Source organism: Phoenix dactylifera, chromosome 15 (genome assembly GCF_009389715.1).
Source record: "Phoenix dactylifera cultivar Barhee BC4 chromosome 15, palm_55x_up_171113_PBpolish2nd_filt_p, whole genome shotgun sequence".
Taxonomy (NCBI): domain Eukaryota; kingdom Viridiplantae; phylum Streptophyta; class Magnoliopsida; order Arecales; family Arecaceae; genus Phoenix; species Phoenix dactylifera.
The window spans coordinates 3,299,677-3,371,354 of record NC_052406.1 but is presented as its reverse complement, the minus strand read 5'-3'; the positions used below and the strand labels follow the sequence as shown (position 1 = coordinate 3,371,354).

General features: G+C 42.7%; 4 protein-coding genes across 4 annotated transcripts; 2 read left to right on the top strand and 2 right to left on the bottom strand.

Annotated features, from left to right (window-relative positions):
- The first annotated feature begins 2,965 nt into the window (after positions 1 to 2,965).
- Positions 2,966 to 12,084, top strand: LOC113462313 (high mobility group B protein 3-like). The gene is made up of 8 exons (XM_039134122.1): positions 2,966 to 3,079; positions 3,353 to 3,438; positions 9,810 to 9,938; positions 10,043 to 10,100; positions 10,199 to 10,243; positions 10,622 to 10,702; positions 10,802 to 10,885; positions 11,801 to 12,084. Exons 1-8 carry the CDS (start codon positions 2,981 to 2,983, stop codon positions 11,825 to 11,827), a joined length of 609 nt encoding a protein of 202 aa, XP_038990050.1. The 5' UTR covers positions 2,966 to 2,980; the 3' UTR covers positions 11,828 to 12,084.
- Positions 12,085 to 12,142: 58 nt separating this feature from the next.
- Positions 12,143 to 12,728, top strand: LOC103700257 (ATPase 2, plasma membrane-type-like). The gene is made up of 3 exons (XM_039134471.1): positions 12,143 to 12,226; positions 12,339 to 12,458; positions 12,561 to 12,728. Exons 1-3 carry the CDS (start codon positions 12,143 to 12,145, stop codon positions 12,711 to 12,713), a joined length of 357 nt encoding a protein of 118 aa, XP_038990399.1. The 3' UTR covers positions 12,714 to 12,728.
- A 29,753-nt stretch (positions 12,729 to 42,481) lies between these two features.
- On the bottom strand, positions 42,482 to 49,333 carry LOC120113249 (cytochrome P450 90B2-like). The gene is made up of 8 exons (XM_039134121.1): positions 48,743 to 49,333; positions 48,326 to 48,650; positions 48,070 to 48,222; positions 47,160 to 47,411; positions 46,972 to 47,064; positions 46,798 to 46,876; positions 46,599 to 46,705; positions 42,482 to 42,996 (listed from the first exon to the last, which is right to left on the bottom strand). The coding sequence occupies exons 1-8, from the start codon at positions 48,967 to 48,969 to the stop codon at positions 42,775 to 42,777; spliced, it is 1,458 nt and encodes a 485-aa protein (XP_038990049.1). The 5' UTR covers positions 48,970 to 49,333; the 3' UTR covers positions 42,482 to 42,774.
- A 12,557-nt stretch (positions 49,334 to 61,890) lies between these two features.
- Positions 61,891 to 66,988, bottom strand: LOC103704237. The gene is made up of 2 exons (XM_008787443.4): positions 66,705 to 66,988; positions 61,891 to 62,461 (listed from the first exon to the last, which is right to left on the bottom strand). Exons 1-2 carry the CDS (start codon positions 66,812 to 66,814, stop codon positions 62,254 to 62,256), a joined length of 318 nt encoding a protein of 105 aa, XP_008785665.1. The 5' UTR covers positions 66,815 to 66,988; the 3' UTR covers positions 61,891 to 62,253.
- Positions 66,989 to 71,678: the final 4,690 nt, after the last annotated feature.

Sequence of the window (71,678 nt, the reverse complement as noted above, 5' to 3'; positions counted from 1 at the left end):
AAACGGAAACTTAATGACTTTAATTTAGATTGCATACTAATTTAGAATTTGGGCTGACTTAGTAAATAAAACCGTGTGTGCTTTGAAATTCTTATCATATATGTATCTTAAATTAGATTTTAATTAAAAAAAAGTTTTTTTTCTAGCAAGTATGCACTTGGAATTTGAAGTTTCATCAATCGAATTCAAAAAAACAACAAACAACAACAACAAATTAATCATAACAATAATGATATTGAAGTTTGTGGGTATCTTCACTGGAAACCCTCACGAGACTATAACTCGTCCACTAGGGTAACCTAGGGGTTTAAAGCCTTGTTGCATATGGTAAATGCAATCGCGATGCCTGCGAAAGTGAGTTAGAATTTTTCTTTTCTAGTTTTATTTTGCTCGAGGACTAGCAAAATGTAGGTTTGGGGGTGTGATAAGTGCTGATTAATCTATAATTTAATATTCTTTTTCCAGCACATGTCAACGTTCTTAAACGGATAACTACTTATTTTACTACAAAATAGAACAATCTTTGAAATAAATTTAAAATATGATAAGAAATAAATAATTCACATGTCCTCGCCTTCCGAGCAATACCAGCCAGCACATTTCTGCTTCAATAACACTGGGTTCGAGCCAATGCCAACTGACATGCATGCATTCAAGCACCTGTCCACCGTCCGTGGCTCCCCAAGTGATTCCAACGGTTCAGAAATTCCCGTCTCCGCATCATGTTTCCAAACTAAGCAAAATAAGGGAGACCTTTTTAAATCCATATATGCCCATTTTCCCGTTAAAATAGAGCAAGAAAAAGAGTTTTTCCCCAAATGCTGAAAATACTGTTCATATGAACAGTGTTCCGAGATGGCACTGTTCATATGAACAGTGTCCCCCGTGAAAACACTGTTCATATGAACAGTGCAACAAAAAATATATAAAAAAATATATAAATAAATAAAAACATAAATAAATAAATAATAAATAAATAAATAAAAATATATATATAATAGATTCCACTGTTTAATCTTCTTCTCCCTCCGCTGCAAACCTTCCCGTGATACCGCCTCGCTCACAACCAACTGCGTCTTTCCCGGTGGATCCCGCGGCGCCTCTTCCTCCTCTCCCGCGATGCAATCCTCCCCCGCGTGATCAAAGGAGCTCGTCCCAGGCCGAACGCCCCAACGTCGTCGTCGTCCCCGGGTCCTCCGCCATCAACCGCGTTGCGGCGTCTTCTCCTCCAAGATCAGCGGACCCAAGCCGCGTCGAAATCCCAGCGTCTCCGCCTCCTCCTCCGCCCGTGGCACCATCCGGATCCCATCCAGTCTCCGCGATCCCAGCCGGGCTGCAATTCAACGATCCAGCTCCTCCGCCATCAGTCCGTTCCAGGCCGCATCAACGATCACGCCCTTCTCCAGCGATCTCACGTGCAACAGAAATCAAGCCTCCGCCAAGATCATTCCGAGCATCACGCCCTCCTCCTCGCTGGGGATCCATCACCGGCCCTCGGCGATCTATAAGAGCAAGAGGGAGGAAGAGGGGGAGTGGGGTGGAGAAGAAAGAAACAGGGGAGACCCCTGTTTCGGTGAAGAGAGAAGCACCAGCCGAGAGAAAGAGAGAAAAAGAAAATAAAAAAAAAAGAAGAGAGAGGGGAGGGAAAGAAAGAGTTTGTGTTAATTCTGGAAGATGAGAGGTGAAGGCTTTCATTGGAAGATGGAAGGACATCCGGCCACCATGCGCGGCTGAACACCTAGTCTAGGGCTGGATGAAGCCCCTAGCAATGTAACAGGGCATTGTAGTTCTTACTCTTTTAATCTTTTTGGAGTTTTGTTTAAATTCTCATTCTCAATGAAAAATTATTTTATGATGTTTAAAACCTTGAGCATAGCCATTTACTATTCATGTTGCTAAAGTAGTCTAAGATGATCCATGCCTAGGAAGATGAGATGTGCTACACCCTAGATTAGCATACTTAGGTAGACACTTCATGCTTATAGGCCGAAGATGGATCTTCCTAAAACTCTTTCACTACAGGCAAAAGAGGATTTAACGACATGTTTTTGCCGACGCTTGCTGCAGCGTCGGCATGTCCGCAGAGCGCCAAGATAGCCGACGCATTTTAAAGCGTCGGCATATACGACGCTTGTTAGCGCGTAGAGTTGGCCTAAAACGACGCTTATTAGCGTCGTTGAAAACAACCCCGCGTCCGCCCTCCTCCTCCATCCTCCTCTGCCTCCTCCTCCCTCCTCTGCTCCTCCTTCTTCTGCCTCCTCCTCCCTCCCCTCCGGCCTTCTTCTGTTGCAAGAAACCGGGAGGGCGGAGATCTCCCTCCGCCCGCCACCCATCCCGCCTCCTCTCTCTCCTCTCTCTCTCTCGCTCTCTCGCCCTCTCTCGTTTCTTCTTCGCCCGATTCTTCTCCCTTCCCCCCTCCCCGTTGCCTCGATTCTTCTTCATCCTCTCCCTCGGAACCCCGCATCGCCTCCCATAAAAAATGACCGACGCCGAGCCCTCCTCCCCCTCCTCCGCCGCCTCCGCCGACTTTTCATGCGCCGCCGTCTGCTCCACCTCCGCCACCGCGGCCGAGGACAGCCCGCGGCCGTCGTCGGTGTGCTCCGCCTGTGGCGGCCCCACCGCCTCCATCTCCTCTGCCGCCGGCCGCCACTTGGCTTCGTCGCCGATCTCTCCCACTCTGTCTGCGGCCGCAAGATCTCCGCCACTTTCCTTCTTTCAAGATCTCTGTCATTAATGCAGTGAATAAAAAGGGGAGCGGTTAGGGATACAGTACGGATGCAAAAACGGCTTTATTATTATTGTTGTTATTATTGTTATTATTATTGTTATTATTGTTGTTGTTGTTGTTGTTATTATTATTATTGTTATTGTTGTAACTAGCCTATTAGAACAATTTATCTGTTATGAAATTTATTCTGATGATCTACAGAGCTCTATTTCTGTTTTCGCCGCATTCAGATGCATCTATTGCTTGTTGACCATGGGGGCATTTCTTCTCCACTCTTTTTCAAATCCGCCTTTTCTTATCAACTTGTTCCTGGATCGTTCTACAGCTGTGGAGATGCCAGGAAAACATGTGGTCACTTATATTTGCTGGATTACTTTTATTTTTTGTATCTTGTTGCATTTGAGCTTTTCTTTCATTTGACCTCTGAAGGGCCTTTTGAACCTTGTGTCATTTATTTTCTTGTATCTTGTTGCATCCCCTGGATCTTGCCATAGCTTTATATTGCTCTTAGACAGTTACTGTTTCTTCTTATTATTAGTCTACAGCTGCTGCAATTTCCATTTCTAACTAGCAACTTCTTGTGGTTGCAAGGTTTCATTGTTTTGTTGAACCTCGTTGTAACAGGAACTCCACCTGAAAATGAAGGGAGGAAAGGGAAAAGGGGCAACAAAGAAGGAAACTAGGGAATTACTGAAGCTAGCTGATGACAGGTTACTTGAGCTTTTTTAATGCTGCATCCAGTCAACCTTTGCGATGAAATTGCTAACTTCATCCTATCTGCTGTTGTAGCTTACAATACTTTCTGTTTGTGATGATGGCTTATGATCCATCTTATTTACTGAGTAAACTGATTGAGCCTATGGAGCATGGAAACACTGACACTACAGGAAACTAGGCCCTTTCCCGACGCATTTTTGGAGCTTTGCCGACGCTAATTAGCGTCGGCGAAAATACCCCCGACGCAAAGCCAAGCGTTGGCAAAGCGTCGGATATACCAGAGTGGGAAAAGTTTTTGCCGACGCTTGAGTAAAGCGTCGGCAAAAACATGGATTTACCGACGCTTATATAGCGTCGGCAATAAACCGACAGATCGGTTTCCCCGGACGCTTTTTTGCGTCGGCAATTCGTGATTTACCGACGCTTGTTAAGCGTCGTCGGGGATTAACCTTTCCCCGACGCTTTTAAGCGTCGGAAATTGCTCAATTCCCGCTGCTGCCACGACCTTTTTTACCGACGCGTAAAAGCGTCGGGCAATTGTCTCCGCTCCCTTCGACGCTTTTTTTGCGTCGGCAATTTCTGATTTACCGACGCTTTTAAGCGTCGGAAATTGCTCAATGGCCGGTCTTTTTACCGACGCTTAAAAGCGTCGGGAATTGTCTTTTTTTAAAAAAAATAAAACGATAATCAGTATTATAAATACAAATTACAAAACATATATTATAACAATATGAACCTGTATTACATTGATACATTGACACAAATACTCAGAGCATTCAAAATATGAATATTGATATATCTGATTAAAACTCCATGTTTTTGACTCATATATCAGAAAAGCTGCCATACAAATTACAATGTACTCTGAAAAAGCAAATTACATTGTACTCTGAAAAAGCAAATTACAATGTACTCTGAAAAAGCAGAAACATATACATATCAAGCTCATAAAAGATAATCTAGAATGCATCAGGGACGGGATTCAGCTCCATCATCATCTCTACTAGCGTTTGAAGTATCAGGAATCTACAAAAAAAAAAAAAACTTTAGAAGTTAAGAATAATGTGATACATTAACTCATATATCATAATTGATAATATGTAAAATATTAAAATATATATAATTATTTACCTGAGAAGGGAGAAACCGTTGTAACATGGAAGAAATATTCGTAAGCTGAGACTGCAAATTTGCTTGGTTTTCCTTCAACTCATCAATAGTTGCTTGAAGCCGACGAACTTCTGCAGTGTTACTAGATTCTCTGGCATTTCTTGTATATGTGCCCACTGAAGACAACTGAGTGGGGGTAACTCCAACGCCGTAACCCCTCACTCGACCATAACGCTCTGGGCCCATCAATTCAGCGAGCACTTCAGCTTCAATATTATGGGTCGCGTCGGATGATGATGACCCCCCGACGCGCTCCGAAATAAGATTTGTTGCCCTATCCTATATCTCTCAAAAAAATTCAAATTAATGTATGCCAATAATAAAACCAAAAAAAATACAGCACAAGCCAAAGATGAATACATACAACTATATCTCTTGACTCCTCCCGGACAAAGCTGCCATCTCGGTGGGTGTGAGTCATCCTATAAAACTCCACCCTACCAGGCTCCCTCCCATTATCATCCATCTACAACAAAAAGTATATTTCAAGAGTATTCATGCTATATGATAGAATAATTTAAAATAAATTTAAATTATTTCAAGAAAGCTTACGAATTCAGCTCTACGCCTCGCATAACTCATGGAGCCTGAAGTGTGAGGAACAGTCTGTGATGCTCGAGCAGCTCTACCAATATTGGAATATGTCTTCCCCGAAAAACAATAAACAATGTAATGCATAAAATGTATAAATTTCTAATCTATAATAATAGTAAATACAATCTAAGGTATTGAAAAAATATACACAACCTGAGCTCTCTCGGAAAACCAGTAGTGGACAAGCTCCCTCCACTGATGAGAGATTACATCTGGAGGACAAACACGGGCCACCTCCTCTTCAGTCATGCCCTCGTGCTTCCAATCCGCCTTTAGCTTCGCCTTATATTCTTTCCATTTGCGGTTGACGGACTTCAGCACCCAATCATGACTATTTGCAGGAAGGACAAATTTTGTCTACATCAAAGTCAAAAATGTTATATCAATGTTAAATCAAAAAATAATTGAAGATAGTAAGCAAATTCAATTCTTTACCTCAACAACTCTAAGAAGCTCAACCTTATACGAAGGAAGCATTTCGTTCCATTTCGTATAGTTGAGTGGACACAATTGTCCCTTCCGCGCAACCGATCCTAAAAAAGTTGATAAAATGCTTGCAGCATTCTTGATGGGCTGCCCCAGCTCGTTGCAATGGACGACAATCTTCTCATCCTCAGGTAGGCTCCATACGTCCCGTGCTCGAGTGGGCCCTCGTGTTCGCCTCACTCTCCCCAGTCCATCTATAAAATAACAAGTCCATTAAAGGTAAATGATTTAAAATAGTTAGAACTGGAATGAACATCTAGCCATTAAAAGCAAATGATTTAAAGCAAAATAGTTAGAACTTGAATGAACTCATAAGTCAAGGAGCAATTGATCAGAGCGAATGAAACATCCTTGACTTATAATTATAGCATTCAAAAAATCAACAAGCCAGAATAAAAATATGAACATATTCCTTTGAGCTTAAACTTACTTTTCTCTCTATCTCTCTCTCTCTCTCTCTCTCTCTCTCTCTCTCTCTCTTTTCGGTAGAGAGAGAGAACTTGCTTTGAACCGTATGTAGTCTAATGATAGAAAGTTATCACACACCAAACAATGCAAATTTCAAATATCAATGGAAATATATATCTATATGATGCAAAAGCATCTATACACACACAGTGATATATAAAATGCAAAAGCATACACAATGTGGGGCACATGAATCAATATAAATGGAGACATGCAAGCATGTAATTTATGACAGAGTAGATGTCCTCAAGCTTGTGTGTGCCATTTAATTATTACTCTTATGTAGACAAAATTTCAATTTAAGTTGATAAATAAGAAGCCAATTTTAACTTTTCAAATGTTGAGTAAACAATAGCATAATGCGCGATAAAGCATATACCAACTTTGGCACATGCCTTGCAGTGGTCTCACCTCCACAACCATGTACTTTGTTTCCTTTGCTTCAGTTTTTAACCAGACCATAGGTTGGTACTCACTTACAGAACCATGTTGGCAAGGTGTTTCTCTCGTTTTGTTTATTGGCTGGACTTTAAGATGGTCTAATTTATACGACCATATAAACAAGGGGCTCCTCTTGGTTTTATTTATTGGATGGAAACACAAGAGGGTACGAGGTTTGTAGTTTACCTAAGACTTTCAGGTATCCTGACTCCTGACCTTGGCAGAACTTATTGTACCATATTAATAAACAATCAGGTCCCCTAGACCTTATATGTTCCAATCCATTGCATCTCTCCATAACTTCCATGCTCTGTTTGTTTTCAGATCTAGGCTTGCACACAACCTTCACTCTTTCTCCTTATTTTTTGGATCCTCATTTCCCAATCCATCAGCTGCCCAGCCTCAGAATCTCCCTCTGTTCACTGGCTTTTTCCTCTAACGCGTGCCAATTGCTAGTCGTTGGCACCACAAATACATGCAGAGAGAGAGAGAGAGAGATGATAAGCTCATGGAGTATGACTTCTTATTTAACATCTATACACACACAGTGATATATAAAATGCAAAAGCATACACAATGTGGGGCACATGAATCAATATAAATGGAGACATGCAAGCATGTAATTTATGACAGAGTAGATGTCCTCAAGCTTGTGTGTGCCATTTAATAAAATATAGAAGCATCTTCCAAGCACTATCAAAGAACACCAATTTAAGTTGTATGCTTTTGAGACTAGGTTTATATAAGAAACTAATACATACCAATGCTTGAAAGGACAAAACCAGCCAAGATATCTTCTTCAATCCCTGACAATTTGACCTGGACATTCTCACCAGGTCCAACACATCTTACTTTATTTTCATCACAGTGTATAGCAAGCACTTTTACATTAGCCTTTCATTCCAATTTCAATGCATTCGGTTTGCAGTCCAAAAGGAAATATATTTTTCAAAATACTTCCAATATCCAAAATCATCAAATATGCCATATGTAATGTACTTTTTTAAAGGCAAATGATTTAAAGGCAAAGGATTGTAAATCAAATTACCCAGGACGTCCACGTCATCCGTGTCTGGACGATCTGCAGGTGGAGCGTGCTCCGACTGGGACCCGGACTGAGTATGGGGCTCATCGGGCTGCTGGGAACGATCAGAAGTAGATCCCACAGATGTGTGTTGAAACTCAATATTTCTGAAACGTCTTCCTCGCGGCATATTGTAATCTAGTATGCACAAAAAAGAATCAATATTAGTTAAATATTAAAAGTACATTACTTTTAATATTCTTATAAAAGAAGCATTTGATGTAGGAAAGAGCTCTCCTTGTCATTTGTTAGGTTGCCTGTACTTGCAGTCACACATAATAAAGAACTCAATCAACAATATAAGCAAAAAAGTTACTGATATCTGAAAATCCAGAATAAACACACAACAGCAAAGATACATGACAAAAGCTGAAGCCTCCTTTGTCAAACAGACACCTCGCCAAAATAGATATCTCGTAACAAGTGGGTTTAAGGAATACTACCATCCTCACACATATGAAAAAAATATAATAAAAGTTGTTCTTTTTGAAGATCAACATTGGACTTTTGATCGAAAAGAATGCCAATTGTTTGTTAATTTTTGTATATGAGTCTTTGGTCCCACGGATGTGTGCTGAAACTCAATATCTCTGAAACGTTTTCCTCGCGGCATATTGTAATCTAGTATGCACAAAAAAGAATCAATATTAGTTAAATATTAAAAGTATAGAAATAATTTATAAATTGCAAAATAATTTAATGCATAAAACTAATGTTTTACTTACCATTAAGAAACTAGCCAGCTCTCATTCAACATCCATCCTAGCAAAACTAGTAGAATTCAGTTCATCAATTGGCGGAACATTAAAAGGCATACACTGAGTATAAGTCTCATCATCCTCCTCTGCTAACCTTTTTTCCATATCATACAAGTCCCTTGGTTTAGTCTTAATAACAACAGACCAATCTTTATCTTTAGAGTCTTGCACGAAAAACACTTGTTGAGCTTGAGATGAAAAAACAAATGGGTCATCTTTCAATAACACACCAGTATGTATCAACCTTGAAAAATTTACTAGTGTGAAGCCATTTATATCTTGCCTCAAACCTCTAGATGAGTTTATATCCACCCAATCACATCGAAATAATACTACCTTAAAGTTCCCGTAATAATCCAACTCATAAACATCTGTTAGGGCACCATAATAAATTTTTCCGTCCGCCTCAACCATAACTCCACTATTTTGGGATTTTCTAAATTTTTCACGTTTTTTTGTATGAAATTTAAAACCATTTATAATGAACCCATCATATTTATAATGAACCCATCTTTCTAACGATGCTTATAAGCGTCGTTGTTTCTTAAACTTATAACGACGCTTTATAGCGTCGTTGTTTGTTTCGCTTTTCCAACGCTAACCCAAAGCGTCGGAAAAGGTTTGCTGTGAGCCAACCTTTGCCGACGCTTTCCCCTAGCATCGGGAAAAGTGCGTCGGCAAAACCAACTTTTGTTGTAGTGTGAGTTTAAGTGCAGATGCACACATGAGGTTCTAGGCACATTTGCAGCAAGGCTGGGGCACACAAGTGGTCATTTTGTAATTATATGAGTATTTCCTATGAGTGAAACAAATATATGTTATGACAGAGGGTCCTTCTTCTGCACGTTCAACATTAAGGATTTTACTGTAGCCAAGATCCCTTTGCAGAAGAGAGGTTTTCAACGGGCTATGTTCTAGAAATATATTTGAAGTAGGGATGCGTTCTTGTGCTTTTGGAAGATACTACGATATTGGGAATCTACATTGATCAAATTAAGTATTTCATGAGGTTGCATAACTTTTGTAGATGACAATGTTCAGAACACATGTATGTGCAAGATGTAATGAGGGAATTAATGGAGAAAGATGGATAAAGGATAAATTCTAATGTATGGGCTATAGTATTTATAGGTTGCGTTCATCAATGGCTAGTTGTGAAGATGGGAAATCTCAGTATATGGGAGGATTTTGACATAATGTGTAATAATTGCTGGAGATGGTACACAAACACCATCTTTGCATTTGTGATGGTTGCTGTGTATGCTTCTTTTTTCTGTTTTTCATAATGGTTGGGAAATGCAAGGCTGCTAGGAAGTGAATAGGACTAATATAGTTTATGGTTTTGTATGTTTCTCTATTTCAGGAAGGTTGGGAAACGCAAGGCTGCTATTAAGGCAGATAAGAGTAGCAAAAGACAGGCCAAGAAGGAAAAAAAGGCCGAAAAAGATCCTAACAAACCAAAGAGGCCTCCTAGTGCTTTCTTTGTTTTCCTGTAAGTGCCCTTGCAATTCTCTTGTTTCACGTAGAGGCTTCTACTTTGTAGTTCTACATTTTGTTTCCAGATATCATTAACTTCTTGCAACTTTAATGTTGCAGTGAAGAGTTCAGGAAACAATACAAGCAGGAACATCCCAATGTGAAGGCTGTCTCAGTTGTAAGGAGATACACAGACAGAATCTACTAAATCATTATCGAATCATCAGTTATACTTCGGTTCATGGATTTAAGTGACATTTGATGTTGTTACTGAAGGTTGGTAAAGCTGGAGGAGAGAAGTGGAAATCATTGTCTGATGCTGTACGTATTATTTTTCAGTTAAAGAAATAGAAATCTTTTCAATAAATCGCATAATAATGATGACAGATCTGGGATTCTGGCTCAGTATTTCGGAACTCTGTATGTCTTTTTGTTTGCTTTATCTGTGCTAAGATTGCCTGTGACTGAAGTGGTCTTGTCTTGATGGTCGTTAAGATGTATATAACTATTTTAATGCATACAGGCTTGACCTTATTTTAGTTGAATTTAAATGTAAAACTATAGATAGTATGGCGGTGAATGTTGGGCTTTTTATAGTAGAATCTTTTCCTATCTTTGTTATCGGAAACTTCTGAATGATGGTGGCTCCTCTCATATTGCACATCGTATTGCAAATAATTTGTTTTTCTTAATTGTCAGGAGAAAGCTCCATATGAAGCCAAAGCTGCAAAAAGGAAGAGTGAATACGAAAAGCAAATGTCTGCCTACAACAAGAAACAAGTACTAAACAAAGCTAGTCTTCTTGCATGTTTGAATGGTAGCATGTGGAACATTACTTTACAATGGTCCCTGGTTTATTTTGCTATACTTTTTATTCAGGAAAGTGCGACTGATGACGGTGATGAGGAATCTGATAGGTCAAAGTCTGAAGTCAATAATGAGGATGAAGAGGAAAGTGGAGAGGTAAGCTTCTTAGAGCTCTTCCAGTGATTGATTTATGTTGAACTTTACTTGTTTGAGCCTTCCATGTCTGTGATTTTTTTCCTTAGCACCCTAAATCAGCTTAGGAGATCTCTCCTGGACCACTTGGAAGGAGATGCGCTGTGCTTTTAAAAAGAAGAAAGCTTGTTATTAATGTACTTGTGCATTACTTAGTCAGATGCTTTTCAACTTGTCCTCGCAGATCTAAGTAGTAGGAAATTTCTAACATTGCCTTTAGACTATCTTTTTGATAACTGGAAGAAATTAAATTTTTTAAAGTTTTGTGGCTGGAGAGTAGTACAATTTGTGGACGTGCGATTTGTGGGGGTTTCTTTGCCAGCATGTATGTTTTGTGGGGTCAGGTAGTTGTAGCTTCTCTCTTTTCTATTTGTTCTAGAGGACTTGTTGCTTCAGGTAGCTCTATTTGCAAATGCTGCATCTTATTTCTGTGACCATGTTTTGGTTGATTTGTCTGGTTTTCATCTGCACTTTACCGTTTCTAGGCTCTACAACCGGCTAGTGAACTGTCATCATCATCTTCACCTTGTGGTCTTTCCATGAATGTTAGTTTGAATCCATTGCATGTTATGCTTGAATGCCAGGTTGTGCAACCTAGCACGAGGCATCAGTCTATGTAAGATTTGGTGCTTTGATTGTCGTTTCTTAACCAAAGCAGCTGTTTTGTTTTTCTCTTGAATAAAAATGTGCATCGCTCTTTATGATTTGTAAAAGGAAAGAAAAGGTGCAGATGTTTCTGCATTTCTTCTGTCTGCATGAAGAATCAATAGCGGTGTATGACAAGCCTGCTGTCATTTTATTTTATTTTTTGGAAATCATGAGCATCTTTTGTACGTTAAATTTTGGGAATTGTCATTTCTGATGTGAGTGTTACTGCAGGAGGAGGAAGATGAGGATGAGGATTGAAAACGGGGACATCTTGACTACTATGGCATTACAGAGAAGCCTGGATGTGTGACTGTGCCGTAGGTCAAAGTTGCCGGCCTTTGAAATGATAAACGATGTCGTTCTTGTGCCTTTCTATTTCCATGTTAGGCTTTGTATATTTGTTTCACTTATCTTGCTTTTATTCCCAGTGGAACCTATCCTTGCAAAGGATACTCATCCTTGTATTAGTCTTATTAGTTGCTATTTTTTAATCCCAACCATAAAACTATGATAAATCCCGTTTGTTGGAGCATTTGCATTCCTGACGGTGGTCATATTATCTACTCGAATTTGATGATGCTTAGGTATCTGTGTTCATGGCAACGTGCTATATACTGCATCTCGCTGGAGCAGATCAAGAACGAGACCGTTGATCTCGTAATATATACTGCACTGCTCCTTATGATCTATTTATACCTTGTCTTCGAGAATCATACATTTGGCTCGTTCATTCTTTTTTCTTTTAATCCGTTTGTTTTGTTTTGTTCAGGAGAACATTCCGGTCGAGGAAGTCTTCGAGCAGCTGAAATGCAGCAGGGAGGGGCTCACCTCCGCCGAGGGAGAGCAGCGTCTCCAAATCTTTGGCCCCAACAAGCTCGAAGAGAAGAAGGTACGTCTGTATATCTCCCTCCCTCTCTTCGTTTCAAATTTAAAAATTTAGTAGTGCTTGTGATATTAGCTGACGTCTTTCTTGGTTTTGGAATGCTGGCAGGAGTGCAAGCTGCTCAAATTCTTGGGGTTCATGTGGAACCCGCTCTCTTGGGTCATGGAGATTACCATATCACTTCTTTCATGTATATACATTACAAATTACTGTAAAGACTTCTTTCCATGTTGGGACTTTCATATATTGGATAATATTTAGTGAATTATTGATGCAAGTTGGGAATAAAACTGGATTGGGCTAGTCGGAAGTTGGGAATTATTGATGCTAGTCGGAAAAGCCGTTTTTGCCGACGCTTTAAAGCGTCGGCAAAAACGCAAAACTGGATTGGGCTTTATCGACGCTTTAAAGCGTCGGAAAAGCCGTTTTTGCCGACGCTTTAGAGCGTCGGCAAATCCCTGTTTTTGCCGACGCTAAGAGAAAGCGTCGGCAAAAACCGGACCCACGCCCACCTGCCCGACGTCTGACCCACGCTTTGGGGTGTGTGGGCTGGAAATTCGCCGACGCTTAAAAGCGTCGGTAGAGACCAAAAAAACCGCCGGGAGATATCATTTCTTTTGTAGTGTTTATGCTTTTATTTTATAAGGCTTGTAGCCAAAATTGCATGCCTCTCCAAAAGATAAGATTAAGAACACAATCCTTGATGCAATGCTATGTGGTGGATTCCAAACCCTAGATCTATTTACTTTGATAAAATTTCAATCCGTACTCATACTTTGATTTAGTTAAATCAAGTTAGCAAATCCTTCTTGTTGATTTATTTTTAAAAGAAAAATAACTTATTCTTCAATCCCTGTGGACCGACACCCGTAATCACTATCCTACGGGATACGTGCTATTGCGTGGTTTATTTTCAAAATTGAAAGAACCGATCACCAATGCATTCATAGATGAAGATCGCAGCATTATTAGCTTCTCGCCAATGGCTTTTCCATTAAAGACTATGTGAAGTTTATCCTACACTTTTCTCTTCTTGTTCATTGTGCTTCTCTCTATATAACTACGACTGTTGTGTGCATTGTTCGTGTTGAAGCCTCATTGCTTCATGGTACTCGAACTTTGATATAAATAGATGGCTGGTGGTCGGAAGAAGAAATAGAGATAGAACCAAAATTAGAATCAGTCTAGGGCTGATGTTCATGAAGAGCCACATTGATGAAATGAATACCAAGATATTGAGATAGAAGAATTGACAAGGTAAGTAGATCTCTCGACCATGTATTTGGCTTTTGTCGAGGATCGAACTTCTTTAGACCACACTATGAAGATGATTATGTTGATGATCATGTTGAGGATCGCGTTACATAGCCATCTGATTTGACAATCAAATCCTTGAAGGAGTTATACGTTAGGGACCTTTCGGATGGGATGACAAAGATACTGGATTGTTTGAACACCTTCGCATGCATCATTGAATACAAGGATGTGTCCTAGAAGAGAAGAAGGTGAAGTTGGTATCCTGAAAATTTAGAGACCAAGCTTTAGCTTGGTGGGAGCAATTCTAGAAAAGATCATGAGTGGATGGGCAAACCACACAGCATCTACCTTTCAACTATACCCAAAACTTGTACCAACGCCTCTAGAATTTTCAACATGGAAACAGATCTATTGTGATTACATTGAAGCACACTATCAGTTCATTGCTAGAAACAAGTTTATGGTGATGGAGCAATAGATGACCATATACATAGGTGGGCTGCACCAATCAATCCAAGACACCCTCAATCTGCACTTGGACTGTGCATGAGGCATATGATCATGCTATTATTGAAGAGAAGCAGCAAAACCAAAGGATGTTCCAATCTATTGGACAAGATAGTAGATCAAAAGAGATGCATGGAGCTGATGTTTAAAGAAATCCTAGTCGGGGAAGACCTGATATCCTACCATGCCGAGGTGGCCAAAAAGACTCAAGATAGTGGTTCAAATCTCCGTTGTTACAATTATGGAAAGATAGCTCATACATGAAATAAGTGCACAAAAGGTCAATTTTTCCTCCAAAATAATAGCTATTAGTTGAAGGTAATGAAGGATCTGATGTACATGAGGACGATATGGGCCCAACCTATGATGAAGTTGACAATGTAGGAGATGAAGGGGATTGAAGGGAGATATTGATAAGTCGCTTGTTATCAGAAATAGTCTTATGGCTAAGTTTGCAAGGTCGTAATGAATAGGGAAAGCTAGGAGAATGTCACATCTCAAGAGGCTATTACAAAGTAACTCTACCTATAGAGAAGCATCCTTGGCCTTATAAGCTTTCTTGGTTCCAGAAGGAAAGTGATATAACCATAGATAGTGGATGTTTGGTATTGTTTTCGATTGAATAAAAGTATTTTGAAGAAGTTCGGTGATATGTAGTTGCCATGGATGCATGGCACCACAGTTTCGAGGATTTCGCAGTTTGATGGCACCAACCATTGATTGTTCGAAGGGAAAGTCTTTCCAATGGACACCAGAGGGCCGGCGAGCTTGGACAAAATCAAAATCAAGAGATTTGAGCCGCACCAGTCTTTAGCTCTTCCTAATTTCAATGAAGTTTTGTGGTGGAGTGTGATGCTTCTTCAAAGGAAGTTGGACCTATATATTCTCAGTCAAGAAGGAAGGCACATAACATTCTTCATTGAGAAGCTATATTCACCTACTCATGATGCTTAATTTTATGTGGTTGTTCAAGTTCTCTGGCATTAGAGGCTTTGACATCAAGTGTTTATTCTACTCATCGATCAGGAGACTTTGAGGAATGTTCAAGGGAAGGATATGCTGGGTAATTGGTGGGTGAGTTAGGTGAATTTTCTGTCTGCAGGAGTACCACCTCCAAATCATAGGTTAGGATCTTTGAATTGGGTAGTTTTTTGCTTCTAGGAGGAGGGCATGACTGCTTACTGTCATGAAGGTCCGAGCGATTGGTTTGGACTCTTTTAGATATCCGTATGCAGAGGACCAATGTTTAAAGAGCTTGATGGCTGAAGTGTAGTCTTGCAAGAGGCCTTGACTACAAAGTAAAAGATGGTCATATATTTAGAGGAGTCCAGCTTTGCATTCCAAACTACTCATTGAGGGAGAAGATCATTGAGGGGCTCCATGGACAAGGTCACTTCGGGAAGGACTAAATATTTGCTTTGGTCTACAGTGGCTACTCTTGGTCCAAGATGAAGCATGATGTAGATTGTGTTCTTGGAATCGCCAGAAGAACACAGAGGGATTGGATCCTGTTTTTGTTCTTGTGGATCGCCTTTCCAAGATGGTGTGTGCCTTCAATATTGTTAAATTGTTCTTCAAAGAGACAAGTGCATCTCGAGTCTATTCATAATTCTGTCTCCGAATGGATTAGGGGCGCAAACGGGTTGCTTGAGCTCGAGTCGGATCCGAGCTCGACTCCACTTACCTACTACCGGGCTCGAGTCGAGCTCGAGTAAGAAAAATTGCATATGCATGCGCTCAACTCAGCTCGGCTCAATTGCACCCCTAGAATAGACTGAAGCAGTAGGCAAAAAAAAATCCATGCAGTTACCTTTCATGTTATATACACCAGAATTCCGTGGTGTGCATACATCCACATGTATGCACAGCATAGGAAATGCTCTCAAGCATTTCCCTAGGTTCATCCACTTCATCCATTTATACAAGAGATTTTGTTCCCTTGCTTGTGGGTGAGAATCAGGTGCCAATTCTACCATTCATCAAGCTCCAACACAAGACAGTTCTCTATATTTCTGTGTTGAATACCAAATTTATTCTCCGTTCTTTTGATTTCCATCTTACAACATCGATGATTGCAGCCAAAACTTCAACTGTTACCGTAGAATTTCATATAAGTATCTTCATGAAATAATCCCATTTTTTCCACCATTTACTTAGTATTCCACTATTCAAGACTGTCACGGCATGTTCTTTTGATCTCCATCTTCCAACTACGATAATTAAAACGAAAAGTTCAGCTCTTGCTATAGAATTCTACAGCAATTATCTTTACAAATAATCCTGTTTTCCCACCTTTTACTTAATATTCTACTTTTCTTGACTCCGAATTAGGATTGGGATGTATGAATTGACAAATGGAATTGAATCATGAAATTTAAGCGGAGACAGATGGCTGCTGATCATGAAGAAGACAGAACTAGAATCAGACAACAAAACAACTAGACAACTAAATTGCTGAAAAACATCAGGGAACGAATCATACTCCTCTACCTCCTAATGATGGCCCACCGGTGGAAGAAGCGGGTGTTCCTGTTGCCCTCCTTCATCCATGGGATCTGGGACTTCTGTCTCCAGAACATCTCCTGCTGCCTTAGTAAGGAGTGGTGCATGGCGAGTTTGTGCCGCAGTACACCCAAGTCGGCCTCCGGCAGCCCACCCATACTATCCTCCCTCCCCTAAAGCTCAGCAATAGACACCTCCACCTCCTCCGGCCTTCTAAATATATCCTCTACTACCTTGCAGTTTCACCTGCGGAGTCTGCGCTTGGTAAGCTCTAGCCTGCACGAAACCCTCTACATGACATCACCTCGCACCGGCATCGTCCAAGCCTCTCAAACAATGTTCCAGGATTTGGGGTACGACAACCACATCTTCTTAAAGAAGAACGGGGGTCGATGGCTGATGTAATCTGCTATAGAGATCAGGCGCAGGCAATGGTTAGAGGTGATCTGGGGACCTTGATAAGCCAGGAAGCTCTGGAACCTCAAGTTCATTCACCGCATGGTTCTGGGGACCTTGAGGTAGATTTTTTTTTGGGGACAAAATTGGCCTATACTAAATGGCCAAGTAGGAGTGTTTGGTTGTGAACGAAACATGGAATAAGATAGAATACCTAGCTTATTCCATTCCCATTTCACCATCCAAACATAGTTTTAAGGAATAGGGATCTGGAGTCTTTGTTCTCCATCAATTACCCATCAAACAACAAAGTTTCCTATTTGTTCCTATAGATCTTGGATACCTAATACCAAATAGGCATCACATGCTATTGTCAATTGTCCAAAAACATCCATGAATAAAATAAAAATACTTTATCAATACCTCAAAGAGGTATGGCATATGTAAAACATGGCTTTATTAGGGTACTAATACTGTTGGTAACATCCTAGTGCACAGTCAAGGCCTAGTTATAGCACCCTAGATAAGCATTTTATGAAAACTTATTAGTTGAACCGCGTACACTTTGCACTGCTGCTAAATTCATCATGGTGCATATTGCTATTACACATATAAAGAAAAAAAAAAGAGGAAAAAGTAATTACTATTCCACGTGTTGCTTTCTGGTTGGACTAGTCCATGTGAACTTAGTCTAACAAATAATTTATCAAGGGAGTGGGATCAGGATGGGTGGGGGGCGGAGTTTAGTGGCGAGCTTCAGGTTAGGCCTGATTTCTGTTTGGCCTCCATAACGTAAACCTAAATTCAATCCTGAGACATTTTAAACCAAGCCTAAAGCCCGATCTAAAGCCGAGGCTAATTTTTAACCCGATATACCACCTAGCCAAAAGTCCACATATATCCTTATTGAAATTTCTTGTTTAGCTTAATTCTAGTTAAGTACAGTCATCTAATGGCATAGTCATAGCCATTAGTGGGGATTTAAATAGCCACTCTAATGTTGTCGATTGGTAACCACAATTCGAACATGATTTTTCTTCTAAAACACCTTCTATAGTAATATATATTTATCTCAAATCTAGGGGTACCTATGAGTCTTGGTTTGAGGGGACCCTAGAGCACTATAATATCCATCAATTCGAAATTCAAATTTGAACCAGTCAAATTTAAAAATCTAATCAAAAACATGTCAAAACTGGCATCCTTACTACCACCAACGATTAAACACCATCTATCATGCCCTAACATGATACTGCCGACAGGGTAGACACCTCACAAGGCTCAGCCCTGTAAAGTATCTCAAGCCTAATCTATCAATCAACTAAATACAATGTCAGCTAGACAAAGATATATATGGAAAGGATCTAAATAACTTCCTGCACATAACCTAGCTTAAGGTCTATGAGCATCCAAATCTTAAAGTAATAAAAAAAAATATTTAACACAAGCATAACGATACCAACATTTGGTATGGATTAAATAATAGTTCCACATGATGATATAATACCATTCGAACAACTACAATACAAGGTTCTGACCAACAAGGTCTCAAATGAAAGAAAGTTTGATAATACTATTAAATAATAGTTCCACATGATGATATAATACCATTCGAACAACTACAATACAAGGTTCTGACCAACAAGGTCTCAAATGAAAGAAAGTTTGATAATACTCCAACTGCATCCTCGAGACAACTAAGTTTTACTGATTCGTTCATCTGGAAAAGAAGAAAGCTATAAGCTTAACAACGAATAAATTCTTAATTGTACACACTTCAATTTAAAGAGAAATTCACCAATTTTAAAAAAAAAACCAATTCAATATACATTTTGTTTTATTAAAATAACAAGTATAGAAGTATGAAAATACACAAATAATGGCTATGCATATAATATGAAGATTACCACTAACTTAATAGCTAAAATAATTTACAATTTCCAAGTTTGGACATGTTCAAATAATACATCATGATTAATAACTTATTTAACTTTCAGTTTGTTGTCCATTTTCGTCATGATATTAGGCAACCAATGTCATGATTCACCCTATGACAAGCATCTTCTGTTACACGATCATGATTTGCCCCATGATAGGCTTCAATCGGTTGTCATGATTTGCCTAATGACAGGCATCAATCAACTATAAAAATGTCACACAAAAATCCATAACAATAGTCCCAATAATAATAACACAATTAAATCTATCAATAAAACTCACTATCAAAAACTCATGAAGTTTTTATTCTATAATCCCTTTTATACATAATTGATCCCATGCCATGTGAACTACATTATGTATACACTCACTAATGCGAAGAATGCAACCACTTCAATAAAACATGTAATAAAACTTCCACAAAAAAGTGTCTTATAGGAAAAATACAATTCTAAAATTCTAATAGATTAAAGAGTACATAAAGAGAGAACTTGCCTCAAAAATACTTGTGAACAACAAAAAATATCTCAACACCTCAACATATCAAAATAATAATACCAATATAAAATTAATTAAATAAATGAGAACTCATATTGTAAGGATCCATGGAGGCATGTGTTTGGTCTCTTATTGGCTATGCACTATGTAGTGAAAGAATAGATGCCCTATAAGCCAATCATTTGATGGGTTTCTCTTTGTAATCCTCCAAATCATGTACTTTGACACTCGATATATATCAATAAAGGCATTGTGTTTCATCATTTGCTGCTTATCTATTTTATTATTGGATGATGAACCCCATAAATTAGGACATTGGTTTTAGGGTTATGATGAGATCATACCAGTGAGACCTAAAATCCTAAAATCCTAATTTAGAATATTTCCAGTCAAATTGGTATATTGAGTCGGGGATCAATATTACCGGAAAGACTGGCACATCTTATGTATGCTCAATATAGAGGGTGATTGATCTCATAATCACTTGTGTGAGACACTAATACAAAGATGTGGGTGCTCATTAGAGGAATGAGTTCACTGAAATGACCAGCCATGAGAACATCTTATGGATTCTTACTTAATTATCAAAAGATGGTTCTCATAGCGGGAGTTGTGCAAGTGATCCTTAGACCTGAGATCACCATGGTACCTTGTGCACTTGAAGCTATGTTTTGGTTTACCCTCATTCACGACATTGCATTGTGTACGGGGTATTCTGGATATGGTGGATTTTGTACGAAGATTGTGAGTAGGTCAACAAGGAATCAGTCACTTCTAGTAAGAGAAGGTAACATCCTACTTACTCTAATCTTATGATGATTCAAGAAGCCTTTGATCAAAGCAAAATGAATATTAGAAAGAGTTTCTAATGTTTCATTGTTTGAATTATCATATAAAAGATTGAGAGAGACATGAATAAGTGATTGAGTTTGATATTGATCCATACTCATGCACTTATTCAGGATGTAGTATGACTGAGGGATTGAATTGTACAGTAACTTGCCACTGAAGGGTATGTTTGGATTTGTCCAATACATTCCTCATCTTCCGGGTAGACGTGATACGTTGCTAGACGTCAATCATGTCTTGTGGGTTGATTGGATCAAAGAGTTTGATTAGATCAAAGCATCAGAAAGGTTCTGATTGCTAAGTCAGGTTTAGCACTAAATTGAACCTAAATTGGATTAGAGGTATTCTAATCAGGTTAGGTCAACTTGCACCTGCACCTACTACTGGCTAAGATAAGGAACCCAATGGGTCACACACAAGGGAATTGATCAAGGGTCTAATTGGATTAGATCATGTTTGCAAGATGAACATGCTAGCACATGTTGCAAACCCTAGCTCCTGATTCAAATTAAATTCGAATCTGATTCTTAGGTTAGGTTGATCTAATATGATTAGATCATGACCTAATATGGGTTAGCCAAGAGTTGGAACCCATTTGGCTTTAATTAGACCTGATTTGATTAGGTTTAATGTTTTCTTTAAGTTGGTTAAACCCAATTGGATTGGGTTTGATAGGGCCTTCACTTCTGGACCATTGGATCGCTTCCTGGATGAAGGATCTGGTCCACTGGTTGGCACCTTCATCTGGACCATTGGATGGATTCCTGGATGAAGGATCTGGACCATTGGTCAGCGCCTGAATCTGGACCACTGGATGGATTCCTGGATGAAGGATCTGGACCATTGGTCAGCGCCTGAATCTGGACCACTGGATGGCTCTCTGGATGAAAGATCTGGACCGTTCCTCAGCGCCTGAATCTGGACCATCGGTGATGGCATCTTGCTTCTGGACCATTGGATGGCACCCTGGAGGATGATGCCTTGATCTGGACCATTAGATGGTGCCTAGATCTGGACCATTGGCTTTGGTTCACTGCATTTGGGCCCTTGGATCATCAGGATTTAAGAGGGAGATATGAGAAAGAAGTTGATACACCCTTCTCCTTAGCACCCCATCATGATGGGATGCATCTCTTGGCACATGCCTCATCATGATGAGGTGTGTGGATGGGATGCATCCCTTTATGATGCATCCCTCCATCTCTTATAAATAAGGAGGTGCCTTGGGGTTCTAGAGATCATCCAAGAAAAAGCCTCTCCTTCTCTCTCCCTTATCCCTTCTTTCTTACAAGCCTCTCTCTTTTGTCCTAACCCAAGACAAGAGGATCTTCTTTAGGACAAAAAGGCTAGTGAATGTTTTAGAGGTAGAAAGGAAGAAGGAAGTGAAGGAAAATCAGCCAATTAAATTCTTTGAAAGGATTGAACAATTAGAATCAAGTTTTGGTGGAGCTAGAGTCTTGAACCCATTCCTGTGTGGATCAACATCGGAGGGTGAACATTTGGGCACCTTAGGACATCTTCAGACATATTGGATATAGCGTGATAGGTATTCTTCTATACCAAGATTATATTTTCTACATTATTTGGTTATACTATTAAGGTGATCTTGGCTTATTAGGGTTTCATATAATGGGTTTTATAAGAAAATTTTATAATCCCATATCTTCCGCTGCGCCCTAGGGCACTGGGAAACCCAACACGTAGATCTTGGATACTTAATAACATCTTACGACTAGCTTTTTTAGATGAGGCACTGAGTTGTTACAAATTATATCATAGCAGATCTGGCCTATGACCCATATAGACTAAGAGACAGCTGCAACATGGGTCCTGTTATGGGGGAATTGAGCCGCCATGCCCCACGTGATCGGCACGCGTATCCAGGAAAGCTACAGCTGCCCTATGATCCAGCACTCCGACCCCGAGTCGGACCTCCTCGGCTCCGCAGCCCGACCCCGGGTCGGCTGCCCTATGATCCAGCACTCCGACCCCGAGTCGGACCTCCTCGGCTCCGCAGCCCGACCCCGGGTCGGCTGCCCTATGATCCAGCACTCCGACCCCGAGTCGGACCTCCCCGGCTTCGCAGCCCGACCCCGGGTCGGCTGCCCTATGATCCAGCATTCCGACCCCGAGTCGGAGATCTTTTGATAACGACAGGCTATTCTCCAGAGGCACGCCGCGGCCTCCTGCTCCACTACTCCCTGCAACGGCTGTACCCGATGCTGCCCACGATCTCCTGTATCGACCGTACAAAGCGGAGCTCCACTACGCCCTGCCATGACCGTACCCGGCGCTGCTCCACGACGCCCCGTAACGGCCATGTCAGTGGCCATTCTATCGTGCCCCACGACGACAAACCCCCCTGAGAGACCTCCCAGCCAGGTATATATGCGGCTGGGGGGAGAAGGGGGGGGTAAGCAATACCTCCCAGAGCACTCTCTCCCACTTGTGATTATCATCTCTCCTCCTCCAATCTCCTCTGACTTGACCGTCGGAGGGCCATCACCACCCTGGTGGTGGTGCAAGGCTTGTTTGCAGGTTCCTTGGCGGAAGGTGGAGCGCAACCAGCACCAACCAAGACAACTCAGGCGGAACCCCGTTCACACCGTCGTGTCAATCGTTCTCGGTTTGGACCACCAGCAACAGTTGGCGCTAGAGGAAGGGCCGAATCTCAGAACGATCGTAATGGCACGGCGAGGTGGTCGCGGAGCTTCCAATGCTTCCGGTCGCGGAGCCTCTCGCGCCTCTGGCCGGGAGGCTGCTGCGTCCCCAACACACTCTCAGCAGCATTCCACCGCTTCTCCTCCCATTCAGACGGTCGAACCTGCTCAGTTCGACCAGCTAGCCCAGCAGGTTCGCACCCTCGCGGAGGCAGTGCAGAATCTGCAGGGTGTGATCTCTCGGGTGCCGCAGCGGGCTCAGGAGCCGCTGCTCCCCGAGCACTCGCCTCTTCCTCACAAACCGCGCTCCTTCCTCTCCCATGGAGAGGAGCGCCGGCGCGGGGAGGATTCTCGAGTGCGGTCCATTCTGCCAGGACCTTCTCATCGGAGCTGCGCGGGGTACGAGAGGCGGACCCGGGCGCGTTCTCAGACACCCCAGTCCTCGAGGGGCCCGCACTCCAGTCGGTCCCCCTCGCGCCGCTCCTTGTCTCCCACCCACCGGTCGCGCTCCCTGGACCGGCGGGTGGACGATCTCCACAGACAGCTCCAGGTCCTGAAGGGCCACTCCAAAGATCCCTTCGCCGACTTGGAAATCTCCTCCCAGCCGGCGCTTGCCTCAAGGATCCTGCGAACCCTAAACCCGCCGGGGTTCAAAATGCCGGCGATCGAACCCTACGACGGGGCGGCGGACCCACGGGACCACGTGGAGAGTTTCAGGACTCTTATGCTCCTCCATGGAGCATCGGATCCTCTCCTCTGCAAGGCCTTCCCGGCGACCCTCCGCGGCCCGGCAAGGGCGTGGTTCGCCGGCCTGGAGGCTAATTCCATCCAGTCCTTCCACCAGTTCACCCGTCTCTTCATTAGCCATTTCGCCGTCAGTAGCCGGCGAAGACTGGTCTCCGACTCCCTCTTCGATGTCCGGCAGAACGAGGGAGAGAACCTGCGGGATTATCTCACCCGCTTCAACAAGGCAACACTGGAGGTCCGGAATTTGAGCCAGGAGGTGGCTCTCTCAGCCCTGAAGCGAGGCTTCCGGAAGGGCAGACTCACCTTCTCCCTGGACAAACGTCTGCCGCGGAGCTTCCCGGAGCTGTTGTCTCGGGCAAACCAGTATGCAGACGCCGAGGAGGCAGCCTCCCACCGGAACAAGGAGGCCGCCGAAGCCCCTCTAAAGCCCGGGAAGAAAAGGCGAAAAGAGGCACCCCAGAGGAGGAGCCCGACGCCTCAACGCCGGCGCAGAAGCCCGTCACCAGCAAGGAACCACGGCGCCACACGCCCTCGTTCTCCGCACCGACGCTTCAACCGGTACACCCCACTCCTGGCCCCCCGGGCCCAGATCCTCATGGAGGTCAAGGGGCGGGAGGACCTCCCGGTCCCGAGGCAGATGAAGAAGATCCCTGGGAGGAAGCCTTCTCGGGCGTACTGTGAGTACCACCGAGACCACGGCCACGATACCGAAGACTGCTTCCAGCTTCGGGACGAGATCGAGGCTCTCATTCGCCGAGGACGTCTCGGTCGATATGTAAACGACCGACGTCCCCCCGCAGACCCGCGTCCAGCCGACCCGGCCCCTCAGGAGCCTCGGGAGCAGAATCGACCCGTTGCGGGAGTGATCCACACCATCACTGGGGGCTGCTCTCGGCCCGTGAGGAACGCAGGGGGCTCGGCGGAAGTATCAGGAGTGGCCGTCGCGAAGAGGCAGCGGGTCGGAAATGTAATCACTTTTTGTGATGAAGATGTAAAGGGGGTTCAGACTCCCCACGATGACGCCATGGTGATCTCTCTCACTATGGCGGACTATGATGTAAGGCGTGTTCTTGTGGATAGTGGAAGCTCAGCTGATATTTTGTATTACGAGGCCTTCCAAAAGATGGGCTTTTCCCGACAATTGTTGCACAAAACATCCACCCCCCTCATAGGATTCACTGGAGACGCTATCTCGGCCGAAGGTGTCATCGAGCTGCCTGTGACTGCGGGCATTGCACCCGCAGAAGCCACGGTGCGGCTCGGGTTCTTGGTCGTCCGTGTCCCCTCGGCCTACAACGCTATCCTCGGACGACCCGGACTGAACGCCCTTCGCGCGGTGGTTTCTACCTACCATTTGCTCATGCGGTTCCCCACAGCGGCCGGGATTGGAGAGGTCCGAGGTGACCAGCCGACCGCACGGCAGTGTTTCCTAGCAACTCTCAAAGGGAAGAAGCCCATGGAGGCCCTAAGCGTCGAGTCACTTGACGCCAGAGACGAAGTGGCCTTGCGGCACGGGGAGCCGGCCGAGGGCGTAATCGAAGTTCCCCTCGAAGAAGGCCGCCCGGACCGCACGGTCCGGGTCGGTGCCAATCTCGACTTGGAAGCTCGGCTCCGGTTAGTGGAATTCCTCCGAGCCAATGCAGATGTGTTTGCCTGGTCGGCGGCCGATGTACCTGGGATCGACCCGGAGGTCGTTTCTCACGCCCTCAACGTCGACCCGACCCACCGACCGGTAAAGCAAAAGAAGAGACACTGTGCCCCGGATCGGATCCGGGTGGTCGACCAGGAGGTAGACAAACTCTTGGAGGCAGGTTTCATAAGAGAGGTGAGCTACCCCGAGTGGCTGGCAAACGTCGTACTTGTCCGGAAGGCGAGCGGGAAGTGGAGGATGTGCGTCGACTACACCGACCTGAACAAGGCGTGCCCCAAGGATAGCTTTCCGCTTCCACGGATAGACCAACTGGTCGACGCGACTTCCGGATATCAGCTACTGTCTTTTATGGACGCCTTCTCCGGCTACAACCAAATAATGATGGCTCCACAGGACGAGGAGAAAACTGCCTTCATAACAGACCGGGGGCTGTACTGTTACAAGGTAATGCCCTTCGGTCTGAAGAACGCTGGCGCCACTTACCAGCGCCTCGTCAATAAAATCTTCAAGGAGCAGATCGGCCGGAATATGGAGGTGTACGTGGACGATATGCTGGTAAAAAGCCGCCATGCAGACCAGCACATTGCAGATCTGGAGGAGACTTTCACCACCTTGCGAAAGTTTCGCATGAAGCTAAACCCAGCGAAGTGCGCTTTTGGTGCTTCGGCCGGGAGGTTCCTCGGTTTCATTGTCAACCAGCGCGGGATCGAGGCCAACCCGGACAAGATCAAAGCCATCCAAGATATGTCCCCTCCGACCAAAGTGAAGGAGGTTCAGGAGCTCGCTGGAAGGGTCGCCGCGCTCGGACGATTTGTGGCAAAGTCGGCCGAACGCTGCCAACCATTCTTCAAGGTGTTGAAGCGCCCAAAAGACTTCCTCTGGACGGCCGAATGTCATGCGGCGTTCGACCAGCTCAAGGAGTACATGGCGTCTCCTCCCCTGCTGTCCAAGCCGCAAGAGGGGGAGATGCTCTACCTTTACCTGGCGGTCTCCCCAACCGCAGTCAGCGCAGTACTGGTTCGGGAAGAGGCAAGACTTCAGAAGCCTGTATACTACATCAGCCGAGTCCTCCGGGATGCCGAGACGCGGTACACGAAGGCTGAGAAGATCGCCTTCGCGCTGCTGACTGCGACCAGGAGGCTTCGCCCCTATTTCCAGGCTCATTCTGTCACCCTTTTGACCGATCAACCACTGCGGCAGATTCTCAGCAATCCAGAGAATGCGGGACGGCTGGTGAAGTGGGCAGTAGAACTTGGTGAGTTCGACATCCGCTACCAGCCATCAAGGCCTAGGTGCTCGCGGACTTTCTCGCTGAGTGCACTGTGCAGGAGGCGGAACCTAAGCCGCCGGAGACACCCAGCCTCGATCTCCCGATCTGGACGCTCCACATTGACGGGTCGTCGAACCCTGAAGGTGGAGGGGCTGGGCTGGTCCTCACCAATCCCGATGGAGTGATAGCCGAGTATGCCTTGAGGTTCGGATTTCCAGTGACCAACAATGAGGCGGAGTACGAGGCCCTAGTCGCGGGACTCAAACTCGCCAAGGAGCTCGGCATCCGGCGTCTGAAAGTCTTCACCGACTCCCAGCTGGTGGTCGGGCAGGTTCGAGGGGAGTTCGAGGCGCGGAGCCCGACCATGCAGAGCTACGTCCGGAAGGTGCAAACACTCATTCCCGACCTCGGCAGTGTTGACATTCAGCAGGTCCCGAGGAGCGAAAATGCCAGGGCCGACAGGTTGTCCCGCCTAGTGGACGCAGACGCGCACAACTTGTCGAGGGCAATCTACCTGGAGACCCTGGATGCCCCGAGCATTGACGGGGCTGGAGCGGTGATGGCAATTGATCCGGAGCCGTCTTGGATGGACCCGCTCGTCGCCTACCTCGCCGAAGGAATCCTCCCTGAAGACGAAGATCAGGCCCGGCGGCTTGTAAAGAAGTCCGCCCACTACGTACTTTATGAAGGGAGGCTGTATCGGACCTCGTTTACCGCCCCCCTCTTAAGGTGCCTCCGCCCCGCGGAAGCGGCCTACGCCCTCGGCGAAGTCCACGAAGGCATCTGCGGATCGCACTTGGGGGCTAGGTCCTTGGCGCATAAGATCATGAGGCAAGGCTACTATTGGCCGACCTTGTTGGAGGACTCGAAGGACCACGTGCGGAAATGCGACGCCTGCCAGCGCCACGCCAACGTCCAGAGAGTCCCCTCTGTCCCCTTGGCGCCAATCACCGCGCCCTGGCCCTTCGCACAGTGGAGAATGGATATCCTCGGACCATTCCCCGTCGCTTCGGCCCAGCGGAAATTTTTGATTGTCGCCATCGACTACTTCACCAAGTGGGTGGAGGCAGAGCCACTGGCCACCATCACGGAGGCACAAGTCCGGAAGTTCGTGAAGAAGAACATCATTGTCCGATTTGGAGTACCTCGGGTCCTCATCTCGGATAACGGTCGACAGTTTGATAACAAGCACTTCCGGGACTTCTGCGAGGAATTCGGGATCGAGCATCGGTTCACATCCGTGTCGCATCCCCAAACCAACGGCGAGGCCGAGGTCACAAATCGGACAATCCTCCAAGGTATCAAAGCGCGGATCGGCCGGACGGGGCAAGCTTGGGTCGAGGAACTCGAGAATGTCCTTTGGGCGTATCGGACCACACAACGGACTCCTACTGGAGAGACGCCTTTCAGCCTAACCTATGGCACGGAAGCCGTTGCCCCCGTGGAGCTCGGACTCCCCTCGCCTCGGGTGGCCGCGCACCGACCCGAGGCCAATTCAGAGCAACTCCGAGGGAACTTGGATCTCTTGGAAGAAGCAAGGGAAATGGCTCAGGTACGGATGGCAATGTATCAGCAGAGGGTGGCCCGATATTACAACTCCAAAGTCCGACCGAAGCTTTTCAGAATTGGAGATCTGGTGCTGAGGCGAGCTAAGGCATCTCAACCTACGGAAGGTGGGAAGCTAGCGCCAAATTGGGAAGGCCCGTATAAAGTTCGTTGGGTAAACCGACCTGGCTCCTACCAGTTGGAAGCCCTAGATGGCCGAGAAATTCCAAGGGGCTGGAATTCCGCTAACCTGCGGATGTATTACCAGTAGAACAACAAGGCCAGAAAGACAATTTAAAAAGGTGCAATACTTTTCATTTCAATAATTTCTGGTTACAGTGGCGTGCTCGTGTGATTACAAGGAATTCCCAGAGGGGAATTAGGGAGTAAAGAAAGTAAAGAAGAGGTGGGGACCCAAACCCTCAACCCAGGGCGGCTGCAGTCCCACCAGAAGTGGGTGCTTCTAACCGGAGGCGCCATCCAGCACCTCACCAAAAAGAGGAGGAGCCGCCGCAGAAGAAGCTCCCGTTGCCCCCAGGGGAACGCCGCCTCCAAAGGATATTCCCATCTTCCCCAGTGGTAGGGAAGAGAAGGGATTCGAGGGGGAAGAGTATATGGAGGCGCGGTCCCGGATTGAGCGTCCGGCGCAGAGCTCAACCGGGAGGCTGAACTTCAAGGAGGGGAGATGTGATCCCGGATGAAACGCCTAGAGCGGAGTTCCGCCGGGGAGACCCTCCTTGTTGATCCCAGATGAAACGGCTAGTTGGCTGAAGTTGTAAGGGGAGCGCCTCCCCTTTCCTTCGACAGGAGTCTCTCAGTCATATGCCAAGGAGGAGGTCCGCGATCCATGGCAACCTGCAGCTCCGGCTTGGCAAATTCCATCGTACCTGCACCTGTATTTATAGCCAAGCTGCGGCCCCCTGGTAGTTCCGATACGGGTGGCTCCAATAAATGCAGGCGCACTGAATCCGGAGCCGTTCCGGCTCCCGAGGCGTATCTCCCCGCGATTTCCTAAGCGTCATTCTCCTTAAATCGCATTCTTTGTGCAGGACGATCCGGGTGACGTATACCCCTAGGTCCACCTGTCTCCGCTCGCGCCCAGGCCGCATCCTCCTCGAAGAACCCGCGTATCGCGGCCGCTCAACTAACACTCCTCACCAGCAGCAACTGGCGATCCGATTTCCCAGGTAACGCATTAATTAGCGTTTAATACCCTTCTCGTGTTCCCCCCAGGCAACGCTTGGAGGAGAGGAGAAACACGGTCGCGGCTGGGCACAGAGAAACCCCGATGGGCGGCGAGCGACAAGTGGCCGACCAACGAGTGGAATGTCCCGAGGCTCGGCCCTCGGATGCCTGGCTAACCCGATGATCATCCCGGGAGCAGACTAGCCGGAAGCCCCGACCGGTCGCCTCGGCTTGCGCCAGCCTAGGCCGACCAACGAGTGGAATCTCCCGAGGCTCGGCCCTCGGATGCCTGGCTAACCCGATGATCATCCCGGGAGCAGACTAGCCGGAAGCCCCGACCGGTCGCCTCGGCTTGCGCCAGCCTTGGCCGACCAACGAGCGGAATTTTCCTGAGGCTTGACAACCCTCGGATGCCTGGCTAACCCGATGATCATCCCGGGAGCAGACTAGCCGGAAGCCCCGACCGGTCGCCTCGGCTTGCGCCAGCCTAGGCCGACCAACGAGTGGAATCTCCCGAGGCTCGGCCCTCGGATGCCTGGCTAACCCGATGATCATCCCGGGAGCAGACTAGCCGGAAGCCCCGACCGGTCGCCTCGGCTTGCGCCAGCCTTGGCCGACCAACGAGCGGAATTTCCCTGAGGCTTGACAACCCTCAGATGCCTGGCTAACCCGATGATCATCCCGGGAGCAGACTAGCCGGAAGCCCCGACCGGTCGCCTCGGCTTGCGCCAGCCTAGGCCGACCAACGAGTGGAATCTCCCGAGGCTCGGCCCTCGGATGCCTGGCTAACCCGATGATCATCCCGGGAGCAGACTAGCCGGAAGCCCCGACCGGTCGCCTCGGCTTGCGCCAGCCTTGGCCGACCAACGAGCGGAATTTCCCTGAGGCTTGACAACCCTCAGATGCCTGGCTAACCCGATGATCATCCCGGGAGTAGACTAGCCGGAAGCCCCGACCGGTCGCCTCGGCTTGCGCCAGCCTAGGCCGACCAACGAGCGGAATTTCCCTGAGGCTTGACAACCCTCAGATGCCTGGCTAACCCGATGATCATCCCGGGAGCAGACTAGCCGGAAGCCCCGACCGGTCGCTTCGGCTTGCGCCAGCCTTGGCCGACCAGCGAGCGGAAGAATTTCCTGAGGCCTAACCCTCGGATGCCTGGCTTAGCGCCGGAAGAATTTCCTGAGGACTAACCCTCGGATGCCTGGCCTAGCGCCGGAAGAGTTGCCTGAGGCCTAACCCTCGGATGCCTGGCTCAGCGCCGGAAGAGTTTCCTGAGGCCTAACCCTCGGATGCCTGGCTCAGCGCCGGAAGAGTTTCCTGAGGCCTAACCCTCGGATGCCTGGCTTAGCGCCGGAAGAATTTCCTGAGGCCTAACCCTCGGATGCCTGGCTTAGCGCCGGAAGAGTTTCCTGAGGCCTAACCCTCGGATGCCTGGCTTAGCGCCGGAAGAGTTTCCTGAGGCCTAACCCTCGGATGCCTGGCTTAGCGCCGGAAGAGTTTCCTGAGGCCTAACCCTCGGATGCCTGGCCTAGCGCCGGAAGAGTTTCCTGAGGCCTAACCCTCGGATGCCTGGCTCAGCGCCGGAAGAGTTTCCTGAGGCCTAACCCTCGGATGCCTGGCTTAGCGCCGGAAGAATTTCCTGAGGCCTAACCCTCGGATGCCTGGCTTAGCGCCGGAAGAATTTCCTGAGGCCTAACCCTCGGATGCCTGGCTTAGCGCCGGAAGAGTTTCCTGAGGTTTAACCCTCGGATGCCTGGCCTAGCGCCGGAAGAACTTCGGGAATCAAAAGTCAGCAAGAAGCAACCAAGAGCTAAAAAAAAAAAAAAAAAGAGGACGAGGGCGAGATGAAGAAATATTCAACGTGCATTAATTTTCAGGGCCGAGGCCCATACAATTGGGCAAAACGCCGACATACAAAAATAAAAAAGACAATGAAAGGTACAAGAGGTCAGCTTGGAGGAACTCCCGGGTCGGGAACGCCGGGCTCGTCCGCGGGAGGTAGGGAAGCAGCAGGAGAACCAGCAGGCAATGGCGCCGGAGAGGAGTCCAGGAGGGAGATCTCGCTCAGGTCAACTTCGGGATACTTAGCCGACACCCTTGCCAGGCCCTCCTCGAAGCCCAAGGTGAAGGCTTCGGCCCCCGCGTCCGACGCGTCATGGACAAACTCGTCAGACTGGCGATAGGTCCGCACTGCCTCCGACATATCATGGGCGAACTCGGCGGACTGGCGATAAGCCTCTACCGCCTGACGCCCGATTTCCGCCCTCTTCTCGGCCAGCTCCGCCTCAGCTCGCTCCATAATCTGAGCCTTGGCCTCCAAGACCTTCGCCACAATCCGGCCTTCGGCCTCAGAGGAGACCCTCAGCAGATCAGCCTAAGCCTCTTTATGCTTCGCCTCGGTAGCAACCCGAGCGGCCTCGGCTTCCTTCAGGCGCGAACGGAGCTCTTGGACGTCCGTGCATGACTTCTCCAGGGCCGATTCCAGTTCGCCTAGTTTGGCTTCAAAAGAGCAGATTCGGTCGCAGGCGTTGTCGGCAGACCGCTGGGCCTTCTCCCACCGCTCTCGATAGTCCGCGATCTTCCGGGACTGCTTTTCAGCCCGTTCCTCCGCCTTCTTGACCCTGCTTTCGAGGCCCGAGGCGGTTTTGAGTTGCTCCCGAGCCTCTGACAGTTGCTCCTCCAGGGCGGCGAAGCCGAGTGCCCGCTCTTCGGCCTCCCGGAGCCTCGCCTCGAGGTCCCCGGTCGTCCTGCCTGCCGCAGCCCGGCCTCCCTCTTCCATTGCTTTCAGCCGGTCCTCGGCCTTCGCCAAAAGCCCCGCCTGTTCCTTGTAGCACTCCTCCAGACGGATCATGTACTGGGCGAGCTAAGAAATAGGAAAAATAAGGGAGTCAGGCGGAGAACAACAGAGCCAATAAATGGTGAAAGACGGCCAGAAGAACACTCACCGACATGAGACAGACGCAGCTGGCGGCCCCAACGTCAGAGACATCCAACTCCCGGACCCGCCGACGGTCCTTCTCCAGCAACACTGTTTCGATGAGATTTCGGGCGCCATCGGTAGTGAAGGCAGACCCCGATTTCTCCCCGGAGCCGGATGGTGGTTCTGCAGCCTTACCCTTATCCATCGCCTGGGGAAGAGTCCGGCTGATCGCGCTCGGGGCGGGGGTCGCCCCAGGAATTGATAGGGTCCCGCTCGGCCGGGGCCTCGGCGCGTCCCTCCTCGAGTCATCAGGAGCCGACCGAGTCGAAGGCCGGGTCGGGGACCGATCACGTCCGACCCGTCCGTCTTGAGCAGGCTCAGGTGGCACCTCCGGAGTAGCGGCAACCTTACCACCGGAGGGCTGATACAGCGTCAGCTGCCGGTCGGTGCCCACAACATCTCCCTGACCGGTGGGCCCGGACTCGTCGGTCGGCATCGGAGGTATCTCCTTACGGGACTTCTTCGCCGGTGGGGCCCCGCTCGGAAGAGCTCGTTTCCTCCTCCGGACTGCTTCCAGCAGGGACGCCCTACCAACAGCCTTCGACTTCACCGACCGCATGACGTCGTCGACCTCTGCAAGAAGGACGGGATGGTCAGGGACTGAGAAACCGAAAGGAAGAAGGAACGAAAGAGAAGAAAAGAGCTAAAGAAACGATGGCGGACTCACGGTCGGTGGGGACCGAGCTCAAACCGACGTTCACCAAGGTATCCTCAGAAATAAGGCGGCCCACCGGGGGAAGCTGGCCCTCGGCGACCAACCCCTTCAAGGCGGCGACGCCCTCGGATTCCTCCCTCGACAACTTCGACAGGCCAATTGGGGACTTCACCGGCGTCCCCCAGATTGCCCTGATTTCCCAGGAGGGGTCTGCATCAACGAAAAAGAAGCGCTCCTTCCAGTGGTGAATGGAGGTAGGACCCTCCTTGACAAGGCCGCACCCTCGCCGCGCTGCGAAGCACCACCACCCTTTGTCCTGGGGGTGGCCGCTCAGGCCGTAGAGCTCCCAGAAAACGTTCAAGGTGGCGGGAATCGCATGCAAGCGACAGAGAACCTGGAAGACCGTCAGAGCACGCCACGAGTTCGGCACCAGTTGCGTCGGTGCCATTCCTAAACCCCGGAGCACCTGTAAGACTAGGTCTGAAGGGGGAAAGCGGAACCCGGCCTGGAGGATGCCCTCATTGATGGCGATCTTCCCTCGAGGAGGATGAGACATCCTCTCCTCAGGCCCTGGGAGCGTGACATTGCAGGCCTCGGGAAGGTGGTACCGAGCCACAAATCCGTCTAAGTCCTCGGCGACCAGTTTTGACTTGATGCTATCTGCTCCCACTTCGCCCATCCCTAATGGCCAATCTACGGTCAGGACGGGGTCAAGAAGGAGGGAAAGGCCGGAACGACTGGGGTGCACTAGTACAAAAAGAAAAAGTATGAAGAGCTCAAAGTAGAAGAGTGGGAAACTCACTTGAAGAGGAGGAAGAACGGCTCCGAGAGCGTCAAAGGAAAAGCAAGCGAACGTTTCGGCGGCAACAATGGTAGCGCAAAGGAGAAACTCGAAAATGTCCGTAAAGAAGAAGACGGACGGGGGAGGGCCCCCGATTAAATAGGCGAGAGGGCAAGTGACACCTCGATGACGCCAGAAGACGCCTGGCCGCCGAAGGGTCGCTCGCACCCCAAAGGCGAATCGACACCATTAAGGAAGGATGTCCGCCGAAATCCTCAGGTTGCCAGGTCAGCAGCAACCGCCATACGCCATAAAGAAGGCGGGAAGCTTGAAGCGCGCGCGCCTCTCCGAAGGATGGCGGCAATCTCGAAACATCACTCCCTTCACCTGTTCCCCTTCTGGTTCCAGGCTCGGAAGTGGGGGGCTACTGTTATGGGGGAATTGAGCCGCCATGCCCCACGTGATCGGCACGCGTATCCAGGAAAGCTACAGCTGCCCTATGATCCAGCACTCCGACCCCGAGTCGGACCTCCTCGGCTCCGCAGCCCGACCCCGGGTCGGCTGCCCTATGATCCAGCACTCCGACCCCGAGTCGGACCTCCTCGGCTTCGCAGCCCGACCCCGGGTCGGCTGCCCTATGATCCAGCATTCCGACCCCGAGTCGGAGATCTTTTGATAACGACAGGCTATTCTCCAGAGGCACGCCGCGGCCTCCTGCTCCACTACTCCCTGCAACGGCTGTACCCGATGCTGCCCACGATCTCCTGTATCAACCGTACAAAGCGGAGCTCCACTACGCCCTGCCATGACCGTACCCAGCGCTGCTCCACGACGCCCCGTAACGGCCATGTCAGTGGCCATTCTATCGTGCCCCACGACGACAAACCCCCCTGAGAGACCTCCCAGCCAGGTATATATGCGGCTGGGGGGAGAAGGGGGGGATAAGCAATACCTCCCAGAGCACTCTCTCCCACTTGTGATTATCATCTCTCCTCCTCCAATCTCCTCTGACTTGACCGTCGGAGGGCCATCACCACCCTGGTGGTGGTGCAAGGCTTGTTTGCAGGTTCCTTGGCGGAAGGTGGAGCGCAACCAGCACCAACCAAGACAACTCAGGCGGAACCCCGTTCACACCGTCGTGTCAATCGTTCTCGGTTTGGACCACCAGCAACAAAAACATAAAAAGATGATTTTTTTAAAAAAATATTATTAATTATTAAAGAAGATATAATATTTCTTGTCAAATAGATTATGCAAGCAAATCAGCTGCATTATGTGTAACAATAAATACTATTCTAATTGGTCTAAAAAAGAGAGAGCGTTGGATGAGGAGAAGTAGGTGCGGTTTCTGTACTTGTTAACTCGTAACCCTTGTTTGATTGTAAATATCTAACCAATCAAAAATAAAAACAAAAAAAATAAAAGTCCTTTAACAAAATCAAGCAAAATCATAAAATTCAGCATTTGAAATTATCTAGCGATCCCGCTTCTCGATATCCAAGATTTAAAACACTGGAGGAAACAAAAAAAAATGAAGGGTAAAAAAAAAGATGGAATAGTATCTTAAGAAAACCATTGTTCTCGCCATGTATCAAACTTGCACTACTTTTAATATATTTTATAGATTGGCTCGTGTGATGGATAAGAAAATACATTAAAAAAACCATCAATAAACAAATTTCGTAATTGATAAAGATAAATAAAGTAGATTTTAACTTGATTCAATCGTATTCGCATCGATTTGAACAAGCCCGCTTCTTCTTGCTGATGTCCCTTGAGAAGGTGACAATGAAGCATCGTTGGTCATGATGTTGAAGTCCATCTATTTATCTTGCTAGCTTAAAATCATTGGAGAGATACAGAGATGGGGATGTTTGATTGATTTCGGTTAAGGAAAATCATGGTTAGTGAAGAAATAGTTAAGAAATGGCAAATCTTTTCTTTTTGAACCAATGTCCATATTTTTCCCTTATATCTATTTAGAAGTTTCTTAATACGCAAGGTACAAATTGCAAAATCTTACTCTTAAAATCTAGAATGACATGATTAATCTTTTCCTTTTTAACTACTGCCGATATTTTTTCCACTTATATCTATTTAGAAGGTTCTTATTTGGAGGGTGTATACAAGTTTTAAAATCTTACTCCTGAATCCAGAATTACATAACTTTCCGATGTCATAGCAAGGGTACTGATAGAGAAAAAAAAAGGACCATCCAGCCCACAACTAAAAGGCCGCCCAGTTTCGGCCTAGTAAACATTAACAACGATCGGATGAATTTTTACCTCGGCCCAAGGCCAGCTCATCCTCGGAACTCCGCCAAAAGCTTCACCAACTCCAGACATTCACCGACTCCCCCGACTAAGTTCGGGATGCCAAACCTCCAGTAATACGCTCCGACCCTCGAGCTTACGGGGCACCTCCGAGCACACCTCGGAGCCCGGAAAACCGAGCTACTCCCAGTATCCGCCAAGCCGACCTCGTCAAATGTATGACACGACTACTTAACGAGCTTAGCCTCGTCAACGACCGCACCCTTATGCGGGCCTACGCCCACCTACGTGGTCGTACTGTCATGTCCTGTCTCCATAATTGGCCAACAGCAGTCAGAGGACATCTTGCCTACTCCAGCCATACCCTGTTGTGACTGTCAACGCCTACCGTTATCAGAAACTGGCTGTATCACACGTCACCAGCCAACCTGAGCTGTGCGCCATCCGGCTCAAAGCCATGCCCCCTCATGATGGGGACTAATAATACCTCCGTCACTTGAGTCATTCCACCGAGGCTATAAATAGCTCGGTTAGATAATTCCTAAAGGACCTTTTTGGCTGAACCAAATTTATCCACTCTAACTTGATCGTCGGAGGTAGGTCCGCGGCCGTCGCGCAGGAGGTAGCTCCCGTCTTTCCCTTTCCAACACCGGTGGCTCTCTTGGCTCCACCGGCGTGGTCACCTTCGGGCCAGATTTGAACCACAACAGGTACTATTTTATCTGATTATTCTTAAAAAATCAATAAATTTATGGAGAGGAAAGAGATTTCTCTCTCCTACCTAATAAATATTAAGATACGAATCAACTACAATGCAAGAGGATATTTTTTTTTTTTTTTTTACAACGACTGTTCATACAATTTTAGCGTGAGTACAACCAGCAAAGTCAAGAGGAAGAAGATGGCGCAAGGGTGGAGAGGTAGCATCAAATTGTGTTCAAAGAATCTCTCCAAAATGATAAGCAATGAAGAAAGCGACTCAATCTACTGCTATATACATCTTTCAATATATGTGAGCAATCTCAAATGAACATAATTTTATGTTTCGGCAAGCTTTGTTATATTCCAACAAACATTAATTTGGGAAAAGATATCAGTTTTTTCACAATCCTATTGATCATATTGAGGTTAAGTCGCGCAAGTCTGCTACGTTGGTCCTTCCCATTCAAGGCATTCAATAATGCTTCTTCTGACACCTAGCCTCGTCTCTTCCGACATTAGCCGCCTCCGGGGGCACTACCTTCCCCTTGCATACCGTCACGTGCTAGACTCCCACCAAGAAGAAGTCCAGGACGGATCCGATGTATGCGTGTTTCCCCTAATTCATCCGATCACGTTAGGCCAATGGCGCCCGCTCCGAAGACCTGCATCAGCGCGCCGTCAGCCGACGAGAGCCGTCGGATACTTTTTTGGCGCCAACTCTGGCCCCCGCCGTCCCTCCCATTCCCATTCCGCGATTGATATTCCCCACCCGCAATTTCCTTCGCTCCCACCCGCCGTCACCCCCTCAGCCGTAGATCTATTAAATGGCCTTGACATCGACATCCCACGGTCTCACGGTCTCCAGGATGAAAATTGGGTCAAAAAGGGCGCTGAGCGAAAGGATGAGGCGCTTGACGGCACGCAACATCCGGCGAAAAGTATCGCCATACGACCGCATAGAAATGTCCATGCGGCAACGGATCGGATCTCGTCTCCCGTTCAAACGGACGGCAAATAGACTTCAACATATGGAAAATAGTTTACGTATGTTTCCGTAGGAAAATAGTGGAACAGGTGGAGTGGCGAGGGAAGTGGCCGGGTCGCCATCTAACCGGCCAAATCGGCTCCGCTTTTTTGGAGGCCGGCGGGGTCCACCGCCGCGGGTCACATGATTGGATGCGGACCACCAATATGGCCGTGATGCATCAGAGTGGGCCCCAACGATAACGACGGCTGAGAAAAATAGCACGCATCTCAAGAACTGCAGGAGGTAACTGAGTTAACTCAGCTGACTCGAACGGCAGCTTGTGGAAGACTGGAAGCTTCCGTTCCGTGCCTCTCTAACCCTGTGGGTGGATTCGATGGTCCGGTTAGCCGTGATAAAACTGAGAGTTGAAATCCGATGAAGGTTGGACGAGTCTTGGGTTCACGTCAGAGTTGAATCTGGGCATTTTAATAAGCAACTTAGCTTTCATATATCGATAAAAGAGATTTTTATCAGCTGAAACAATTAGTACATAAATATGAAGTATTGAAGTGATACAATAAAGAAAGATTAATAATGTTGGGGAAATGCAGTTTCCCCCTAGTACATGGGAACCTCGTCACCAGAAGACCGCATGACAGCCGACCTTAGACGGCCGAGGTCGGCGTCCGACCTCGAAACTTCCGACCGTCCGACCTCGGAACTTCCGACCCGGAGAGCTCCTGACCTTAAAAGTCCGTCCTCACTGTCCACCTACTGCGGTTGTACCCTTCCGAAGTCTGGTCGGAAGCCATACCCTACCACCGCCTCCAGCATTTAATACGCGTGATCTCTGCAAACCCACGGTTCACTCAATAATTAATGCATATCTCCGGCTCACTCAACAATTAAGGCATATCTCCGGCTCACTCAACAATTAAGGCATATCTCCGGCTCACTCAACAATTAATGCATATCTCCGACTCACTCAACAATTAATGCGCATGGCTCCTATTACCTACGGATCCTCATCTCTCCACGGCAAAGCGGCTCAGCAGGGTCCGGTCGGCCGTGACAACTCTCTGATCTCGGCCTCACCTCCAACATCAATGCAATGATTCACCTGATCGCGCGCCAACTCAAGCAACGTGCTGAGTCGTACGACGGCATCGCCCTATCACATCACAGGTAATCCGACCCTCCTATAAAAATGGGACCCTTCCTTCCCGAGGGAGGTAGAACTCAGAAAACTCGGAGAAAAACAATATCTTCCTCCTCTCATCTTTAAAAAACAAAGCCCCCTCTCCGACTTAAGCATCGGAGGGCCGGCGCCAAAAGACCCGGCCACCGACTTTTTTGCAGGCACATCTACGGAGGACGCCGCTCGCCGACGGATCGCCACCCTCCTGAGCCCACCGGAGCTCCCCCTCCTCAGCCAACGACCGCCCCCGGTCCAATTTCCAGCAACAAATAATATTACTTTAAATATTTTTAATAATATATTGTAATAATGAATTTAAAAATTACTTAGTCAGCAGATAATATCATTTTAGACAATCTCTCAGTAATATTTTAATTTATATAAATTAAAATAATAGATAGTAATATTTTAATTTCTTTTTTTAATAATCCAGTAATATTATTTAAAGGCAGCCACGCACGCTTCTGGTCAAACTGAAGACGATCCGAACTCCACCAAGAGTCGTAATAATGAGATAAAACATCGCCGTCTCGTGAATAGAATAACCGAGAGCAGGTCGCCGTCGCCGGTCGCTGTCAACCTGCTGCCGCGAAGTTGACGCCGCGCATCCGTCACGCATGGGCTCCCAGTTGCTCATCAAAGCCTCCTCTCTCTTTCTCTCACGAAAGTTGGGATTTTTTGCACTTAAATTTTTGCTGCACTCCCTTTAGTATATTTCGATCCACAAGAGAACAAAAGAAGGGTGGTGTCGAGGGGATTAAGGTCAATTCGGAGGGCTTGCTTTGGGGAAATCTCTTTCACAATTAGAACCCATTTTGGTATCCCAGACGTTTCTCCTTTCATGGAGTATATTAATTCATGCATCCTTATTGCATTAGTAGGTATCTTTCAGATTATATCATGCTGCATTTCCATATATAATTTTCAATGGATATGGTAGCTAGAGAAGATGTGACAAGGGCTTTACCTTTAAGGCTTGTTTGTTGCAGCATATCAAAGAGATACATCTGCTAGAGTTGTGCAAATTGGAATTATTGTTACTTTGCTTGTTGAAGTGGAAGCTGGAGTCGTAGCAGAGAAATAGCTGAAAACGCATCACTTGCACTAAATAGGCCTTGTTTTGTTTTCTCCCTCCTTTTTAATGAAAAACAGTGTGTAAGTAATTCCATTTATCTACTATTTTTTTTCTCAGGAAGATATTTATCTATCAAAAGTTATGACAGATTTCCCCCCCTATCTCAACAATCTTTCAAGTTGCAACACTATTTAACCTTGTAGGTTGTGTAATCATATTATTTGGCCAAATAGATGGTTTTAATCTTTCATGTTCCAACCACCTATTAATTTCAAATCTCATAACTTTTTTGGAGAAGATATCTTGGCATGCTATGCTTTACCTAGTTTTTGAGTATGACAACAAAGTTTGGTTTTTTTTTATTTAACGAAAATTAGAGAATAGTTTACTGATATTTTCATGCATATTTGTATGTTTATGCATATATGTTTTTCAACAATAAGGTATTATAGATGCACTATCTACCACATATATAAATGATATATAAATCTTTCATCACTGGTGGAGTGGAAATGTGATCACCCTAGCAGGAGGAAGCCATCTGCACCTCGTACTTTTTAGTGGGGCAATGCAGAGTCACCATCCCAAGCTAGATGGATATCTATACTATATGTTCGATAACTGTTCATAAAGATGACGAGCACCTCGACAGACGTTCTTCGCATGATACAACCTTTGACATCAAATTTGATTCCATTGGCTTGTTGGTCCTTATAAACAAGAGTTCTTGTTGGACCAATAAATAATATGACTCAGATCCAATATTTTAGTCCCATGCCCTAGACATTTCAATCACATACTAGCATGTAGATAATGTTGGCTAGGACTAAACGTGGGTTGGCTCAACAGGAACTACACATAAATTATGGAAATAAGAATATTATAAAAATATATTCTAATTGAAATGATAGGTGCATGGGACCATCCTAAGGGGGAATATATATATTGAATATTGTTTGCTTAACCTATATCTACATGATTCTAGCTTTCTATTGTTAAAATAATCATGCATTTTGAATACGTACTTGGAAAAGCCAAAATAATACCTGTTTGATTTTGAATAGTGGGGAACTCATTTTCCCAAATTGCTGTGAAAAAGGAGAACACGTCAAACGGTATAGTATGTGCAAATGTTGCTAAGGAATCGTGGGGGCTTTTCTTGCTTCTAGTTCATCCAAAAATGGTTTCAATGAGGATAGCACCTTATTCGACCCAACTGTAGATGATGCTTACTTTTCACTTGGTTATTTGCCGATGTTGTGTATATCGATAAAAGCTTTCGCTAGAACTGCCTCTTGGCAAGGTACTCAAACTGATCCCTTAAGAGCTAGATAAGGCTGGCATAAATTATGAAATTGAGTTCATATACTTCAATTATGTATCTGTGACTGGCTTTTATCTTCGTAAGGTGCCCTCCATTATTGTACGTCTAATGTGGCAGTGATAGCCTATTTTGACCTATCACATCTTTACATGGAAGAATAAAAAGATTACGACACGTTATCGTCAAACCAGTGGCTTGCACCAACTATTTTCTATGTTTACCATAATTACATCTTCCACAATCTCTATCTCATCCAAATCTAATTTTCGTGCTTCAATAATGACTTGCACTTGGGTTGAGCCTGAATAGCACGCACATTCGATAAAAATAGAGTGAAAAAAAAGGGTTTACAAAAAATGCCAAATGGATAAAAATATATATATATATTTGGTAAAATCGGATTTAGTAAACCAATCTAGTTAAAATACATATATGTCAATCATAAGATAAAATATATAAAAAATTTGAAAAATATCTAACACAATACTTCAAAATAATGTTTGTGTATAATTAGCCATATATGTCGTCATCGAATTAGCCACACTTTAAACATCTTTGATTATTCAACTGAGTTGTAGGATAACTTTCCTAGTGTGACCTATACGCATAAATGGATGGAATACCATACTGTTAAATTCACAGCAAAAAGATAATCTTCACTCAATGCAGCATTAGTAAATTTGATATATATATTTATTGATAGCTTAGTAGTAATGGATCTGTTGAAGTGTTCATAAGAATTTTTATCAGGTTGCAGTAGAGTTGTACTAAAGACCAGATAAATAGAATAGTGTACGTTGCACTGAACTCCTATCAACGCTCTAATTGATGTGAATTGAAAAGTTAAAATCAGGAGTATGGATCCAAAGCAACCTGCCGTTGCAATTCAAAAATTGGCTTTGAAACATAGTACAGAAGTGTGGACATATCTTGACCATATTTCTCAAGCATGCATACATACATACATACATACATACATACATACATATATACATACATACATACATACATACATATATATATATATATATATATATATATATATATATATATATATGGTACAATGGAGTGATATATAATTTTTTCTCTTCTTTATTTATGGATGAGAAATGGCTAATACAGTGTAATCACCAAAATGGCAACCAACCTTTCTCAACAATGCTCAAAGGCCAAGCCAGTAACATAGAAAGCTAAACAAGCACATATAAGCCCATTGCTTCTGTTGGCCTATCTATACATCAAAGTAGGCACAAGCTCTCATGCAAGCTTGCACATATCTCTTGGCTCCTCTTTTCTCGTTCGCTTACATTCTTGTTGAGCCCAAATGGTCTTCGAATCTCTTTAACTAGTAGAAACGCAGTGTTACGTGATTTTGTGGACCCTTATTGGTAGACCTTTAGAGAAGTCTACGAAGGGGTAGGCAAAGGCTTGGTCGGGCTCTGCCAATTCCCACCGGAAGTTTAGCGCAAGGTGGTGCAAGAAGACTGCCATCTCGAGCTTGGCGAGCTCGGAGCCTGCACATAGACGGGGGCCGCCGCCGTATGGCATGAAGTTGTTTGCTGTCGTCTCGCCAAGGGGCCTCCTCTGAAGGAAAAAAGAAAAGGAGCAAGGAACAAAATTTTATCTTTCTCTTGCATTGATAACGTGATTGATTTCACGAACGATTGATGGTTGATCTTAAAATCTTGGGTAGTTTTTTAAATACTATCCTTATTCCGTTTATCAAGAAGGAAACTTTTTTCCCTAAAAAAAAAGTGATTTAATACTTTTTTTAAGTACATGTTTCTCTATCTCCTTTTTCTCTTTTTCTTTCTTTTCTTCTCCTTTCCTTTTGATATGTTTGATTAGAGGACTTCAGCAACAGGATTCGTAGTTAAAACTTGCAACTGAGACTTTGGAACATATTTCCTGGAGGCAAATCTTCAAAATTCAGGAAAAAAAATTATCGAACAATGTAAGTTCGAAGGAAAAAGAAAGTGAATAAATAGAAATAAAAAAAACTAAGATTATTTGCATAATTTAATATTTATTCATGTAAAAAAGAATCGAGGAGACGTAAACAAGATAAGACAACTAATATTTAGAAATTTAACTTAATAACTTTCATGGACAAGGCTTGCTATTATAGTTGGTCCTAAGTTGGCTTATCCGCAGCAATTTAGAACCTGGCGTGGTTTAGTTCGGGTCTGGTTTAGACCATTTCAAGCTTGGGGATTGAACTAGATGTCCGAATTTCCTACAACAAATAATAAATGGGTTGGATTTGAGTTAGCTGGACATTTCTTCTTCTCTTTTGGGTAGTCATTTCTAGTCATTGTTATTGGTGGTTTGTTCTAGGTTAGGTCAATATGGAGTCCAATTCTTAACAAATAATAAAATTAGAATCTAGTTCAAGAAAGACGCTATAATTTTTCCCACAACCGGTAAATCACACCTCAGTGCATGCATTTTATCTTATCCATGAAGTATATAGTACTAATTCTAAAACACTCAGTTTTCAAAGTTGAGGTAACCATTACTCGTTTCCTTAATCCATTTTAACATACCAATGAGAATGCATATCGACATAATCACTCCCTGGAAGCCAGCCAAGCTCACTAAATATATCCTCAATATTAAATAACAACTAGCTATTATACTTGAAATATTTAAAGGAAGAACACATCACAAGCAAGTGTTGATGCATGCACTAGTGTTGCAAATTCTACTAATTGATGACAACACGAGGCTATTATAATTTGCATGGATTGCACCAAAATGTTCCTTCAACCATCCTTGTGAAGCTTTGCTTGGCCATCAAAAGAAAAATGGTCCCCTAATTTCCAACAATGTTTCATCAACCCATATTTATCAAGTTTCATTGGGCCCTTTAGAATTGTGTCCCATAGTGTCATGGCTCAGTCTTGGGCTATGATTCATCCTGCCTTCACTAGGGATTGGAAGTATTCTAAGAAGGGCTACATGGAGCAGTCAAGAATGATGACATATTAAGCACACTTGCAAAGGCTACTGGGCTCACTTCAAAAGCCCACTTCTTTGTACCAATGTGTAAACAACGCGATTCAAATTGCTTGTGTGGGCTGAAACAAAAAGGCCAACCCAAATTGTCATCAAGACTGTTTCCACCTCAGAGGCTGAGATAGATGGGAAGTCTAGGAACCATATTTGTTTCAGGGATCATAATTTGAAAAGTTAGGAGTTTTTTAGGGTTAGAGACATGAAAAGACTATTCTCCTATAGTGTTGGCAATTGCCCTGTTCACCCAAAGAATAGGTATTGTGTGACGAATACCATGTGAACCATGGAATATATCCAAGTTCCACTTGCACATGCCCTGCCTTGACTTGTTTGGGGCAGGATTTATGAGGGTGCTACATTTAGTCAATGTCCCCCATGTTCATCATGGACACCTTCAAATTCTGATACTTATCATAAATTTTATCGTTTCTTTTTATCATTTTCATTGCTAATGAAATATGGCGGGGTCTTTTTCACCGTCTTGATCAAAAGGAAAGGAAAACAACAAGAAGAAGAGGAGAAATTTGCATCTTGCATGTGGATGGCATGCTCTATCTTGAATTGTTGCAAGTGGCCAAACTAGTGAATGATCGAGGCAGGCACTTAATATTGAAGATTACTGCGTTAAATATATCTGCAGACTTTATGATATTTATTTGGATAGAAGGAACTTGTTTTATGATATTTATTTAGATATTAGTAAAGACACTTACTAATATATCCTAATAACTCAGTTAATGTCACGCCTAATGATCCCTTGACAAGTGTTACTCAACTGGGCACTTGCTCAAATTCTTAAGATCAATGGAATAATATTGTATTTCCGAAGACAAGATAAAAAGAATAGGCTACAGTGGTTTGCGAGATCATTGTCATAGTCTCTAAGGACCATTTGACAATCGAATATTATGTTGTTTTCACATCATGTGTCCAAACACATGAGACACATATATAATGCATCAAGCGTCAAGACCATGTCATGTATGTCTGGTCATGCATCTTGGTGTGTGATGTGAGTGTAATGCAGCAAAAGACTTAAACCACTATCTCTCGTTTTCTTTTATGAAAAAAAAACATTATCACTATGAGACAGTTAGCATCTCAGTGAAAGGCTAGTCAAAGGTTGGGATGAGGACAAATAAAACGTCTCATCAAACTAGCGATGTGATTACCTATAAAAAAAAAAAGTTACTAAGTATCTCAAGATACAACATAAACTTTGAACCATGTATAAACTGAATATATGATTCATGGGTGACACCTCGCGTTTTAGATATGCACATGTGTGCTACATCCTAGTAAAATTTATTGAAACACAAGAAGCTGAGGCCGATCGCAAGCCCCTTACCGTGCCAAGAACAATAAATCAATTAATATGAAAAGAAAATCATGTGTTGGTGTTTGGCTATCCTGGAGACCAAAGAAGCATAGTGGCTTCCAAGTGCAAATATAGCAAAGTGATGGGGGTTTGGGTTGTATCTTTTGCATGAAAGAATGATTGATCTTCTCTCATGCGCGGTAGTAACTATTGGACTGCATCTTATATAAATCTCAAAGCACTACAAACTTCTTAATTTATGTATCTATAGCGATCATTATGGAATCCAAAGGTTATTTGTATGAAGGAAGATGAATCCTTCTTTCATGCAAAAGATACAACCCCTATCCGAGCGATGGTGCAGGAAGCTATGACCTTATCTATGCTCAAAGAGGAAACGGACATGCATATATTTGGCTTTTCTAAAGCTAAAAGGCAAATTAAGTTGATGTCTATAACTTAGGTGGGAGAAACGCAAGTGTATAACGCAACACATTTGGCACTAAACACGGGTCATCAATGAGATCAATCAAACTCGACAAAGAACATGTGAATCTGGTTGTTGTTTTAGAGTCCTAAGAGGTTTGCCTTCTTTTGGTGCGTGGTTACGTTGTTCCCACGCATGTGTTGCTTTCACATTAAGAACAATGAAAGCAATTTGACTACCTTCTTTTGCACATGATACAAACTTCCTTAGCCGACATATTAGAACATAGGGTCTATTAATTATCCACGTCATATGAATCATATGAAAAAAAAGTGTGGCATCCAGTCTTATATGTAGATCGATGCATGTCTCATGCATCTTCTCATGCAATCTTATGCATAACATGCATGATATGGGACTTACCTGCCACCTCCAAGGATTGAACTGATGAGGATCGTCATACAAAGAAGAGTCCAAGTGCACTGCCGCAAACACTGGAAGAATTTTCCATCCACGGGGAATGTCATACCCTTCAAAATGGCAACAGTCGTTGGATATATATCTGTCACTTTTTAGCACATAACCCTCAAAGAAAGAATATTTCCAGGAGACATTTAGCTACCTTTGTACCGGAAGTCATGAAGAACCTTTCTGTGCACGAACCTAACCACGTTCCCTAGCCGCAGTGTCTCATCTATAACCTTCATGAACCAAATATTTATAAATAGTAAGCTAAGATAGGGGTCATCAAATGAAACATTTAGTTCCAAGCTTTGTTTCCTCAGAAAGTGTTTACGCATTGGGTGAACTCCATTTGCTTGTAGTCTTCCCAGTTTAGTCCAGACTCTCCTTTTAGTTTTTTCCTGCAGGCAATCTCAAGGTGCTCCTCCTAAACAATTAAGCAAAATAAGTCTGTAAGCAATCATTCCAAAGACAAATCTAGCTGAAAGATAATATAAAGGTGAGATTATTGTCAAGTTTCACCCGCAGTTCTTGAACAGCTTTCGGGCAGCCTTCGAGGAAGAAGATGGCTAAGGCTATAGCCATCGATGAGGTTTCATGGCCAGCAAAGAGCAAGCTCAGCAAGAGATCAAGGATCTGCTCTTTAGAAAGACTAGACTGCTTTAGAGCCCATCCAAGGAGATCATCTTCCTCAACTCTTTCTTGCCCCTTGTTCATCTCTTGGAATCTTTCATTCATCTTCAGTTCGATCACCTTAAGGATAGTCGATCGTGACTGTAGTACACAAGCCGCTCTTAGTGACGAAATCATTAGGAGTAAATTAATCTTCGACCTAATACCAATCCTATTACGAGACAAGGCTAACATAGAAGTGATGTATAAACTAAATGGTTTTCAGATTACTATGATAATTAGCTACTAAAGTACTTTTTTTTTAAAAAAAATTATGGATCGTTAAATTATTGCATGTTATAATGTTATGGACATGGGTGATTGCCTAAAACAATCATTGAACATTGGTTGGTTCCGGTGTATGGCATGGTATATAATCAATGAAATCAAAAAAAACAAAAACAAAAAGCCACCAATAAACTTAGGCTAATTATTATGAGGTGGGTCATCTTGCTTGTTATGTATTAAATAGATTCAGCATAAATCATGGCAGCTGGAGCAATCACTCTCTGAAGTTGACAGCAACGCAGTAACAGTGGCAAAATTTTATGTGCTCAGGACCATGGTTCAAGTAAAAGGTAAATACCATTCCAGTACACAATCGCTGTTACACTGCCGTTTAATTAAATAATGTTACACAATCATGAAACAGCGGACTGTTTGTTCTTTTGATAAAGATTTGGTCGATAAACTCCCTGTGGTCTTGTTCTAGAATTACTCTTATTGATACAGAAAGAAGGATTTTAATTCAACGGCCTACCTTTAGAGCCTTCCAATATGGAGTTCCAGGGAAGTTCAGCGGGGCAGACACCACTCCCTTCATGAAGGTTATATACTCTCGCCTCAACTTCTCGGTTTCAGGCTCTCCAGGATTCATGCTCATTATATTCTTCGCCATCAAATTAAAAGTGAACTGCAAGTGGTTTAAGGATCAGAAAAACACGCTCAGGACTTAATCTATAACGCATGAGTTATGGCTTCAACCAAATCAAGAACTTTGTCACAAACTGGTATACCTTCTTTGCTTCCTCTTGGGCCGAAAAGGCTGAGTGCTCCTTCCAAGACCTAAGAACCAGCCAAGCATGGCGCTCCACCTCAGGAAGGAGGTATGACCGGAGCCTCACGTTGCTCATGAAGTTGAGCGAGATCATCCTCATCTCTCGATGCATCTCTCCGACGAGAACCAGCATCGACCACTTCCCAAGTATCCCTCCGATGCTCCTTGGGTAGCTGCACTCGAAGTACCTCCCCTCGTTCTGGAGTATGAACCGGTTCAGGCCTGCATCCGCCGACACTATCGTCGGCTCACCAAAAAGACTGGACCTGTAGATCTTCCCATACCTGCAGGATAGCTTACATGAGAGTTCTTGGAAAAGAGTAGCTCAGTATATACGTAACCTTTAGTCTGCTTGTTAGTGGTGGAATTGGATTACCTTGATATGTGTTGTTCCATGAATTGGCCCATAGAGGTGGCAGGGTGAGGCTTGAGGTAGGAGAAGGTCTCGCCAAGAAAAGGCCATCCCAAGCCTCCCGGGGGAAGGTTGGGCTTCTTTCTGTTAATCCATTTGATGAGGTTGATATAGAGGAAGAGGGCTACAAGAGCTGGAGGGAGGAGCAAGAGAAGCTCTTCTATTATAGACATGAGAGAAGAGTAGCTCATCTCTATCTCTAGCTCTAGTTCTAATTGGAGGAGAGGGAGGGAGGAATAAGATCTTTTGTAGCGAAGCCAAGGGTAGCTTTAAGGCCTCCTCTTTGGAGGTGAAATAACCAAAAGAACCCTTCCCTATTTGCTTTTGGCCTCTAAGTTTCATATCTATTTGTAAAAACTCTGATAATAATTGGTTCGGGGACGGCGGAGAATAATATTCCTTCAAAAGTGTAGCTTCCTTGCAATGGTCAAGGCTATATGATTTCAATGGGAGGCATGCTCAAGTTATGTAGGAAGAATTTTAGGGAATTTGGCCAAAGGATACAATAAAATGGTGGCCTTGATTTGGTTTCTTTCTTCTTCCAAGGTGCGGTAACGCTAGAAAACACAGTGAACGGTTTACTTAAAAAAAAAAAAAAGAGGGTGAGACGGAAAGGGGCCCACCATGGGAAAGAGACGGAATTGTGAGCTGGGGATTTGTTTTTCTCAATGTCTCTAATGGAGAACTTACGTAGAGAAGATGTTTTATCTTTTTTGAATAATAGTGAAAACATCAGAAGGAAGACCGGAATGTTAGTCTACGTTGCTTAATTAAAACATTAACACTTTTACAAATAAACAACACAATAGGATTTGGGTCGACTCATTGGCACCCCTCACTTGGTAGTAGAGAGTCGAGAGACCTTGGATTTCGCCTAAATGGTGACATCTCATCATATTCTAAGAAAAAATTATATAAATAGATAATTAATATTTATGTTCTAAAAATATGAATTATGTTGATATGTTTTTATTATTATATTTTTTATTAAAAACTTTGTATTAAAGTTAGCCTTCTTCTTGAAAAATATTACTAAGCTTAATTAATTAAGATGCAATGTTGCTAGTCGCCGACTATTCGATCTCATTAGAACTCTATATGCAACTAAGCATGCACATCAGAACGACGCTAGAATGAGTAACTTTCGGAAAGTTATTGTCTAGTACCCATTTTGTTTTTCCACTTCTATCTCATTAGAGAAAAAGGTTGAGCTTGAACAAATACATAACACAATGAATATCTTTCTTTATGGTTAATGAAATTCTAGAAATTAGGCATTGAGCGTAAGAATGCAAGTTTAACATATCTCATCTAATGCTAATTAATTCTCTTATGAAGAGTGATAATCCTGATTACCATTTATTAATGTACTAAAACTATTAATATCAAATTAATTTTAAAAAATAAAACAAGAATGAACATTGAAACCCTAGCTAGATAAATTCTAATTGATGCATGGATACTATTCTTGACAATAAGATTTGGCAGCATCAACATCCGCCTTACTCAAAAAAAAAAAGATCAATATTATAGCAACAGTTTACTTTGTTCATGCCATCATAATAGCACTGCCAAAGTATAAAACTAATGTTTGATGGTATTTAGATACAAAATCTTCTTAAACAAATCAACATCCTCAAAGCTAGGGAAAATCAAGGTGCCTCAATCTCTGGCCTCTTTTAGGGCTCTTTGGTAGGTAGCTGCAGTTTAATGCTAATTTAATATCTGCTAATGATTTCCATCCATTTGTTTTGATATATTGGACATGATGTTCCATTTTGTCTACCCAATGGTTATTTGACAAATTTCTGTTTCAACCTTAATATAATAGTTCTTATAGACTAGTGATGCTAGTGATGCAAATTAAGACTAGTGATGCTAGTGATGCAAATCATTCTAGTCCGCACCATTTAGGATTTATTAAACAAAGAAAATGAGTGACCCACTGATCATGTGAACTTGTTTTTCGTTGGATTTTAAACCTTAATTTGTATTATTGTAGACTTGCCACGACAGAAGATCACATTTGCACAGGGTGGTAGATGTGTGTGTAGGTTGGCAATGTAAAGTAGTCTTCAATCAATTCATGAGATTTTAATTAACATGAAGGTTATCCACTTGGTTAAGCAGAGCATAATTTTAAATTGGAGCCAGGCTTGTGTGGTATTGTATTATTTCATGAAAAGGTTAAGGAAGTTTCTCAAAACCCATGAGCTACCCAATGAGGCGTCTAATGGATATGTAGAATCACATCCCTAAACCCATGTCTTAAGGTGGATTATTAATTACTATCATGGCCAAATGGCAAAGTTGTAGGATGAAGGCTAAAATGACATAGAGGAGCATTTTCCTTTGCCTTCGGCTTTGGAACAAAGCATACAAGTTTTGGCATCATCATCATTTAAACATCTGGCCACTTTAGAAACCATGGTGATTATGACATAAACTAGAATGCTAAAGTTGCATTGTTTTAACTAATTAATAAAAGAATATGCTATATCATTAAAGTGATCAGAACAAAAAATTGCAGTCACATTCTTCTTCAGCAACAAAGTAGGTGTAAATATCTTTAGTGCATATTCTCCTTTGTCCTTAGCTCTTGTTCCCCAAAACAAAAATGCGATTGTTTCATGACATTGTGGGTTCTTCCAAGGGAGTTGCAAATAGCTTTATGCCATATTTCTAATTTATCATGAAATCTCAGAAAAATGCAATAGCTTTTCATCTATTTAGCTTTTATATGAAATCCTATCCTACTCGCACTAGGTAAAAGATAAATGAAGGGCTAATACAACTATTGATTAAAAATCTAGAACTAAGTGTTTTTATATCGACCGTAACATTTACATCCTGAGCAGAACTCAGACTACCACTTACATAGAGCTTAAGGATGTGGTGCTTTAGGGAAACACTCTCCATAAACTAAATATATGGTCTTTTTTCTTAAAAATAAAGCTGCCGTCATTGCTCCTGTCTATTACATGACATGACAAATGTAGCTCTGTGCCACATCTGGAATTTAAGATGAAAGTTAGGCCCCATGCATGTTAAGTCATTGACAATACTTATCCATAGATTAAATTGATTTTGTTAGTATGAAGTAATGATTACCATAAGTGGGCAAGCAAGAAACCATTTGATCTGAAATAGCAATCAATCTTTTCATTCATTATACTATGCAGCAACTAGGAAATCACAAATCTTAAAAGAAAAATGTTTGATGTGTATGAATAGCATGGAATGATAATGTTCCTTCTTGAACTTTTGATCTCTTAAATAATAATTTTTTGTTGATTGAAAAAATGTTGTCTGTCATTAAATCTTATCCAGTAATTATTATTCTTTTTTATTGTTGTTGTTCCTCTACTTAGGTATCCAAAATATTAATCTTCTATTTTATCTAAACAAATTGTTGATCTTTCTAAACATTAATAACATTATAATTGTATATTTTTTGTGATAAAAAGGTCCGCAAGTAATGGACTATACTGAGATAGTCTCCCTTAAAATATCTTTAAATCCCCAACTTTCAGAGAGGACGGATTTTGAATTTTGGCTGCTAATATAACTACTAGGAAGCTTCATCAACATAGCAAGCCAATACATTCCATTTAAATTGAGTATAAACCAGGAAGAAAATTGCTTCAGCACACTTGTTATGCATATATAAAAAAGTTCATAAAATTCAAAGCTACTGATTTGATAACTTCATAATTAATTGATCCTGCGTCCGACAAAAAAAATTTGTTTTTCCGATCCTTTCTTGCTATATAGCAAGCGAAATGTTCTTATGTTCATAACACAAGCTCGTTTGTAGTACTCTAAATTTTTTAAAAAAAAAAACACAGAGAGAGAGAGAATTAGCCCGCTACAAATATAATTACTGTGAGCAAGAGTTTGTTGAGCAATTGTAGAAAGATGTTTGATAATTAAGCTAGGTAACAACCATATTTGTTTAATATAATTACAGTTAGCTTTAGCTTTAGAAAACTTATAGTTAAATGACCTGAAGTTGCTCTAGCGAGAAGCTGGCTTCCTTCGCCTCACCTTCCCGGCTCCTCTACCGACCGCCTCGCTGTTCCTTTCCTGTAGCTCTCACGTCGCAATCCACGTGTGAACGCGTGACTGGCCCCTAAATCACTGTAACTGAAAAAAAAAAAAAAGAGCAATAGACGCGAAATAAAGGCCCCAAAAGTCACTCAATAGCACAATCCCGGGCCCCGCAATCGAGATGCAGTCCATAACGCCAGGCTTCCTCGGTGTGTTGCGAGGAGCCACGCGTCCCTCTGTCTTAGTCTCCAGTCTATTTCATGAGTTCGTTTAATCAATTCAGGCCGGGGGCCAATTTATAACGGCGAGCCGCGACAACCGGAGGCGACCAATCACTCGTGCGGTTGGCGCGTCAACATGTGTCCAAACCGATGATTGCGCCAGGCGTGGGCACACGTGTGCCTGACCGGTGCCTTTCCTTTCTTCTATTTCAGACAGTGGTATATTCAATACGTCTTCTTAGGCTACAGGGAATAGATCTGGCGCGGATGGGACCACCGATGTGACGGTCCAGATGGAATTTTCAACGGCATGGGATGGGCTTCGTGGTCTTTTGAAGCTTTGACTAGTCAACCACAGCGACATGGATCCCCCATGGTCTGCAACATGGGCATCCAATCCAAAAGGTGACACACAGGAGAACTTTAAAAAACAATATATTGATCACAGATTATCACTTATTTGATAATATTGATTGCTGCTTTAAGAAAAAAAAAAGATCTCGGTTTTTTTTTAAAAAAAAAACAATCCAAGTATCTGTGTATACATAGCATTAGTTTTTAATCCATGCGATATGCTCATAATTTCTTCACCCACTATACGGTGGTTTACAATTGCCTAACATACCAATCAAAAAAAAAAAAAAAACTTGAAACTAAATCTTGTAACAGAAAAACAAGGTAAAAAAAAAAAATTGGAGGGCTCGTTGTTTTTGTCAAATAAAAGAAAGAGGTAAAAAAAAAAATCATGGCAAGACCAAGCTGCATGAGTGGTGTAGAGCTTCAAGTTAAAATTAAACTCAAACCAGGAAATAACCCTCTTGAAGATGTCTTAATTACATTACGTTCCAAAGAACGCCCTACCAAGCTGAGCATGTTTTCCACACCCACCTATCTACTTTTTCCATCATGAAAGATGTAAGGATTTTAGCTATCATTTCCTTGGGTCTATTTGGCACCAATGAACAAAAAGACTTGATGTGGATGTGCTCTTTGGCACTTGGCATTGCCATTCCTCGCTTCCCTACCTCCTCTACTCTTTTTCCTTTAACAATTTCTTTCAATCATGGCACTCTGAGCTCATAAGGACATGTGTGGGAAAGCGAGAAGCCCACAGTAGGACTGTAGTGCCTCCAAGATGTCTCCTTGGAGCACCGGAGACAAAGGAATCCTTCAATGGTAGCTTTGAACAGGTCATTCTCTTTTATCTGATCTTACTAACATATTGAGTTAAGGATCCAAGTGAGTTGCCTTGGCCCGGACCAAGTCCTCACCCAACTCGATTTAGATGATCAGGTCTGACCCATGAGAGTTTATATGTATCAGGGTCCATTGGCTCGTTGTTCAGATTCCCTCAATATCCTGAGACATAGTATCATTCCACTTGATGTCCATCTTAGAACAGCTCTTGATCCCAATATGATTCATTAGCCCCGGTAGCAAAAACCAAAGTCTAAAAACCCTTTCTTCAGATAATGATGGACCAGTTTCACTGCTGAACTTTTTGTAAGCATGCCCAAGTAGGATAGCACAACACAAGGTGTTTTTTAAGATTTTATCGATGAGAAGAACATCTTTGCTGCCGGCAGGAAGATGAAGAGTCACCATCAAGGGAGAACAAGCTAATACAATAGAGAGTAAACAAGCTCCATTAACTTTGCTTTTCCACTCATGAGTTGGGAGCACATGTATCTGTCCTTGTCTTAATGGCCAAAAGGGATTCAGATCAAGATCTAACTGGGAGGGATGAAAGAAAGAGGGCGAGGGCCCTGGAAAGCATGATTGTCCAACCATTTTGATAGATTAAAGGCGGGGGAAAGGTCATGAAGACAACCAGCAAGAATGCTAATGGAGAGATAATTAAGGTGTTGGGTTAGGATGTGACCTTGGCCTTAAAGCAACTATTGGGTGCAATCGTATCAATCACTATACGAAGACCGACAGGGATAGAATGAAGGAAAGTTGGCCCCCAATACATGGGACAAGCAAGAGATTAGCTTGCACTTTTCTTCCCGACTTCTGCATAAAGAATGGACCAACTTCAAGTCTTCCATTCACATGACCCTTGGCTTTATAAAACTCTGAATAAGGATCATATATGATAGATCCATGTTTTACATGGAAAAGCTCAATCAGTACTTTACCGCAGATCATGGATAACTCGAGATAAATTATCTACTGAAGGATCAGCTTAGGTGGTGGTCACATCCCTGATCTCACTCTCAGATTTGAGACTCCAATTGATTTCAGCTTTGTGTGAGAGATAATAAGTACTTTTCTGCTCCAAGGAAAAAAAAATAGAAAGCAAATATATCGTTTTATACACATCCCAAATCTAAACATTGATAAAGGTAAAAATTAGCTCAAGAGTTTCAGCAGAATATATCTCACAAGATGCAGAGCATAACACTTTGCACCCTTCACTGAATTAGATCATTGCACAAAAACTTAAAATGCAAATATTAATATCCATAATCAGCAGACTTGAATTATTTAAACAAAAATAAATTTTTTTAACTAAACAACTGAGTTTTCTGCGAGGAAATGGTTCATGATAATAGTAATACATTGCAAATCATAATAATCCCTTTTTTATTTTCTGAAAAAAATAATCCCAAATAATCCCTTTTCATGAGGAATGATGAAATTTTAGATTTGTTTGAAAGAGAACAAAAGAGGAGCAAGGATTGGTGGAGGCTTTACTTAAAATGGAGAGATTAGGTTTGCATGGAAGGGCAAGGGTTGCGCGCGCGCGCGAGCGAGCGAGAGAGAGAGAGAGAGAGAGAGAGAGAGAGAGAGAGAGATGGACCAAATAGTGAAAGCATCTCACTATGCATAAAGCCTTTAATGGGTATGTTTTGAAAACAAATATTCTAACAGTGGAAACCATTCGAATTTGACATGTATACTAACTTGCCCAGAAACTTGATACATGCTTAATAAACCAGCTTGAAAAATCTTCGATAATTGCAGTTTCCAGCCTATCAAAAGTATATATTATCGTCATGGAATGGACTAAAATCCTGAAAAGGCAAGTTGCAAACTTCAATCTTATATAGCATGTGACTATCAAACATGAGCTATCCCACACCAACTTACAGCAGATAAGAGAGCCGAAGTCATAATTGCCCTGTTTCTTCCAACTAATCAAAGAACACAGGAAAAGGTCCAAGCAACAACTGGTTTCCACCAAGAATATTTTGGGACCACATTTTCCATAAAAATACATGGACCATTGCTCCAAGATGATCTGTCTTTAGACTATGCCTCATGATCCCCTAGTCAAAGAATAGTCTTCTACTTCAGCCAAACGTACAAAACAGACAACTTCTTGGATTTTGTTTTATTAAGATAAATTCTAGTCATCTTCTGCTTAGGTATATAAATATCCTTCTTATCCATTACTCAGAACTCGGAAAAATTTCCATATAACTGATTTCACATTAAGCAAGAATTCCCCAAGGCTACCCACCCTGATTGCCCTCACTATAAACAACATATATCCCTTATCCAGAGGAGCTCGAAAATTGATGTGAGCATCCTGATTTCAAGGTTTGCTTCTCTTGAATAAGAAAAGTGTAACAGATACACAAGCAACCATTCTGAAAGCCCCTACCATGTGTTAAGGATAGGCTAATATCATCTCAGAAAATCTTGAGAAGAGAGCCTAGTAAGCATTTATGACAAAATGCATATAAAATCTAAATGGTCCAACACTACTGATCTGCATGCTATAATCATTTTAAAACTTACCAACAAGCAGGATCCACTAATACAGATAACATCAACAATATTCAAATTAGAACTTTCCCCCAATTGCCAACGTCCATAATGTTTATCATAGACTACTGGAAATAATTATTAAAACAATTATTGATACTTCAAGTCTTGCTACTTGTTGCAAAGCAACAGATATTTCTTATTGATCAATGAAGAAAAATTTTATTCAGGAAAGAAGAAATAAGCAGTAAGATAGGAAGCCAAAAACAAATTAAGGCTGCTCAAGCCACAAGGTGCAACCACAACTACATAGTTTATTTTGATAATTAATTACTGATCTATATATAATCTTTCTATTGGCACTTCTTGTGAATTTATCAACAATGATATTAGCTTTGATATCACCGTGATAAAAGCACCAATGCTAATCACTACTAAGTTAATTCAACATTTTTAAACAGGCCAGCCGACAAGCACAAAATGTGGCCAGTCAGGTTTCTAACGCCACTTCTTGGGAACTTATCAACAATGGTATTAGCCCCCAAATTACCATGCCAGAAGTTCCATTACTAATCACTACCAAATTGGCACAATGTTTTTAAGCAGACCAGCCAACAAGCACAAAATGTGGCCAGTAAAGGTCTCTGTCGATTTGATCAACTGGAACAATTAAAGGGGACGGGCAAAGAAAAAGTATATGATTGATTCAAGATCACAAACACCGGATGAAACTGGTGAATGCTGCACACACTCATATACCCAAAGGAAGAAGTGAAATGAGAAATCAATTTTTTAAATAAAAAAATTATCCCTATGATGGAGGGTCAAAGGGGGGATTAGTATTTAGCAAATGACCCACAAATTTCTTTTATATATAAAGGGGAATAAATTTGAAATTTCTTTAGTCAGTCAAGGAAATATCATCCAACTCCAGCCTTGACACGTGACTACAGAAGTTCCTACTCATATAATATATCCCACTTGCAACAAGTGATCATCAAGAAAATGATCATAAGGCTTGGAGACATTGTCTCACAGCGAAAAAGAGAAGTTCACTGCAATGCACGAAGTGGGCAAAAAAAGTTCTATATTAGTAGCACCATTCTAATAACAAGGGGACACTATATGTCAGAATTTTGTAAAATGTAAAAGACCAAGGATGAAGGTAAATTTAGAAAGTACAAAGTATCCAATGAATTAGCCCGACTATCTCTGCACAAGCCGATGCTTGTTGTTGAGCAGTTAGAAGTAGAATGAATCAAGAAAGAAGTGCTGAGAATGTTATCATCAAGAAGACAGCTATTGAAAATGATGACTGCTCCATGATGCGAGCAAGGGACCTATATGAACTTTTCGATTTGAGTCGGTTTCTTCCCAAAGCAATGTACAGCTTATCTAGAAAAAAAATCATTTGCTATTTCAAGAAGAGCCACCTCCAAAAGTTCTTTTAGTCAGGGTCTGCTGAACCGGTCAGTTCCGACCGGTTCAGTCTGTACCATATCGGTACCAGCCAGCACCGGTACGGTACAGCCATTGAATTCGATTCTGATCCTTTGGGGTACGAGCCGAATGGCTCCTTGCCCATACCGGTGCGAACCGGTCCGGTTCGAACCGGTACAAGCCCAGTACTGACATCGGGGAAGAAGAAGAGAAAGAAGAAGAGAAAGAGGAGAAGAATAAGAAGAGAAGAAGCCTACCTGTCGCCTCGGGCTGACCTCCTCCTTCGGGCCGACAAGGATCACCCGTCTTGCTCGCGGTTCCGGCCCCATCTTTGCTAGCGGAAAAAGGGGGAAAGCGAGGAAGAAGGGAAGGAAAAAAAAAAGGAAAGAAAAAAAAAGGGCTCGACGTGCAGGGTAGCGCTCCCGCGCGGGCGCAAGTACGCGCGATTCCACACGCAGGGAACCGCGCCACGTGCGGTTCCCCGAGCTCGCGGCACCGCGCGTGAGCGCAAGCCCACGCAGCCCCGCATGGGCATTTAATGCCACGGGGTGACATTTAATGCCACTCCGTGGCTAAAACGCTTTAAAATTTGAGAGAGAATTTGTAAGAAAATAAAAATATGAAGGATTATGATCTATTTCTTCAAACTCCAGCAATCCATTAACAGGGGTCAAGCAGCGAGGAGTGCTTGGGATGCAGTTTTGATAATGGTTTCATTGAGACGCCCAGAAAAGATTTCACCATGAAAATATGACCTCTTGAATCTTGACATTACCCACTCTTAGTCCTGTCTGATTTCCTGAGGTAGTCCTTCTCTCAGTTAAAACATGATATTCTCAGTGTATGCCTTTGAAACACCTTAACTATACTAGGGGATGTTCCCTGTCAGGTGTAACATCTTCTTCATCCTAAAAAGTCCCCCTTAGAGCAATTGGAAACAAGGATAATTCACCTACCATTTGGCCAACATGACAGGCTTCGATGCAGGCTATTTGGGTCTGGGTCATGCAAATTTCATTTTGAGTCAGCATCTAGCCCAAATTATTCAAGGGTTGGACTGAAGGCAGGGCCTTGACATGTTTACTTTAGGAGCAAAGTCGAGTAGCACAAAACAATTGCTCAGTGACAACCGATTTTAAGTACTACTCGGGCCTGATCTATATTGTCCAAAGAGATCTATTTTTAGATGGCCTAAATTTAGTCATAATCCTACCTCCTATTTTTCTTTCTTTCTCCTTGATCATCATCATTCTCACCCCCTCCCCCTTCAACATCCACCAAACTCCAAGCATTCATTGTGGCCATAGGATGAGTTGCGATCCTAGCGATGATTTTCAACTTGCTATCCTTTACCTCTTCTGCCTTTTGCTTAAAATGTCATGTTAATGGATATTTTCCCTCCTCGGCTAAGATGTAGTCCTGTTTACACTAGAATAAACCAATAATATCTGAACCCTTTGCAGCCTCCTATCTAGATGTCCCTCCTTTTCATTGTAGTCCAAGTTATTCAATTATTTCCTTTAAGCATCTCAAATCAACATTAAGTGATCCTTTAGATGGATTGATCGTTATATGTTTATTAACCTCACACAATCTCCCTTTTCTTTACAATCATTATATATTTTTTTTTCCTTTCTTTCTTCACTATTGAGATACCAATAAGTACGTCAAATTGCACCATAGCCCTTGTTTCTATTAGTGTTCGGCTCTGGCATGTTCTTGCTACATAGGGTTATTAGTTACACAATCATTTCATGTATCATGGCAATTGAAAGGCTAGCTAATCATTCAAGAGTCCGGCATTTCAAAATTATGCAAAATCAATTATGACTTACCTCATATTTCCATTAAATCTCTAGTTTGTGAACCTGCACATTCAGTCTTATAAGATGCATACTTCTTTCTTTTCCATGATCCACTATGAATCTGAAAAAGGGAAACACATCCCATATGTTGTACCACATTATAGGTTGTATATATGTATTCTTTGTATTATGCCACATCTACCACCAAGATATTCAGTTCTCCATGTATCATGTGCATTTACAAGGCTGTCATTTTATCAACTAAATCTTGCTTAAACAACTTAAGTTATAATTTTGGTTCTCCCACCATATTTCATCTACTTCTTAGGGTCAGAAAAAGCTATGCCAAATTTTTTAGCACATTAAGGGTGTGTTTGGTGTTGCTTCTGCTTTGTGAAAGAAGGAGAAACCAAAAGCTAGGCTTTCTAGCTTCTCCTAAACGTGCTTTTCTGACATTTTTCCTTGTAGAAGCACTTTTCAGACAATGTTAACACAGTTTTTTAGAAAATGCTTTTCTACTTTAGAAGTCACAAAAGTACTGCTTTTAAGCAATACCAAGCACGCCCTAATCACATAACATAATCACCTATAACAAAATATGACAATACAATGATCATTCGCATATGGGCAGATGCTTTATCATCAGTAGAAATGATGTGGCAAAGAATTTAACAATACTTCCAATTTTTAAGACTTGGCATTTTGATGAGAATGATGGTGGAGAAGGATCTATAAAGTATAACCACAAACATTTGAGTTGAGGCATCTCATTTATGTTCTTATGTGCATGCAAGAAATCCTTAGATTCAAACATTATTGTGAAGGCACCCAGCCATACTGATCGCGATGTGCTCGAGCTACTGTGAAGTCATCAACCACAAGTTAAAGACAGGTACCATGGAGATACTTCAATCATGTATCATCCACCAATAAAGTTCAAGCATTCTTATCTGGCACTATCAACATATCTTCAATAATCACTTAACTCCAACACTAATATACAGATTCAGCTGGCTGTTCAAAGTTAGATATTGCAACTGTAATTTTAAGAAAAGAAAAAAACTACAAGAATCAACTAGAAGCACAAAAGGGAGTTATGCAATATCTGAAGCCTCATTAACATCATTTTGTACTATATTCTTTCCATCAGGTCAAACAACCTAATGCATATACAGATGTAGATGTTTCTATGATCTCAGTATTGCCAATCTTTAGTTAAAGAGAATACATTTCATTTTAATGGTACCAACTCTACAAGAATGCAAGACATTGTCCAAATCCCCAAAAAAAAACCTATCAGAATCATAAAACTCAAAGCCCAATATCAACATTTTTCTAATTTACTAAATAAGGAGCACTGACACAATATATTTTGAACATTCAAAGTTCAGTGGAACCTAATGAATTCTGTGATCATCTGATCAATTTAGAAAAAAATGACTAGGTTTGGTTTACAGTGTTCTTATCCAATTTCTTGTATAATACTGATAAGTAGCCAAAAGTTTTACTTTCACATTCCAAGACTGAAATTTTGAGCAACATGATTCAGACAGCAAAGCCAAGTATTAATTATAATCTGTAAACCAGAATATAGGAGGTAAAAATGTCATTTCCTGTACAAGCACATTTCAAGAAAGATGTAGATACCCACAATGTATGATTTTGAAACCAGACCACATAACAAAATTCTCATGATTTATCCAGGAAAAGGAAACATGTTGACCTAACCCGACTTAAAGGAGCAAAGCAGAAAAGGATTATCATCTTAGCCCCTTTTCTTTTAAGTCTTATTAATTTAAACCTAATGATTAGGTTATTCAATCCTAAAAAAGACAACACAGATTCTTATGATATGGTGTAGATCTTATTGAAAGATACCTTTCAGAAAAGTAACTGACATATCAATTTGATTAATAAATATTGACATTTTACAACCCAACAAAAAATAGATACAGAAAATGCACATCATTTTGATGACATATTCAAGTTAGCTGCGGAGTCATAAGACTTTCAACATTGGCCTCAGCATAATATATTGAAGATAATACCTCAAATACATGGCATTTCAGGACTGAACAGAGAGAAAAGCCATACCATGATAACTCTCCCCGAAAAAGCGGTGGCATGTGCAAGCCAATGTAAATCTTTGATGTGCAATCTCAATACAGTAATCCCAGTTGAGCGACTCTCCACTATTTAGCCAAGTTATCAAGTGAAAAATTTATCAAATCTCCCAGGATATTCACATGGACAAAGGTAACAACATTCTTCTCTCCTTTTTCCTTGAAAGCTTTCTATGCCTAGAAATTTTCAGACACGTAGGAAGAAGAATTCCGAGACATATAAAAACAGCTGAAAGTCTGAAATGTTTGAAATAAAGTGTCACATAGGAAGATATTATGAGGAAACAAAATATCAAGGCATATGAAAGAGCCACAACAACATCCTGCCTGCAAAAACACAAAAAAGGAGTTAAATTTAATCATGCCTATCTAAAAGAATAAACTGACAGATATTCTGATAATGGACAAAAAATAACAAGAATCAGAAGAGCAAATTGTCCAGTAATATCTCAGATAAGATTGGAGACTCCCCCCAGGGAAAAGAAAAGAAAAGAAAAGAATAAAGAGACAGCAGGCTAAGTGGAATGCTTGCCCAATCACTACATAACCTCCATAATTTAACTGTCATCAATCATTAAATTCTCATTTTTTATGTAATAAAAACTAGGTATCACGAGAAAAGAAAATATTCATCCCAACAACTGAGTTCAGGAGTAGTAGCAATGCTCCAATATGCACTCAAGGTTGTTTAGTTAGCTCCTTGTCCCAACTATTTCTTTCTACTCCTCATATTGTGTATCTATTTAATTCAGTCAAAAGGACACAGCAGATATGGTGCTAAAAGTTTGATGATAAAAAGTGAAGACAAATGGCTACAAGGGTGGTCCTTCATCGTGAGAAGGGCTTTAACTAAGGTAAAGGGCATCCCAATGCATGAGGCTCCCACCACTTGAGGGGAGGGGGCGTTCTAGGGAGAGTCAAATCCATGCAACTTTATCTCCGTATGCTGAAAGACTATTTCTGTGTTCCGAACACATGACACCCAGGTCATAGTGCAGCAACATTACCGTTGCCCCAAGGCTCACCCTCTAAGGCTTTTAGTTAAGGTTTAGAAGCCAAAAATGCCCATTTATATTTTGGTTTCTAACATCTTAGGTAGTTTGAAGAAGAAACGGGGCGAACATTGTGTTACCATTGTCACAATACACTTCACTTCTCGTGTAACAAATCTAGCTCTAGACCTTAAATTTTTCACTAAATTGTTTTGTAAACCAACAAATGAATCAAGCCTTTGTCAATAAATCCAACAGCTTTTTGGAGATATAGGAAAGCGTGTGAGATGCAATTTTTTTTTTTTAAATCATGTCCTCTAGGTTTCCATATTTCAAGGTTTTCAAGAGTGTCAAAAAGATTGAAAAAAATCTCCAGTATTTAAGAAATGGTATTGTTGCCAATGATGGCCTTCATAAGTTGAATTTCTAAATAGTTTCAAAAGAACAAAAAAAAGGAGTGACTCTATCACTAGGTGAATGCAGATCCATATAGGTTGAATCCAGAAAAAAGCCATACAGCTTCTAGATAGCAAAGTTTAATGAACAGCACAAAAGCTTAAAAAAGGGATATACTTGAGTTTTAATAGCCATGACTGGCTAAATGATTGAAGGAAAACACAAATATGCAAGAGAAATTGGTTTACGATGAGGAGAAGAGGGATAACTATGATTCTCTGAGAAACTTATGCAAGGATGTGCAATTAGGAACAACAAACATTACAAAATGTTGTAATCTTAGAATCATGTGCTAAACTATGCTGCATATACAACATTTGGGCGACTGCTCATGGTTTATGCATTTTCTAAACTTTGGCCTTTTTCTTCTTTTTCTTCATTTCTTCATTTCTTTATTATTTTTTTTGAATAGTTTTAAACAAAGTCAAGAGTATTTGGGAATTTAAAGCAATGTGGAATTCTAGGTGTATAATACATTGTTCCATTGCTTCAACCATCTTCAAACAAATCAAGCTAGGTGTTGGCTGGCAAGCACTTTCATAAGTAGAATTTATCAACAAATGCATATGTTGGAAAAGGGTTCCAAAATTCTATGACAAGCTTCCTATCCTCGCCAAAGACAAGTCATCTAAAATGTGATTAAAAAAGAATTGCATTATTGAGTTTGCAAGGAAACCAAAGAAGCAATCTACCATGACTTTTGATAACAGCGGAAATCAGATCCCAAGGGAAATAGAAGAAAGACGAATGAGCTATCCTTTTGTACTGATGTTTGGTAAAGAAGAGAATTAACAAAAAAGATTGATGTAACCCAATAAGATTTTAAAACCTTCAAACTCAGAGCTTGAATCCTTAGCTTTTTGCAGTAATTCTACAGAGATCACTTAGTACATCAATTACTTTCCAACCCATTCTTATACTTCAATAAAAGATTTTTCAAAAAATTGATTGCTTCAATTCACCATGTTTTCAAAGTTATATTACTTTCTTTCCTCAAATACTTCCAATTCAACATCGGTTATTTTCTTTATTAACTCAAATAGTAGAAATCAAGAGTCTTTGACACACTAAAACTTCAAAATAGCCTTAAAATAGCCCCTCCAAAGCATGAAGAATATGATTGCATTTGTAGCTAAAAGGATTAGAAAGGTCTCATCCACAAGTCTTCTACATCCTCCATCCCTTTGTACTATTGTTGCTGCATGTGAGTATCTTAGAAATTTCACTCCACCAAGGTATGCAGGTTTCTGAACATGGTTTTTGTAGCTCTGACTGTAACTATTTATTGTAGAGGTTGAAAACTTCATTAAGAACTTATAACCTTTATAATACCAAGTCCTTTAATCCTTGTAACGAGACTAGGAGAGTGCTCGCAGAAGCATATAAGCATGAGAAATGAAGCAAACTCATCACGTTTTTCATCTCTAGAGTCAACGCTTGGGTGAAAGCATCAAATAACCTTACTCTATCGACTCCATACCATTGTTTTAAAAGATTATAGGTGGGTGGGGGCTAAGACCTAGGTGCTAGGCAGGTGCTCAGGCACACACTCAAAATCAACACAGCAATAAAAGAAATTAATAAATATAAAGAAATAAATAATAATCATTATTTTGAAAAATATAAATACCATATAAGATGCAGTAAGTTACGAGTAGTACCAACTTTGCTGCATTCAGTATCACTTCATATTTAATATCATCCTCGATACTCAAAGATGACACAAAACATCAAGGCAGGAGCATAGGCAGCCAATACAGCTGTTTCCATACATTGCTTCACATAATCATGAATGAGGGTAGATGTTTTCTCTCTAGAAAGTCGAGACAGATATGGAAACACATTATCCGACTTGTTGATTATACCAGACTCTCTAAAGTTTTGCATTGTTTCTTCTTTCTATCCTATAACAAACTTCACCTCGAAAGATTATTAACTTCCAAAGGCCCCTTTCTCGTGCAAGAGATATAACCTTATCGAAGAACTTGACCCTCCCTAACATGCATGAACTTGGGTATCAAAATTTAGTGCAGGCACATGTCAAATTATCGTTTCTTTTGCAATATTTAGAAAAAGCTTTCTTGTGGATTTGTAGACAGATGTCATGCAATACTAATAGTATACATGTCAACACAAGAACTTTACAGTAACATAAGGTCCACCCAACGTAAAATCACATTATAGTTATATCTCTTTATAAGGTCCGTCCAATCTTATCATGTAGTCTCTAAAGCCATGCATCCAAAATAATTTACTTACGTTAGTCATCATCCTCAGGCCTACACCCCTTTCTCTTAGATCCACTAGTTACAACCTCCACACCCCATCCCTCTATGTCTTCTCCTGTCTCTATACCTCCTCCATCTCTAACATAGCCACTTACGACATCTAAATAAATATAACATTAAACTTGTTGAACAACAAAGTTTCCACATCCTTGACCTTCCTTCAAAAGGAAACCATTCACTTTGTACCCATCTGTATATGCCAAGCCCCTCCAAAACCAGATCGTTTACATAAGATTCACACTTCCCATAATAAGTCCCAGATGGTTGATATGCAATTTAGCCACGGAAACCAATATACCTCTCTTTTTCCATCTGATCCTCCATGAAAAGGCAGTTTTACTCTAATTGAACGATAGGCACATCACCCATGCAAACCAGGTTAAAAGCTTGTAGCTTCTCATGGTATCAACACATAGTAGACAAATACCTTCTTACTCAACCTCGCCAATCAATATAGACACAGTTTAAACATTCAAAAATCAAAAAAATTGTTCCATACATTTCATCCCTTCGCATCCAAACCACAATCGACAACTCATATTCCCACCTAAAAGTTCCAGTTTTATAAGTTCTTCTAATCCGTTCCAAATTTCGCCATTTTCTCACTTCAGGGATAATCTTGACAACAAGATTGAAATAAATATAAAAAAGAATCAAATATCTGTCCATTCTTATAAATTTATAAGAAAACAAACGGGCGCTTACATCAAATCAATGGATCCTTATCAAACAATGTTTCCCAGGAGATTGCAGCGAGTAAGAAACGAAAAATCTCCATAAAATCGATGAATTTATCGAGAAAAGGAAAAAGGGGAGAATCGGGTGGAAGAAAACCTGGTGGTGATGTGGGGTTTGGGAGAGAAACTCGTGAGAGCTGCCCACTTGTGCTGAGACCGGATCTGGTATTCTCTCAACTGCTCGACGAGCTTCGAACGGGTGATCATCTCCCCGATCGGGGGGCCGCCCTTCCCCCCTTCCGCCTCCGATCCTCCGATCCACCGATTCACCGAGACGAGGAACCACGCCCGGTTTATTTACCGGGATGGGGGAAATAAAAATGGGAACCAACCGCGTTCTGCTGATTCGCGGAGGAGGGTGGGCTGCGATGACCCGAGGTGGCAATGGTTGGCGTCGGTTTAGAATTTGAGGTCGAAGAGTTGTATATAGTAGTCACGTGCATTGCACGTTTTTTGAGTCTAGTAATTTAATATTCCATAAGTGGTTGAATGTAAACGATGGTTGCATTGTGTTTGAAATAATGTCGGCAGAGCGATGCCGACATCAGTGAAGCATTTTTTTTCCCATTTAAAACCCTATAGGATAAAGAACTCATAATCGTGAAGGTATCTCCCTCCTCCCCATTAGCCTCACCAAACAAAGGACAGCATATCTCTCTCTATTTTTAGTCTGTTTCATCAATTCCTATCTCGATTTTTTTCATCATTGTAAATCGATTTTGTAATTATTTTTTTTTTTTTGGTTCCAAAAAAATTATGCATTGATCCTAAAAATCATACATAAAAAAAATCTATGTATATTTTTTTAATAAATAATTTTATAAAAAAATTTAATTTACATATAAATCGAATCTTTTTTTAAAATATCTGCATAATATATTCCTGTGCTTCCAATTTTTCATCATCACAAGTTAGAACTATTTTTTTCTTGTCTTTTGCGATTCATTCTAGTTTTACTTGATTCCCGATTGTGACTGTCCTATTAGTAAGATCTTTTTTTTAGGAGTGAGTAATTTGTCCAATTCATGGATTGAATTTGAATGATTGATTCGCGAATAATATTAGGTCCATAGATTTATGAATTTTTTTCTCTTTTTAGTTTGGTCTGTAGTACTCTTCATGAGAGATAAACAACAAAAATGCACCAACCAAAAATGCAGCTATTATTATCGAGTTTCATAAATAATAAAAGAATGAAATTAGGCTTTGGTGTATGTTGCATATGCGCATCACGAGTGCAAACGAGGCTAATTATGACCCTTTTCATGCTATGGATCCTAATCTCATTCTAACCTCGAGATGAGGAAAAGTTTAGTATGCAATTACTCGTATAAAAATAATTGATGGAAAATTTAGTATGTCGGAATGTTGTGCAATTGGCATGTGTCTTACAATTAAAGAGGGAGCTGGTTTGGAGAATTGCACCTTACTAATATAATATTTTTTTGTATGAATAAAGAGAGAAAAAAAAGGTGTAAAGTATCTTTTTTGCTGCAATCTTTGTAAATCTTGGTAATTAAATTAATTGTGTGTTGTAAATATAGCGGTGCTTGCCATGTTAGCATATAGTGTGATCTGATAGCCCTTTTGAATTATGTTTGTCAAACTTATTATGTTGTTATGTCATGTTCACCATAATTAAGGAACTAATTGGCAGCCTAAAACTTTATAAATTTTTCATCCTTCAAATTGATAGATAAATGAGGATCTATAATATAATTGCAGTATTTTTTGTGTTTTAAGTAACAGATGTTTTAGAAGGGACAATGGGTCATGGGTCAAATTAGATAAATAATGCAAAACTAAATCTTTCAAGAGGTTGTCTAAACTGTCAATAAAATCTCTTAGGATGCATTTGGTTTGCAACTAGAATCGGAATCGGAATGGATTGGAATGAGAATCTGAATGGTTGTATCTTCCAATGTGTTTGGTTCGTGATCGGAATCGGAATGGTATTTAAATACTATGAGAGAGTAGGGATCGAATTTTGGAGGATTGGGGCATTTTCCGTTTCTCTTGGAATCGAAATGGAAATGAGACTCCTCCCAATCAAATGACTGGAATAGGTGTCACTCATTTCCATTCCCATTCCCATTCCATTCCAAAGTCCAACTCCCCTGACTAAGCATGCTTTTAATGGTTATTGGTGTGGCCTAAATCTAATCCATCCTCACATGTAGACATATGGCAAGCATTTTGAAAAGATTTAAATTTGAAAAGAATTGAATTCTTGACAAGGTCCAAAAAAGAAAAGAGATTATGATTGTTGCTGGAAATTGGACCCGGGGGCGACCGTCAGCTGAGAGGGGGGGAGAGCTCCGCTGCTGGAACAGTAGGTGGCGGCGCGTCAGCTGGTGGCGTCCTCCTGGAGAGTCCTGCAAGAAGCCGGTGGCCGAGATCTCCGGCGCGCCCTCCGATGCTTAAGTCAGAGGGGGGCTAGTGTATGAGTGGAGTAAAAGAGGAGAATGTTTGTTCTTGTGTGTCTGTCCCCTTTCTTTTTTCCCCCAGGTTCCCTTTTATAGTGAGAATATTATGTTACCTGAGAGGTGATAGGGCAAATTGTCTTTTTCGTGATAATTGGGCATGATCATGCTCATTAATGGCGTTGTGGAGAATAAGACCGGATCAGACCGGAGTTAGCGAATTGTCATGGTTGATCGGACCTGTTGGAGTGGTTGAACCGCCGGCCGTGGCGGGCCTGGGGTTCGTAGACAACAAGTGCATTAATTGCTGAGCGAACCGATGATCAGGGAGAGCCATATGCTTTGATGGTCTAGTGATCCGGAGATCATCTTGAGCCGTGTTCATTAATGGTTGAGTGCATTGGAGGCCCGCAGGAGTCGCACGCATTAATGATAGGGCGTGCCGAAGGCCGGCGGAGGTCACGTGCCTTAATGGGTTGACGACGGTAGCAGAGTAGGTGGAGTTGGGTATCCAGTTGTCAGATCCTCTCTAAGGGATTAGGCTGGGGTCGCTCGGCACCTGGTCGGGTGCCGAGCTGAGCCAGTTGCCCAGTGGGGTGCCTCCAATTCGAGCGTTGTGAGGTCGGCGCGTTCTGGTCGGCGCCTTCCTGGTCGGGCGCCTTCCTGGTCGGCGCTCCTTTCTGGTCGGGCGCCTTCCTGGTCGGCGCTTGGGTTTTCCCCCAACAATGATAAATTTAAATCTAGAAAAGGAAGGAGGTTACAGTAGTCCTTGATTCTCACCTCCAAATTATAATAGATCTGATGACCCAAAGAGTGACTTAAAGATTGATTTTGATGATCACAAAACCTTGAAGTATAAATACTAATGTTTGTGTTGCAAGAAGAAAGATATTTATTTTGCAAGGAATATAGCAAGGTGGAAGAATACAAGAAGGCCTCCAAAACTCTCAAGAAAAGGTAGAAGAAAGCTACAATTCATTGGCCCAAGTTTCAAGTTCAAAGAATTCAAGTTGAAGGAGCAAATTCAAAGAAAAATTCAAAAGAATAGTCCTCGAGTCGACTCCTGGAAGTTTAGAGTCGACTCTGGCACTCTAGAGTTTCAAGAAACAGTTCTCGAGTCGACTCCGATACTCTACGAGTCGACTCCGACTAAGAACAAACAAAAAAAAACAGAGAGTTGTTTTTCAGCGCTACAGTGATCTCGAGTCGACTCCCAACTTCAGGAGTCGACTCCCAGCTACAGTGCCGGCAGACTACTATTCACAGATCGACTCCTGTTTCAGCCGAGTCGACTCCTACTTCAGCCGAGTCGACTCGAGCACGCTGGGAGGCATAACGGCTAGTTTTTTCTTGATTCCAACGGCTCTATTTTTGTCTCTAACGGCTAGATTTTTGTTTCCACTCCTTCTAAAACTATAAAATCAAGAGGAGAGCTAGGAGAGAAGGTATGGAAGTGGGAGAAAACATTTAGGGAAGAGATTTGAAAGAGATTACAAGGAAAATCTTCCATAAGCACAAAAGGGCCATTCAAAGTAAAATAGAGAGAAGAAGAGCATCCAAGTGAATCCCAAAGCTTCCTCTCCATCCGTGTGCTGCCTCGGAGATCCTCTACTTCGTGCAAAATCAGAAGAGGGGCAAGTGAAGAAGAAGCCGAGTTCCTCCATCTACAAATTAGTTTGAGGGCTTCTTCTCTTTTCTTTACTTATTTACATTTGCTATATTTGCTTATTTGAGAAGCTTGTATTTGATATAAACTCTTGTTCTAGTATCTTGTAACTTGATTCAATCAAGGGATTGAATCAAGGGGTTAAGGTTTGTTGGTAAGCCAAAGAGAAAAACCAACGTTGTAAGGTTGTGGTTGGTGAGCCTTTGGGGAAAACCAACCGGGTTGATTGTGAACCCGGAAAACAATCATTGTAAGGTTGTGGTTGGTGAGCCTTTGGAAAAACCAACTGGGTTGGATTGTGAGCCCGTGAAAGCAATCGGTTGGTTCTAGTCGGTGAGCCTGTGAAAACCGACCGAGTTCGTTGTGATCTCGCAAAACAACAAGTTGGGTTGTGAGCTTGTAAAACAACCGACTGTAATCTAAGGGATTATAGTGAAATTCCCAAGAGGTCTTGGAGAGTGGATGTAGGTGCTGGGGTGCACCGAACCACTATACATCTTTGTGTTTGTGATGCCTTATCTCTTGTATTTCATGCCTTCCATTCATGCTTAATTGTGTAATATCTCTAGCTTTGTTTTCTATAGAGTTATAAGTGATTTGCTTAGCTTCCACTCCATTCTTACCATACACATAGATTAAAATTGATTATACAACTATAAGTTAGTTTTAGATCAATTGCACCCTAAAGCCATAGTATAATTGCTCTAGCTTAATCTTCCACTGCTTTACTTGTAATTGCCTGGAGCTTAAGTAAATAACATCTTATTATTCCGCTGCATTCTATTCAAAGTAAAAATTAGGGAACATAATTTTTAGAAAACCCAATTCACCCCCCCTCTTGGGTTGTCACCTTGGGCAACAAGTGGTATCAGAGCAGGTGCTCAAGATTAATTGTTGATCTCACGATCAAGAGCCAAAGATCATGACAACTCAAATAGATAGTTTTCTAGGAGAGGGACAGTTAATTGATAGGCCTCCACTG

Bases quoted from the DNA above. Each gene is read 5' to 3' on its own strand.
- LOC103700257 (XM_039134471.1), top strand. From the start codon at position 12,143: ATGATGCTTAGGTATCTGTGTTCATGGCAACGTGCTATATACTGCATC. The intron at 12,227-12,338 runs GTAATATATACT...TGTTTTGTTCAG, and splicing joins AGAACGAGACCGTTGATCTC to GAGAACATTCCGGTCGAGGA. The intron at 12,459-12,560 runs GTACGTCTGTAT...GAATGCTGGCAG, and splicing joins ACAAGCTCGAAGAGAAGAAG to GAGTGCAAGCTGCTCAAATT.
- LOC103704237 (XM_008787443.4), bottom strand. From the start codon at position 66,814: ATGATCACCCGTTCGAAGCTCGTCGAGCAGTTGAGAGAATACCAGATC. The intron at 62,462-66,704 runs GTTTTCTTCCAC...GTGTTTTTGCAG, and splicing joins AAACCCCACATCACCACCAG to GCAGGATGTTGTTGTGGCTC.
- LOC120113249 (XM_039134121.1), bottom strand. From the start codon at position 48,969: ATGAGCTACTCTTCTCTCATGTCTATAATAGAAGAGCTTCTCTTGCTC. The intron at 46,877-46,971 runs GTAAACACTTTC...TGGTTCATGAAG, and splicing joins AAATGGAGTTCACCCAATGC to GTTATAGATGAGACACTGCG. The intron at 46,706-46,797 runs GTAGCTAAATGT...GCCATTTTGAAG, and splicing joins TCATGACTTCCGGTACAAAG to GGTATGACATTCCCCGTGGA.
- LOC113462313 (XM_039134122.1), top strand. From the start codon at position 2,981: ATGGGGGCATTTCTTCTCCACTCTTTTTCAAATCCGCCTTTTCTTATC. The intron at 3,080-3,352 runs GTCACTTATATT...TCGTTGTAACAG, and splicing joins AGATGCCAGGAAAACATGTG to GAACTCCACCTGAAAATGAA. The intron at 10,244-10,621 runs GTACGTATTATT...CTTAATTGTCAG, and splicing joins GGAAATCATTGTCTGATGCT to GAGAAAGCTCCATATGAAGC.